Genomic DNA, 72,089 nt, shown 5'->3' with positions numbered 1-72,089 from the left:
CATCGTCATTGATTTTTGTCGTCAGTATCAAATAACCCTAGGCCAAATCCATCCTTCTTTTTGGAGAATTATCATTCTGCTCCGATTCTTCGTGATTAAAGTCGAGGGGATGCCTTTCACCCTCGACCACCTCATCAGGTTATACATCCCCTGCCTCTATCAAGGTGGGCTAATAAAACTCCAACGCCGGGCCACCAAAGTGCTGTTCTCGAGCATAGACTAGGACAAGGACCGAGACTGGATGTGCCGGTTCATTCGGGTGTGGACTTCCGACCTAATCGCGGCCGAGAAGATGCCATTTCCTGAGAAATGGAATATGAAGCATAAGTACAATTCCATTGTTATTTCTTATTTATTGTTTTGCCCCTTTGCTTCTTCTTATCAATATCCCTTTCTATAATGTAGCGGTTGCTTGGATGTCCGGTGCAATTCCTAACCTCAAAAGATAGGTTATAGACCTGGCCTCGACCTCTACGTACGTTGAGCGCTCGTGGCGCGATTTATCAAAGGGCCAATGGGAGGCCAATACTCATGGTAAGCCCCTTTTCCATGTCTTTGATGGTTCTGTCAAGGCATTTCTCACTTAATTTCTTTTCATATAGGCCTTGGCAAAGATACTGTTATGAGGCCCTTATCTGGTGAGGGGGAGACTTCGATACCAACACCGAAACCGGTGAAGGACAAGAAAAGGAAAAATTCCTCACCCTCCGAGGATCTAGAACCTAAAAAGAAGGTGGCTCGCAAGCCGAGGAAGAATATCATCCTCCTAACCAAAGAGTCTGTTCGGCGTCTAAGGGAGAAAGATGAAGAAGTGGAAGAAGATGACTCTGGGCTGGTGGCCCGAGTGAGAATGAGCACCGAGGCCCCAAAGGCCACTGAATCAGTGAAGGTTGCAGAGACTCCGTCTCGAGATGAGGGGGTCTCGGGAAGAGACTTGGGCTAAGTCCCTGAGTCATCGAGGATCGAAGATGCCTCCCACCACACTAAGCCAACAGTGAGTACGGTTGTCGAGGCCCCTCGAGATGAGGGGAACGCCCCAAGTTATTCACTTGGGGCAATAGAAATTGGAGGCTCCCCGCTGCTCCACTTATTTTTTGAGGAGATAATTCAAGAGGCTCGGGCCTTGAAGACCCTCTCCATCGACGGAGCCCACGGAAGGGAGGATCCCTTCCAGAATTATTTTACTAGGGTCGAAGATGCTAACGGCCTGAGTGACTTGGATGTCTCGAGTAAGGACTCGGGCGAGGCATCGAGCCTTTTCAATGAAGCGCAACAAACTCTAAATAGGGTAAGGCTTAACTCCCCTTGTTGGTATTAACTTTGTGTTTATTTTTCTCTTTCTAACTTCTTTTCTTTTTTTGGCATAGGCCTCAGCGCTTCATCGGGAAGTATTTTCTCGGTCTTGAGCTGGGCTGAGTCAGTACGAGGCTGACATTCAAAGGCTTACTGATGAGAGGAATGCCCTCAACCTTCTCGACAAGCAAAAAGAAGAACAGATCAAGGACCTTCGAGCCGAGTTGGCCACGGCTCACAAAGATCAGACCGACCTGATCGAGCAAGTAATGAAAATCTTAAAAGCTCATGGGCTTGATTCGGGAACGGTGGCTAATATTTCAATCTCACAGCTGTAGAAGATGATCGAGAGGATCGAGCAGTTCCGCGAAGAGGTAGATACGATAAAGGCGGAGTCCTTGGGGTGAAAAGAAGGTATGGACTGCTTTGTTGCAGAAAAAGAGACTGTTCGAGCCCAATTATCATCGGTCAAAAGTCAGCTTCAAGGTATGAAGGAGAAGAGCTTAACTCAAGCAAGGAAAATAGAGGAGCTGGAGGCTCGATTGGCTTCCGAACTTGCCAAGGCCAAATCTGAAGCCGAAAAGGCAAAGGCCGAGGCAGATGCGATCGTGGCCGTCTACCAAGCCAATGCTGAAGCCACTCAAGTCCAAGAGAGAGAGGCATCCGAGACCGCTCACACTCGAGCATATTGGATTGTCGAACTTGCCAAATGCCAATCTCGGAGGGAAACCCTCGAGGAAATCCACGCTTGAGGTTTCCACCTTACCAACGAGATAGTAAAGGCTAGAGAGCATGAAACCGAAGCTGGAGCGCTGGCCACTTCCGATAAAGATGATGATGATGGCAGCAAGAGCGGGTCCGAGAATGGGGGAGGACCTCGATGGAGAAGAAGCTGCCCCCGGAGAAGATCAGGAACCTTAGGATTTTTCACCTTTGATCTTTTGTATAGGATCCTGATCGGACCTTGTAAATATTTTCATATATATAAAGATCTCTTTCCTTTCCGACTTGTCTTTATTTCATTTATGCTTTGTGAAAGTTTTGTTCATAAGTTCGAGACTTAGACAATTTGATCCAAACCGAACTAGTGTAGTTTTTATAATCCAGTGAGTACTTGCTCGAACTCGGACTAGGGTGACCCTTAGGTTTTAATTGAGTGAGGATGATTTATTCGAACTCAAAAATAAACTGGCCCTTTAGGCTCTTGAATTAGGCCGATACGGCCATAGCAAAACAAAAATGGCTTTCTCCCCCTTTTCGGCTTGAAAAGTTTATCGTTATATAAATTCTGTTGTGCCTTAACATGAAATAAAGGATTTTCTCGAGAGTTCGAACGGTTCTGTACCCATTAGGATTTTTAAGGGTTGATATTATCGAGACCCTTTGTTTCGTAATGCCTTAGCATAAAATAAAGAATTTGTTTGAGAGTTCGAACGCCTTTGTATCCATTAGGGTTTTCGAGGGGAAATATTATCGAGACCCTTAGAAATTTAGCCGAGGGTAGCCTTTTTTAACCGGTTTGTGAAAATATTCGAAGGCCTATTTAATAACAAAAATCGGCCGTCTCTGAATCGTGTTGATTTGGCCGTAGCCTTTAACTTGGGATTCACCTTTTGGTCTTATTCCTTGTTATACTTAGAACTTGTTCAAAGTATCAGTCCCCGAGTGGGGTGGCCGTGGCCTATAAAATCGAGGATTGCCTTTTTAAGGTCTTACGATCTCGAGGTTTAGTAATTCGATTGTGTCAATTTTTTGGACGGTGGTCCCCGAGTATCGGGTAAATTGTTTGAACTTTAGCTGTGATCGGCCCTTAAGCCAGTTTCCACCATAGATCATAAGTATGAAATTGTAAAGTATAAATTTTTCTAAAGCATTGAGCATCTGGTAAGGAAAAATACTTCTTCCAATAAATTATACATGTGTACATGTTTTGCCATTAGGGCTCGAGTAATCTACACGGTTCATTTTACCGTTTGGTCCTCTACAAAATTTACCTATCGAGACCTTGTCGACATGAAGTATTTTCTTTGTAACTATCCGAGGGTGATGCCCCCTAGTATTCGAGGTTGATTGTAAAGGAGCCTCGGATACTGTTGAATTGCTCTAAGTTAGCACGAACAATGGTTCCCTCGTTAAAAACCTCGCCGGAAAAACCCATTTGGGATAAAAACCGGCCTAAGGGAAAAAGAGTGCAACACATGCTTTCAGACCTAAGGACTGCGTTTGAAGAATCCTTTGATGTCTTTGATCAAACATCTGCAAATGGTTAGTATAAAATATAAACGAAAATGGAGAAGGTCATACCTTAGCAGTAATATCGTTTGAGGAGTGATATGTTCTAATTGTTTGGTAATTGTTCGCCGTTCATAGTGCCAAGTTTGTATGATCCTTTTCTAACGATGTCGAGGAACTGATATGGTCCCTCCCAGTTCGGACCAAGTTTTCCTTCATTTGGGTCTCGAGTATTGAGGGTGACCTTCCTCAGAATCAAGTCCCCAATTTTGAAGTGTCGAAGATTGGTTCTTCGATTGTAGTACCTTTCGATCCGCTATTTTTGTACGGCCATTCGAACGAGGGCGGCTTCCCGTTTTTCATCTAGCAATTCGAGGCTTGTATTTATAGCCTCGTGATTTGACTCTTCTGTTGCATATCAAAACCTGATGCTGGGTTCCCCGACTTAAATCGGGATCAGAGCTTCGGCGCTGTATACTAAAGAAAACAGTGTTGCCCCCGTACTAGATTTTGACGTCGTTCGATACGCCCAAAGGACTTCGGGAAATATTTCTCTCCATTTTACCTTAGCGTCGTTCAATCTTTTCTTTAGATTTTGAATGATGGTATGTTTGTCGATTCGTCCTGCCAGTTCCCACTATGGCATCGATAGGATCCTCTTTATTTTGTGATCTTCGAGAAATTTTGTTACTTTGCCGCCGACGAATTACTTTTCATTGTGGCATACAATCTCGACAGGCATCCCGAATCGGCATATAATGTGATCCCAGATAAAGTCTATGACTTCTTTCTCTCTAATTTTCTCGAAATAACCCACTTAGAGAAATAGTCAATCATAAACAAAATAAATTTAGCTTTACCTGGGGCCGATGGAAGATGGCCGACGATATCCATTCCCCACTTCATGAATGGCCATAGGGATAAGACTGAGTGGAGTTGTTCTCCAGGCTGATGAATCATCGGTGCATACCTTTGACATTTGTCGCACTTTCGAACAAACTCTTTTGTATCCTTTTCCATATCGGCCATATAGTATCCTGCTCTGATGTCTTTTTGACCAATGATTCGGCACCGGAATGATTTACGTAAGTGCCCTCGTGGATTTCTCATAAGACGTAGTCGATATCTCCTCGTCCCACATATATCACCAATGGTCCATTGAACATCCTTCTATATAGTGTTCCATCTTCGGCCAATGTGAATCGTGCGGCCTTCGTACATATAGTCCTCGATATTTTAGGATCCGATGGAAGCTTCCCGTTCTTTAGGTACTCAATATATTTGTACCTCCAATCCCAGTTCAAACTTGTGGAGTTGATTTCGGCGTGGACTTCTTCGATTACTGACCTTGAAAGTTGTACGACAGTCCTCGAGTTAATCTCGCCGTCTTCAACTGATGACCCCAAATTTTCAAGGGCATCGGCCTCGCCGTTTTGTTCTTGAGGTACATGTTGTAAGGTCCATTCTTTAAACCGATGTAGAGTCACCTATAATATGTCCAACTACCTCTGCATTCGATCTTCTCGGACCTCGAAAGTTCTATTGACTTTGTTTACCACGAGCAGGGAGTCACATTTGGCTTCGATGACTTCTGCTCCCAAACCTTTAGCTAGCTCAAGACTTGCAATCATGGCCTCATACTCGGCCTCATTGTTAGTTAACTTGAAAGTTTTAATAGCTTGTCTAATTGTATTACCCGTGGGCGGCTTCAAAACGATGCCTAGCCCAGACCCCTTCACGTTCGAAGTGCCGTCTATGAAGAGGGTCCACACACCCCGATGGTGTACTTGATTTTAATAACAGTTCCTTTTCGACCTTAGGTATGAGGGCGGGTGTAAAGTCGGCCATGAAGTCCGCTAAGATTTGAGACTTGATGGTCGTTCGGGGTCGATACTCGATATCACACCCACTGATCTCGACAGCCCATTTGGCCAATCGGCCCGAAAGTTCGGGTTTATGCAAAATATTGCGAAGGGGATAAGTAGTCACCACACATATCGAGTGACACTGAAAATATGGTTTTAATTTCCTAGAAGCGCTTATTAAGGCAAGTGCTAATTTTTCTAAGTGTGGGTATCGGGTCTCGACCTCACCTAGAGTTCGACTAACATAATAAACAGAAAATTACGTACCTTGCTCTTCTCGAACTAGGACCCCACTTACCGCGATTTTCGAGACTGCTAAGTACAAGTATAGTTGCTCGTCTGCTTTCGGAGTATGAAGCAGTGGCGGGCTCGAGAGGTAACGCTTTAGTTTTTCCAATGCTTGGTGACATTCCGGGGTCCATGCAAAATTGTTGTTCTTTTTGAGCAGTGAGAAGAACTTGTGACTTCTATCTGAAGACCTCGAGATGAATCGGCTTAGGGCGGCTATTTGCCCTGTTTGTCTTTGTATGGCCTTAACATTATCCACGACTATGGTGTCTTTGATCGCCTTGATCTTATCGGGGTTGATTTTGATACCCCGATTTGATACCATAAAGCCGAGGAACTTGCCCGAGCCTACCCCGAATGCACATTTTTCCGGGTTGAGTTTCATGTTGTATTTCCTTAGTATATCGAAGGTCTCCTGCAAATGTGTCAAATGGTCCTCTGCTCGTAGGGACTTAACTAGTATATCGTCAATATAAACTTCCATTGACTTACCTATTTGTTCTTCGAACATTCGATTTACTAAGCATTGATAGGTGGCACCAACATTTTTTAGTCCAAACGGCATTACATTATAACAATAGGTGTCGTACTTAGTGACGAACGAAGTCTTTTCCTGATCCTCCGGGTTCATTTATATTTGATTGTACCCGGAGTAGGCATCGAGGAAACTAAGGGTCTCATGGCTGGCCGTGGCATCGATCATGCAATCGATATATGGCAGACGAAAAGAGTCTTTAGGACATGCTTTGTTTAAATCTGTATAGTCTACACACATCCTAAGTTTATTTCCCTTTTTAGGGACTACGACTACGTTTGCTAACCATTCGGGATATTTTACCTCCCGAATGGACCCTATTTTGAGAAGTTTGGTTACCTCGTCCTTGATGAATGAATATTTTACCTCGGACTGGGGTCTTCTCTTTTGTTTTACCGGGCAGAACTTCGGGTCCAAGCTCAGTCGATATGTAGCGATTTCCGACGGGAACCATGTCATATCTAAGTGGGACCAAGCAAAACAATCCATATTATCAATAAGAAATTTAATGAGTTTTTCCCTAAGCTCGGGCGTTAACCCTGTACCCAGGTATACCTTTCGATTGGGTAGATGCTCGATCAGTATGACTTGCTCCAGCTCCTCGACCATCCATTTAGTGGTGTCAGAATCCTCGGGGATTATGAAGGATCGAGGGATCAAATAATCATCGTCCTCGTCCTTTCCCTGCTTCTCTGATTGAGTCGGGGCTGGTAGCTGTGGTTGCTATTTAGCTCCCTATTTTCCTTTAGACTCTGATCCTTTTGTTGATGAAAGTGTCGATACCGGTATCACCTCGTCGACCGTGAACATCTCTTTGGCAGCATGTTGTTCCCCATACACTGTTTTTACTCCATATGGTATTGGGAACTTCAGCATTGGGTGAAGTGTTGAGGGGATCACCCTCATATTGTGAATCCAGGGTCTTCCGAGCAATATGTTGTATCTCATATCGCCTTCGATCACATGGAACTTTATTTTTTGAATAATTCCGGCTACATTTACTGGTAGGATAATTTCGCCTTTAGTTGTTTTGCTTGCCATGTTAAAGCCATTGAGAATCCGAGTTGCGGGTACGATCTGATCTTGTAGGCCGAGCTGCTCCACGACCCTCGATCGAATAATATTGGCCGAACTTCCTGGATCAATTAAAACACGTTTAACTTGAATTTTATTCATAAGGATAGAGATTACCAAAGCGTCATTGTGGGGTTATGAAATCCCTTCTGCTTCCTCATCATTGAATGATAAAGTACCTTCTGGCACATAGTCCCGATTTTATTTTTCTCTGGTGATCGATACTTTAGTTCGTTTGAACACGGGCCCTTATGGAATATCAACCCCACCAACGATCATGTGAATCACGTGCTGTGGTTCTTCCTGCTCGTTCTTCCTATTTGCGTCTCTGCCTCTTAAATGGTTTTTAGCTCGGTCTCTCAAGAATTCTCGAAGGTGACCCTCGTTGAATAGACGGGCCACCTCATCCCTTAGTTATCTGCAGTCTTTGGTTTTATGACCATGTGTACCATGGTATTTGCATGTTTGATTGGGGTTCCTTTGGGATGGATCGATTTGTAGGGGTCTGGGTCATCTAGTATCTTTGATTCTTCCAATGGCTGACACAATACCTGATGCATCGACGCTAAAGTTGTATTCTGACAATCATGGTGCTTCTGTGGGATTTGCATGTTTATCGAAGCCGCTTTTGCTCATGAGCCCTCGAGAGCTCTGTCTTCGATCGTTCTTTCGATCATTTTGGATGGGATTGCGCTCTGGGCCGCTATTTCTACAATCTGTGTTGTATGGTAGATACCGATCTCTGCTCGACCGGGGTTCTCTGTCGATATCCCTTTGAGTTCTGCCGACGGGCCTGTTTGGATAAGCGGAATCGAAAGAGGTCCCAATTGATCATCCTCGACCCTGATCTTTGACTGGTACCGATCATGTACATCGGCTCAGGTTACCGCAGGATATTCAATTAAATTCTGCTTTAGCTGTCGTGATGCCACCGAACTTCGTTCGTTCAAACCTTGAGTGAAGGCCTGGACAACCCAATCGTTTGTGAACGGTGGTAGTTCCATGCGGTTCCATCTGAAACCGAGATACGAATTCCCTCAATATTTTGTTGTCTTTTTGTTTCACCTTGAAGAGGTCTGATTTTCTAGTTGTGACCTTTATTGCTCCGGCATATGCCTTTACGAAGGAGTCTGCAAGCATGGTGAAGGAATCGATGGAATTAGGCGACAAATTGTGGTACCATATCATTTCTCCTTTCGACAAGGTTTCTCCAAATTTCTTCAGTAGAACAGATTCAATCTCATCGTCTTCTAAGTCATTTCCCTTTATTGCACATGTATAAGAAGTGACATGTTCATTAGGGTCAGTGGTCCCGTTGTACTTAGGAATTTCTGGCATTCGGACTTTCTTCGGAATGGGTTTCGGTGCCGCACTCGGAGGGAAAGGCTTCTGTACAAATTTCTTTGAATCCATGCCTTTTAAAATCGGCGGCGCCCCTGATATTTGGTCAACCTGGGAGTTATATGTCTCTACTTTCTTGTCATTTGCCTCGATTTTCTTTTCTCCCAATTTAATCCATTTAGTGAGCTCCTCGAATATTTTTATAATTGTGGGGTCAGTCCCCGATTCATTGGCATTCGACCTTTCCGGCACATGCTCGATCCTTTGAACAACTTTTGGTCCGATCTTACTCGATGTTCGGTGTTGATTTTATAGTTGTGCTATAGTGGCCTGTTGAGCCTAAAATATTTTGAATATCAGTTGGAGGCTAACTCCACCATCTTCTCTGCCCTGTGCACCTCGACCACCTGATCGAACTTCCTTGTATATACTACCTTTGGGCTCAATGCCCAAATTTGCATTTATGGAGACATGTGAACTAACATTGACATGATTTGCAATTGGTGCTCCCTCGAGGTCGGCCTGAGGCACCTCGATTCCTGGGGCGGCTATGTTGTCGTTTTCCTCGTGAAATCCAAGGTTGTTGTCACCGTGTGTAGGTGCTGCTTGTGAGTTTGACATTTTTATCCTGAAAACAAAGATTCTTACGATGTGTTATTGAAATTAGTATTAAGCAATCACTATTATGCTTAGCCCCACGGTGGGCGCCAAACGGTTTACCCTTAAAATTGGATAACAATTAAACTTATAATATGGTTCTAAGGATACGTGATTTCACCTAATATCAATTGACAAATGTGAGGATGAGTAATAAAAATTAACAATAAAATAAAGCAAACCAGTGTTAGAATGAAACTCAGCCTTTGAGTTTGGACACCCTTGAACTGGTCGATGCAAGAACTATAAAAGTATAACAAGCTGAATAACAATGGTGAGAACAATAAAGAGAATTATATTGCTTTTTGTGTTTGTCAAAACGTGTCTTACAAATGATTAGAACCCCCTTTATATAGTAGAGGAGTTCCAGTTATGGTACAATTCTAATTACAGAAAGAAACCCTATGATTAGCTAATTAACCATTTATGGTTTGATCCGTTCCGAAATTTACGCCATGATCCTCGACCAGTCACCGAGATTTACGCCATGATCCTCGGTCAGCCACAAATATCTTGCCTTTCTGTTAATATGCTATCTCCGATCTTACTTGATGTTTGTCTCATTTGACTTCGATCGCTATTAGCCTCGATCTCGACGGGTACCTCGGTTCTGAGCTCGATACCTTACCCTCGTAACATGGCCTATTCTGTTACGAGACCATCCTTCGATGTAAACCCTCGATTTTGGTCAAACAGTAAAATCGAGAGGGCCTGGTTTTAACAATTTGTCCAAATAAAATCCCGTAAAATCTAATATTCCGTGCATTGAAAAAGGTTGGATCCCCCCCCCCCCCCCCCCCAACTAGTTACCTCTTGTTTCGTTCCTCTAACCTTTAAAGTTGTAAATTACAAAAAATTTAGCAAAACTTGAAAGTAAAATCCATCAATAAAAAAAGTTAAAGGTTATACTCTAAAATATCTTTCTGACAAGTAAAGAAATCAGAATACTAGAAAACATCAAAGAGAAAATTTGAAATATTAATGAAGAAATGAAAGTGTATTGATGAAACTAGCAGAAACACTCAAATCACTTCTCTTTTTCCTCGAGAAAACAAAGAACAAAATCTTGAATCTTGCACTGAAATATGAAATTAACCATTAAATTAAAAGGATTCTTAAAGATTATTCTTAAAACTAGCTGAAACACTCAAATTATAAAGTATCATTTTCCACATTTTATCAATAGAGAGATGGTAACAAGAAGGGACAGGGGAATTAGATAGAGATGGTGGTGAATCCAAAAGGATGAAAAGGGGGAAAGAGAAGGGGAAGATAGGGTGGAATGCATATAATTTTTTTGAGAATGGGTGGATTATTAATATGGAACAGCTGGATTTTAGTTTGGAAATGAGGCGGGTCTTTTTAATCCAATCAGGGCAGTCACGTGTATTTTTTAAGTTGGAACGAAGGATTTAATGAGGGGGCGCAAATATAGGCCAAAAGTATGACCGTAGAGGTAGTTATATTAAAAAAATCGAAATATATGGTAGATATAACTTATTTTCGAAAGTAAAGGGACAAATATGACCCTTTGTCATTTTATTTATCTGGTTGAAGGTTATGGTCCATTTTGTTTTCTTTCACGTAGTTACTAGGAGAGTAAAGAAAGTTAGTTGTATAATAATAGCTGCGAAATCTGTAAGATTTGAACTCGTAAAATCATATTTAAATTACGCTAAATATATATATATATATATATATATATATATATATATATATATATATATATATATATATATATATGTGGCCCCTTAAACTTGCTCGATTTTTTTATTTATGCACCTAAACTGAGTGTTGTTACTATTGAATATCTAAACCTAAGTTCAAGTGTGTCTATTAGACACATCTCTCACACTCTCAGAAACAACTTAAGCGTGTGTTCTCAAACCCCTTCTATATGACAAATAAATAAATTAATATGTGACATATGAACAAGCAAAAAACCTTTCTTACTATTTTTTATTCAGAATCTCTCCCCGTCTTCTTCTTTCCCACTGGCAGCGATGTCGCGGGAGTGACCATCAAGACCTCCACCAATAAATTGAAGATGACTTACAAAGAGGAGAGGGTGGCTACATAGCAATCATAAACAGAGAAATAATCCTACAAAATCACTTTCAGATTCTAGTTAATATTTATATGGCACATAAAAATCATAAACAACGAATGAATTAACTTCAAGGGACGTTCTTTAATGGAAATAATTTGTATATTTTCTTGTTTACGGGAAAAATAGTTTATTTGCTTTACCAGTTTTTTGATAAAAAAATGGGTTAAATGCTACTGAATTGAGGATGATACAAAATCCTTTATCAGCTAGTATGATCTGTAAGAACCGTATGAAGAATTTAGACAAAAACAATATCAATGATCAACAAGGTAGGGCTAGAGATCTAAATAAAAATACAGTGATGAGCTTTTTCGTACTGGCTAATGCTTTTTTTCTTCAAAAATATTACAGATAGAGAGAGAGAGTTCTATCGTAATGGATCTGCCTTATATTCACTGAGAAGCTATCTATATAAAATAAGAAAGCGCCTTTTTTGTGATAAGACCCTTTGACAGTGCAAAAAGGACTATTAAAAAGGCGTCTATGGTTCAACACAGAGCTCGATAATAGCTGATGTCAGAGAGTTAGTGATAATGCGCTCCAACTAGCGTTAGGATCAATGCCAAAATAAAAAGATCCGTTGGATCTAGTGTTACTGTACCACGGGCCAACAATGACCTTAACCATTTTGAGACAACAAAGTTGCCTAGAGATACCAATTGCCACGATCTTAGAGCCCCCAAATGAGGCCATCTGCCACGATACCATGAGTGTCAGACTTCTATTGGTCCGAACTTCCACATGTCATATCCCTATTGGTACACCTGGCAGGTCTAAATTTTCATCTTATACATATAGTCCCCCACTTTTCGTATACTTGATGAAACATATCATGGAAGTGGAAGAGGTACAAAATTCCACTGGCGGTAAAGAAATCGAAAAGGCTATCGATGGCTTCAGATACGTGCCACGACGTGCATTAAAGAGCCCTAATTATTACTCTTGGATTTCGTTCGGCGGTACCTTTTACCTTAAACTTGCGAGGTCACCTGGCCCCTCCATGATTGAGCGGTTACTGGATGCAACGATTTCACGTCTTCTTACTCAAACCAATTCCAACTGCAAGAATGGTTCATTACCTTCCTTTCATTACCTAACGGTGTCTATTTCCTAAAATTACTCATTTTCGCTACAACTCCACCAAATGATTTGGCTCCTTCTGTGCGTAGAAGAGGGAAGGCCCCCGTGGTGGAAACTGCTGACAAGTTGGGTCTAGAGGATCTCGTCGCCGAGATAGTTCCTCAAACCCTATACCTTGAGGGTGACTATCAAAGCGTCAACAAGGGCAGGCCAGTGGAGGAGTATGTGTCCTTAGTGAGGGAGGAATGCCTTTCTCGAGTAATGGCAGATTGCGACTGGATGCCGATGTTGAATTCGACATCGTGGGCGACGAGGCTCGAATCACCAACCACATGGCAGGCTTCTCTATGATCTTCACTAACCCGTTTACCATAGGCTTTGGGCTCTCTATACCCAAAATTATTGAAATCTTCTGCCACCACTATCAGGTCTGTTTGGCTTAATTGCCCCCCCCCCCCCTAGTTCTGGAGATTGGTTGCATGCATCTAATTCCTGGTCGATCGGGCCAAAATGAATTTCACCCTTGACCATCTGATACATCTCTACTCTCTTCGACTATTCTGGGAGGAATGATACACTTGATTGCATGAGGTACACGCACCTTGATGATGAGTGCTGAAGACGACCTTGACCGGGGATAGTGGGACCAGTTTGATAGAATCTTAACATATCGACTGCATCAGCCAACTTCCCCACCGCTTCCGAAAACATAGAGGCTTTCACGTAAGGCTTTGTAACGCTTTTCAACACTTTTTATTAGTCCAAGTCTTACTCATCTTTTACTATGTTGGTTTTGCGTTTGCATCCCGAGCGGTCTCCTGTACACCTGTACCTAAGATCTTCGACTAGGTGAGGGACATTTTATAAGTCTCTGTACAGGATGACCGAACATGGAGGGCCATTTCATTCAACCGATTAAAGGGTAAAAACCATGGTAACCGGTGGCTAGAGCGCATGAAACAAAAAAATTTCTTGTCACATCTTCCTTATCTCTGAATTTGTATTTTCTGCATGCATGTTAGGGAAGATATCAAATGCTAGGGTGCTCCCTTAATCCGCCTCCATATTTGCTCGTATTCGGGACTTAGCTTCCGAAGTTTCTTTACACTAGAAAAGAAGGGCCCAGGATTATTGCGAGCCCAATATTAAGGGGATCAATGCACGTCTCCTCCACCGTTGTCGGGAGATCAGGAGCTGGAGGGCAGAGATGACCAGGGTGGTCAACATCGATGCCGAAGAGGTAGAGGCCATTTCTATGGGAGGAGGTGGAAGATATGAGGTTTCAACCGCTGAATTGGAGGTGATCGGGGGACTTGTGAAGGAGAGTGTGGTTCCTTCCGGTCCGGCAATCAGGGACGGCTGAGGTACCATTGATCAGGAGCTTCCCACTGAAGAGGGCCTCTCGAATCTTCTCCTTACCCGGTGGGTTCTCACGATCCAAAATCCTCTCTTTCCTACCTCTTTTAAGTAACATAAGCTTTCCTCTTATTTTATCTTTCTTGAATTTGGAAATCTTATCTTGATGCTTTCACTCGTGTAGCTCTATTCACTTGCCATCACCTCTATAAAAATGGCATGAAGTTAGCCGATGGCACTCACCGAGGAAGTTGAGTGTGCTAAGGCTGAGGTCAGCGAGCTTCACGCAAACAACTCTAAGCTTCGAGAAGATCAAGAGGATAGGCAAGCTCTATGATCATTCTTATCTTTGTAGTTTGATTATGTCCAGAAGGAATTGATGGAGCGAAAGGCTACTCTGGCTGTTCTCTCCGAATCCAATCGGGAGCTCTAGGTGAAAAACCTTTCTAGGGCGAATGACCATGCTCAAGATTTATCTTCAAGCATTGCTCTTCAGGAGTGGATGGCTCAATGCAGGCTGAACTAAAGACCTTCAAGGACCATTGTCATCAAGAGGTAGCTTCTAGAATAAAGCTCGAGGACCAATGTAGGAAACTCTGGGTGTACCGCCAAGCTGACAAAGAAACGGCCGAGTTGGACCAGAATTGGGTGATCCTCTCTACCCATTTGGAGACCCTGCATCCAGTTCAGGGAGGCGGCCTTGATCTTTCCTAAATAATCATCAAGGCTGAAGCAGTCACCGCTACTGTAGAGAAAGCCCTAGAACTGGTGCCATCTGGGTCCGATGAAGAGAGTTCCGAGAGCGAAGATTCTGCTGGTCCTTTTAGAAGTGTTTCCCCTGTCTTAGTGTTTGTTTTATGGAGTCCTCAGGATGCTATGCCCTTTTTATATTTTATCTGTTTTGGGCACTTAGGTTAGGTATTTTTAGATCCTTTCTACGTGTGAATGACATTTGGTCCCACCAAACAAATACAACCTTCTCCTGGTTATGTATACAAGTGAGTTGATGAATGCTTACTTTGCTATCTTTTGTGCTTCTCATGATTGCCTTGCTTTGTTCTTGACACTTAGATTTATTTGAATGTTGTTTTATGATTAAACGTTAATGAAGAATTCCTCATAAATTAAGGGTACGATATGTGTCTAAATGGATCCTCGGAGTTCCCCCAATCGATTACTTAACACTTAATCGTGAAGGCTTTCCGACTTTTACCTTTTGTTGGAACTATGTTCGCGGGAATGTACTACATGTTTTGAGTGACAACTATGGTTTGCCTTGAAGGTTTTTAAGTTTATATTTCTCTTTTTGATGAAACCAAGTCTCAAACCAAATCTGAATACGTAGCATATGATGGCGTTTGCTATGATCAAGAATTATCCATTCGATTCATGAACAAGAACACTTAACCGTAAAGGTTAGTTCGCTTTGATCCTCTTTCAGGACTGTATTTACATTTGAGAAATAGGGGAATATACTTAGGGATTAGGTGAAAATTTTCGGTTATCTTCGAAGAAATTTTTTGCTTTTTAATCCTTTTACCTGTTGTCGAGTTTTGAGCCGAATCTGGGTATGTAACTTCCATTTTTGTGTTAAAATCGGGAATTAGTCATCCTACTCGAAAAAGGAGGGCCCTTTTAACACGGTGCATATGAGGAGAACGTCTTGACCTCATTTTTAGGCACAAGATCTTTTTAAAACTTTATGATTTTAATCCGGAGATTGTGTCGCATGTTTCTTGTGAACTTTTACAATCTAAGTCTGGAGACTGTGTCACGTGTTTGTAGCGGGATTTTATGATCTAAGTCTGGAGACTGTATCATATGGTTGTTATGAGCTGAGTTTAGGAATGTGTCATGTGATTGGTTTTTAATGAAAACTATACGTCTGAGTCGGGGACTTGTTATAATAAAAGAAAATGTGAGAAGATTCTTGAATTTGATAATTGCTTTATTTTCTTTGAGGGAAAAACTGCCCTATTTATACATATCTTTGAGGGTCAAATAGCCCTAGTTATACATAAACCTCTACGAGTTTCCCCGACTTAAGTTGTGAGCTTTTTGCAAGTATGGTAAAAGGAAATATTCCTGGCTATTGATCTCACTTGAGCAGTCTCCGTCAACCCTGATTTTGTGAAGTCTCGGTACCTAATCCCCCTAGTGAATAAGTATGAGGGTGGAATACTTTAGCTCTGGAATACTTTCGCGAGTCCTGCACTCTGGAATCCCAGTACACTCTTGTGGTAATACACATTACATTTGTTGTCTTATTAAAAACCTTGCCAGTAAAATTCGTTCAAGATAAAAATCACGGGTAAGAAAAAGAGTACAACGCGTATTTTCAGGTATCTTGCTCGCCGTGACATTAGACGTACATCTGTGCTTGTAGTCCCGGTCATGTGGGTGAATTATTTTTGTGACCAAAAATTGGTGAAATATAGTCTAGATTAAGAGTGTGAATCATACTTATGTTTTAACAGTAGTAGAATATAAATAGGTGATGTTCCAATTTCTTTATAATTCCTCACTAGTCCTATTTGTGAGTCGGCATGCACCTTTGAGGGCGACCCCGATGACTCGATACAATCCTTCCTAATTTCGACCCAATTTTCTAGTGTTGATTTCTCTCATTTTGATAGTCACTTTATGGAGGACATAGTCCCCGACTTTGAAGTGTCATGGGTTGGCTTTGCGGTTGAAGTATTTTTCAACTCTCTACATTTGCACCATCGTTCGGCTGAGAGCAATATTTCCATGCTCCTCGAGTAAGTTCAGCCCAATATACTGTAATGATTCGATCAGTCATTTTGTATAATTGCGCCCAGTTTACCCTTTTCATACTTCACACGGATGTGTTTAAGCTTTTATGACTTGTGGGGTTGGATAGTTTCGTTCTGGCAAGCTTTCGGGTTAATTTGGACTCTTGATTTTGGACTTAGAAGTTTAAATTTGAAAATATTGACCAAACTTTGACTTTTATGAAAATAACCCCAGAACTGTATTTTTATGACTCTGATAGCTTTGTATCATGATTTCGGACTTGGGCGTATGCCCAAAATTAATTTTGGAAGTCCGTAGGTTGATTTGCCGAAATTTGGCAATTTAAAATTGAAACGTTGGACTGTAGGTTGACTTTTAGCTATCAAGCTAGGAATTTGATTTTGGGACATGGAATCTATCCTTTATGGTATTTAGAACTTGTCTGTAAAATTTGGTGTCGTTTGGAGTTGATTTGATAAGATTCGGACGTCTAGTTTTAATTCTAGAAGTTCTTGAAAATTTCTTTAAAAATCATGCATTTTAGTGTTTGATTCGTATTTTTAGATGTTATTTTTATGTTTTGATCGCGCGAGCGAGTTCATATGATGTATTGAGACTTGAGTGAATATTTGGTTTGGAGCCCCGAGGGCTCGGGTGAGTTTCAGATGCTTAGCGAGGTGTTGATAGAGTTTAATTGATGGTTTTTTGCACATGTGCCTCTGATCTCGCATTTGCAAGTTTTTGGATCGCAATTGTGAAGTTAGGCCAAGTCTGATGGGTTCACATTTCCAGTGTTCGCATTTGTGATAGGTACCTGGGGAGAGATGGTTCACATTTGCGATCTCCATGGTCGCATTTGTAGAGGTCCAAGGTTCGCAATTGTGAACTTTTCATCACAATTGTGATGACAACAGAGATGGAAGGTCTTCGCTTTTGCTAGGGATTCTTCGCATTTTCGGGGTTTACAATTGCGAACCCCAGATCGCAATTGCGACATCTGCGACTGGACAAATAGCTGAGGGACGGGATTTTTGAACTCATTCTCTCATTTTTGAACCCTAGACTCGGTAGGAGGTGATTTGGAGAGGAGACTTTCACCTACAAACCTTGGATAAGTGATTCTAATCTATTTCTAATCATATTCCATCAACATATCTTAGATTTTAACATCTAAATTATGTGAATCAAAGTAGAAATTTGTGAAACTTTGTCAAGTTTTTGAAAAATAAGAAATTAAGTGTTGAGAGTCGATTTGGATTTGAATTTTGAAACTAATCACATAAATGAACTCGTGGGGTCATGGGTAGACAGAATCTACCATTGGACCCGACTTTTGACTGAGCGGGCTCCAGGTTTATTTTTATTGACTTTTTAGAAAAAGTGTAAAGATTTTAACTTTATCTATTGCAATTGAATTCCCTAGCATTGTTTGATGATATTGAGTCGATTTTGGGTAGATATGAGCCGTGAGGAGGTAGATTTTAAGGGAAAAACTATTTTCGAGTGTTGAATTGGCTTAGTTGGGGTAAGTGTCTTGCCTAACTTCATGTGGGGGAACTACCCCTTAGGATTGGTATTGTTTGATTCAATTGTGCTAAGTGAAATCCGTGTACGCAAGGTGACGAGTGGGTACACGGGTTGTACATGGTATTTGATTGATTTAGGCTACTTAGACTTTTTCCATGCTTTAATTGAAATGCCATATCATGTTCTAAATTCTCATAGTCAATCTATCCTTAATTGTGTTAGACTATTCTTGCATACCTTAATTGACTTATTTAGTACTTGTTCTACATCCTACTTGCTAAATTTTTCCCATGCTTTAGTTGAACTTGTTGCCTCTTTTATTGTTACATGCTATCTCTTCATTGTTAATTATCATTAGTTAAAGTTATTGTTCATATTATCTCTTTCCTTATTGATTTTTGTTACTTGAAGTAATTGTTCATGTTATCCCTTTACTTGTTGATTTCCATTATTTGAGACTCATTGTTGAATATTATCTCTTTTATTGTCAGTTAGTCTTATCTAATATTGTGGTTATACATTATTTCTTTCAATTTTGAGCTATTTGGTGTTGAAGTTGTGAAAGTCGTTAATACGTTGAGGCGATGTTGGTTATTGTTGAAACATCTATCGTATTGAGCATTTTTCATCCATTGTTTTTATTGATATTCTTGTATATGTTGTGGTGGAGCCGTAGGCTATTGTTGTGAAAACATTGATATTGTTGTTGTTGGCAAGTTGTGATATATGGACACTTGTGGTCCGAATTATTATTGTGATATGATATTGACACACATGCGGCGGTATAAGGCTTGGGGTTTATGTGCATGCGGCGGTATAAGGTGGGACTTATGTGCGTGTTTCTTGTAAGGGAACTACTTGAAGCCACGCAGCGTCATAAGGTGGGCTAAAGTGCATGTAGCTATTTTGGAAAAATAGTTTTCAAAAACCTATTTTAAATGTAAGGCTCACGCAGCGGTATAATTAAAGATTGTGACTGAAATTGAGAAATGTGAATACGAGGCGGTACCTCGGTTGTGATTCTTGATTATACAAGGCGGTACCTCGGTTTTGATTTTATTATACACGAGGCGGTACCTCGTTGTGATTCTTGCTATTCGTTTCATGTTGCAAGGTGTTTTTAGTGGAAAATATATCTTATCGTGTCATTCCTTATTGTTCTAGCAGTTGTTTTCAGTACATGATCATTGTAGCACTTTAGTTGCTTCTTTTATGCTATTTCTATTATTGATTTCCAGTACTAGTTCTTGCTATTATATTGTTCCGTATCAGTTATTTCTTCACTTTCCATTACATATCCATATTATATTTTTATACTATCTATTTTATATCCTAGTAGGGGTCTTGACCTGTCGTCATCACTACTCTACTGAGATTAGGCTCGATACTTATAGGGTACCGTTGTAGTGTACTCATATTACACTTCTGCACATTTTTTGTGCAGATCCAGGTACGTCTGCTCGTACCAGTCGTTAGAGGTTGTTGTAGCTGCTGCTTGGGAGACTTCAACGTATACCTACTCCACGTCTGCATGCCTCAGAGTCACCTTCCCTATTTTACTTCCTGTTGTATTTATTTCAAACAGTGATGTATTAGACATTCTAGAATTAATCTATAGAGCTTATGACTCAGTTCCACCGGTTTTGGGGTGTGTATTATGAGATTCTGCTTTTGGAAGGTTTTTATCTATTATTCAGTTATTTTTAGTAACTTGTTAATTATATCTATTAAGTTATTATTATTTGTTAGGCTTACCTAGTCGTAGATACTAGGTGCCATCACGACATCCTACAGAGGAAAATTGGGGTCGTGACAAGTTGGTATCAATGCTCTAGGTTCACAAGTTTTACGAGTCATAAGCAAGTTTAGTAGAGTCTTGCGGATCGGCATGGAGACGTCTGTACTTATCTTCGAGAGGCTACAAAACTATTAGGAAAACGTCACTTCTTTGATTCCTTATCGTGCAAATTGGATGATTTCGAAACTAAATCTTTGACTTTCTATTCTCTCACAGATGGTGAAGACATGCACCGCTGGATCTGATAATTAGACACCCGCGTCCCCTGCTAGAGCCGCGAGAGGCCGGGTCCAGGGCAGAGGCCGAGGAGGGGCACGTGGTGAAGCCAGAGCATTTACTCGAGCTACGACAAAGGAGCCACCAGTAGCTCCAGTCGGGGGATAGGCACCCGAGGTGCCTATTGCCACCCCAGCACTTTAGGAGACCTTCCTGAGCATGTTCGGTACCTTAGCTCAGGCAGGGTTGATCCCACTTGCACCAGCCACATCTCAGGCTAGGAGAGGAGCACAGACTCCCGTAGCTCATACCCTAGAGCATCGGGTCCAGATTGATCAGGTCCTAGAGGTTATACCAGTACAGTCTATTGCTCCGGTTCAGCCCGTGGTTAGGGCATCAACATCTGAGAAGGAGGAGCTTAGGTTCGAGAGGTTCAAGAAGTACCACCCTCCTACTTTCAGTTGTTTGGCTTCAGAGGATGCACATGGTTTTCTTGAGGAGTGCCATCGTATCATCTTAACTTTGGGTATTGTGGAGACGAGTGAGGTTGTTTTTACTACGTTCCAACTAAAGGGAGCAGCATATCAATTGTGGCGAGCGTACGAGGTGGGTAGCCAGCCGAGGCAGCTTCACTTACATGGGATCAGTTTTCAGAGTTTTTCTTGAGAGAGTTTGTCCCTCAGACCCTTTGGGATGCTTGGCGCGCGGAGTTTGAGCAGCTGCGCCAGGGTGCTATGACAGTGTCGGAGTATGCTGTTCGATTCAGTAATTTGTCCAGGCATGCACCTGCCTTGGTTGCTACAGTCAGATAGAGAGTCCGTCGATTCATTAAGGGGATCAACCATGGTATTAGATTCAGCATGGCCAGGGAGTTGGAGTCAGATACTCCGTATCAACAGGTAGTTGAGATTGCACGGAGGTTGGAGGGTATGTGACGTTGTGTCATGCCCCGTTTTCTCTCGAAAGCGGGTTTCAACATATGACAATTCTTTTATGTGGGTATTAAAAGAGAAGAGTCACCACCTAACGGTTTAAGGTTCGTTAGGGAACCTATTTGAAAATATTTTTGTCTAACTAGTCTACGTCACCAAAGATCCGGTAAAGGCTCAAATTACCTCAAATAGAGGGTGTTAGGCACTCTCGAGGTCCACAACTGTGGGTCCCGACCGAAGTTTATTCTATGTGGGATTATCTTAGTATAATTGTCCTAAGTGATCATATAAGTGAGGAAAGACAAGGAATTTAAAGGTTCTATTATAAACAAGTGTAAAGAAAATCGGACAACAATTAAACTATACATATAATCAGTAAAGTCTTTAGAAGTTATAGGGTACAACGTAATTATTCTAAGTTCAACAACTAAGTGCGATCAATAAACATATAATATAGGGGGGTCCTAAGTGTTTTAGCCTAAAGGATCATCTCGTGCAACATAAATAATACTTCGCAACTCCCTTAGAGTAGGGGTTGCTCATATTATTCAGCGGACACAGACTATCATCTCCTGCTACCCAATTACTATGTTAAAGTTGTTTACTTAAAGCGCTCTAATTCAATTCTAGACCGTCTCCTATGAGTGCGCTAACCATCCCATGCCTATGGTCCAGGAGGCTTTGGACCTACTATTTGGGTGGTTCTAGACTTTACTTAGGGTGCTCAAAATAATAAAACTAGGTACACATTCATAACATGTAGGACTACACGTAAAGAAAATAAATGGCTCAAGTTAGCCTCCACACATAAACAACAAATGCACGCGGGAAGATTAGGCAATAGACAATTTCAGAGTTAAGACACATCAGAGTCACTAAGTCCTATAGGCAGTGTTTCTATATGATTCTGATTTCCAGTATCGTACAGACAGTATTGCAGCTTTAGACTAACGAATTTACAGATTAAAGGTATTAAAAACCATATAGGCATGATCTCTAAATTGTTTGAGCAATGAAGCAATACAACTATTTGAAAGCTCAGAATTAACAGCGTTGATTTTATAAACAGGCTTTCTAGGCGAGTGAAAGTATCCTATAGACAGGATTTCAAACAGTTGGCATTCGAACTTGATTTTATCATACTTATCCCTATAGGCATGTCATCTAGGTGGGGCAATATAATGAGTGCAACAAAAAGTAGTTGATTAATTAATTAAAACCCTATTGTTATGATATCTGGATGAGCATTAGCGGAGGCATGTTGTAACACCCCAAAAAATTTCGAAGCACTTAAGTGTAAAGCCCAGTAAAATTCTTGCAAAAGAAAATAATATTTTGTGGTGCCGAATTGGGCTTACGTGTTTGAGGATTATATATTCGATCTTTTTGGGATGAACAATGCATTGAAAAGTAAAGGAAACATTTTTGGCAAAAGAGGACGTTTCTGCGGCCCATTATGCGGTAGCAGAATCACTCTGCGAACCGCATAATGGCCGCAGAAGTGAGGCAGGAGAGGGGTAGTTTGGATGCCATTTTGCGGTCGACTATGCGACCACAGAACTGTTCTGCGGTTCATTATGCGACCGCAGAATAGGTCTGCGGGCCGCATAGTGATCGCAGACCCAGGCAGATATTTGCCAGTTTTGGACACCAAATATGCGGCGGATATGTGGTCCACATATCGGTTATGTGATCGCAGACCTTGTTCTGAAGCTTCATTTTTGGGTTTATAAAACCCGACCCTACTTGGTTAAATACACGCTTTGGGCCATTTTTGAGCTAAAATCTGATGTTTTGGTGAGAACCATGATCATCTTCCTAATTTTGGTTCAATTTATTATATTTCTACAATAGATTGAAGTTGCTAAGAATTAAAGAACATTCTAGAGTTTAAGGAAACTCAATTAATGTATATTGGCTAAACCCTTCTCTTAGAATTGAATCCCACGACATTCATGTAATTTATGCAAGTCCCGAGTGGTTCATTATAAAATTGGCTATTCCGAGTAAGATTGGGTTGAAAGATATATGTTCCATAAGTATCCCAAATGCTTTATTTATGTTATGTTATCAATAGAGGATGTGTTAAAAATATGGGCTGTGCATTAAAAATGTTCAACTTCAAGTCAAATTCAAACGAAGGCTATTATGCCAAAGTTTGTGAAGAATCTCTATGTGCCTTAGACTCTTAATTGCTCACAGGTGTACTACATACCTTGATTTGAATTGTTGTTGTTGGTAATGATGATGTTGATGTTGGAAAGTGAAAATGTGAGCATGAAATACTAAATACGGCCAACGTGCCTATAATGATTTATAATTATGGCCATTAGTGCCAATGAAATAAAAAGATGTGAAAGAAGAATGAAATGCGATGATTGATATAAAAAGGTTGATGTCTCGAATAAGACAGCCTAGCCGATCGGGTCGTAATCGGACACCATGCCGCACACATGGTGGTGATTGTGCCGAAAATTGTAATTGAAATGGTAATTGTGGTTGATGTCCCTAATGGATAGCGTAGCCGATCGGGTCGTGATCGGACATCTTGTTAAAGACGGTGGTATTGATATTGAGAGCAATTGTGGTTGATGTCTCTAATGAGATAGCCTAGCCGATCGGGTCGTGATCGGACTCTGTGCTGAGAGTACGGTGGTATTGGTATTGTGAATAATGGTATTGTGAACAATGGTATATGTTACTAAAAATCTCCCAATGTGAGATATGAAAATTAATTTTAACACTGTCTTGATCCTAAATTGAGGTTTGATGTTGTTTAAGGCTTCCATTGATATTATGATATTCTTGTTTGTATTATTCATTATTCTATTGAGAGGGTGTTTTGTCATTCATACTAGTACTATTCCATATGTTCTAACGTCCCTTTTGCCGGGGGAGCTGCATCTTCAATGGATGCAGGTGGTTCTACAACAGGAGACACTAATCAGTGATAGTGGTACACTCTCTTCCCAGCAGACTTGGTGAGCCCCACTTCATTTTGGGGTCATGTATCTTTTGTTCCTCGTGTATTGTGTTTGAGGTATAGCCGGGGCCTTATTGCCGGCATTATCATAGTACTCTTTTGTATCTATTAGAGGCTCTGTAGACATAGTATGGGTTGTGTATTGGTGCTGGGAAAGTCAAACTATGTTATGTTGTGGTCGTATTACTTGTCCATTTGAGACTTTAAAAATGATGAAACTATTGGTAACGAATTGGTATTGTAGACATGAACACCTTTTTGTCTAATTATTGAAAATATGTATTATCTCCATTCATGGATGAGTTTGGGTAGAAGGAAATCTAATAGGCTTGCTCGGCCGGGTTCACTCGGTTGAGCGCAGGTCGCGCTCCCCAGTTTTGGGGGGTGACACATGTATTATTGCGTCTTATAGGCATGATGTCTAATAATTAAACAAGTAGTTATTGGCGTTAGATTCCTATAGACATGTTGTCTAATAGCGCACAGTAGTAGACAGGGAAACAGGTACATCATTCTTTTAAGCTAACATGCTTTGGATAGTGTACAGGTATTAGACAAGTTAAGTGAAGTGTGTGATTTCATATAGGCATGACTTCTACTAGTGTATAGAAATGGAGCATGTCAAACAAATATCAAACAAGGCACGTACACCCTATAGGTATGTTTTCTACCCCCCTTTAAGCAAAAACAAAATATACTCATTTCCTCAATTTCACTAGCTCCCCAATTGTTTGTTTACAAATTATTATAGGCCCAGATAATGAGTACAAGTACAAATATTTACACAAAGAACCATATGCGAGCCTGAGAATATGCCCAAACGAAAGTAACCCAGCACTGACTGGGCCTTCAACAACCTCACTCTCCACACAACCAGCAGACCCAAATCCCAAACTTAGTAGAACAATAGAGTATGCCTAAATCTGGTACCGAGGTCCAACAACATGTATGGCCCAAGATGTATGACTTACTTAACCCAACTGATGCCAGACTTAACCATGCAAGTAACAACTACACAGGGAAGTAATTAAACATCTCTGAATGCCACACACTTAGTTCTTAAAGTTGTAGCTAATAGAAGTTCTAACCAAGGCATATAGACAGGATCACATGAAGCTTTAGAAAGTAACAAGGCGTATAAGGTGGACTCATGCTAGGTTTCAAAGTGACATGATTGAACATCATAAGCTAGCAAACTACTTCAAATAGAGTTTCAAAACAAAGCATAGTCCTGAATTAGCCTAAAGGTCTTCAGACAATTAACATGAGAATCTAGCAAAGTCATAGACAGGAACAAGTGGATGGCAGTTTTCACATGAAGGTTTTTAACATAAGAGCCTAATGAGCATGTGGTCACAAACAGCGTAACAACAGGCTAGTGGGCATAGATTACAACATTTGGCAGACATATCACTTAGTTGAACATGAGACTTAATATAATGAGTATCAATCATAGCAAAAACAATACCAGAACTTGATAGGTGAAAATATATCAACTCCAAATTAACAGGACATGCTACACTAGGTCTTAATCACATATAGGAGAAGAGGCTAGATATTGAATCACATTCTAGAGATCTTAGGCAATATTAAAGAGCACCTGATTGAACAAATCAGGGAGCACAAGTGTCACGCCCCAAACTCGAGGAGTGCGACCGGCGCTCAACCGAGAGAACCCGGCCGAGCAAGCCTGTTAGATTTCTTTCTACCCAAACTCATCCATGAATAAAGAGGAGATGTACTCCATTAATCAAACACTGAAAAGATTTTATTAACAACTTCCTTTTCATTCTCATTAGCAGCTTCACTCATAATTTCTAAAATATTACGAGTTTATAGAATTAATGAAAAAAAACATGATTTCCAAATATCAACATTTCTAGTTCAATTCCCAACATCAACCACAACCCACAACCTGTCTACGGAGCCTCTAAGTACAATAGAAGAGTAATATGGAAATGCCGGCAACAAGACCCATGCTATACCTCAAAACATAGTACATGAGTAAACAAAAGATACATGACCCCGAAATGAAGTGGGGCTCACTAAATCAGCTGAAAAGAGTGTACTGCTATCACTGATCAATGCCGCCTGCTGTAGAACCACCTGCATCCATTAAAGATGCAGTGCCCCCGGCAAAGGGATGTTAGTACTGTCGAATAACACTAGTATGTATAGCTAAAAGTCCTCTTTCAAAATAGAATGCCCATATAAGAAAAGGCAACACATAGAAACAACAAGTCACAATCAACAATATCCAAATGTCCAGTTAAAACATAATAATTTTCAAAATACGAACTTCATATACAATTTTTGGTTGGCAGATCATTATCACCGATATACCACCATCTTTGTTAACACGGAGTCTGATCACGCCCGATCGGCTAGGCCATCTCCCCACGAACAATGTGGTTTGACATGGGATGTGAAAGAAAGTTGTTACCAAGAGTAGTACCATCATATGCGCAATATGGCATCTGATCTCCACTCGATCAGCTAGGCCGCCTTCCCACATATGCCGTGTGAGTTAACTTTTCCAATCCACAAAGGTTCCAGTTTCATCCCAATTAAGCGAATAATATCACAATTTCCCAAAGGTTCCAATTTCATCCCAAATAAGGGGAATAATCCAAATCCACCCCTACACCGGCACGTGTAGTTTCAGGTGTGGGCTTTATGACCCTCCCTTCCTCGGTTTTGCTAATGATGCTCTCAAAAACATTTTTGATTTAATTTGCACATATAGGTAACATAAATACAATTGTACATACCTCAACATCTGTCACATTGTCTAAATTCTCATTAGTATTTCCAGTCACTCATAGCGACAATATTTTCTTGGCTCATTTGGCCATTCACAACATTCTTTATTCCTGGCACGATGACCGTATTTCATATTCCACACTTTTACCTCTTTCAATTTCAAAGATCACCATCAAATATCAACATATAGAAAATTTCAGAAATCATATACTTCCAATCCATTTGAAATGGGAACTTCAAACACGAATGGTTTCTTCCCAAAGAATGAGGCATACCAACCAACAATACAAACACACATGAAAAATCATAAACAATCAATACACCATTTACTCTTGCAATACTCTTCCCCAGAAATGACAATGTACAATTTCAACACATGAGTATATAGAACTCGAATCACACTGGATATAGATATAAAGCAAAGCATTAGTTAAAGCAGCCACTAATGGGCATGAATTGAGTACAAAAACTCTTAGGCAAATTCTAATTTTCCAAATCACTTTTAACACAGTTGAGTCGAGGCTCATTTCATATTCTTTATCGCATTATCTCAAATCATTTGCACTACTAGCCACAGTCATAACTTAAATTCTTGGCACGTTGGCCACACTCTATATTCCCAATTCAATTATTTCATTTCCAACCACCTTTATAGGTTATCAACAATAAGACATTTCCAATCAAGACTTTAGGTACACATATGAGCAATTTTGAGTCTTAAGCGTATCGAGTTTTTCTCACCCAATTGGTGTACTAGTTCTCATTTAAAACACGACTCAAAGCCATAACATTTTAATACTCTTAACAATCTTTCCACAAACCTTATTGGTACATATATGTATACATAATACTATCACACCCAAGAATCATACTTCTCATGACCTACTTTTAATCAAAATCCCGAAATTTAGGGCTAGGGAGTAGAATCTTACCTATTAGATGAAGATCTTGTGAAATCTTCAAGCCTTGAGCAAGAATTGATGAACAAAATAGCTAGGTCTTCTCTTTCTCTCTCTATGATAGCTCTCTCCTCTCTCTAAAAAAAATCACATTTTACCTTCTAAAATGACCCCCTAAGGCCTTATATCAAAATTGGATCGGATATGAAAATTTTCAAAAATGACCCCCGAAGTCAATTATGTGGTGCAATTATGCTATAGCATAATTGTTTTGTGGGCAGCAGACTTGCAGCATAATCAATTATGCGACAACATAATTGCAGCATAATCTATAGTATAGTATATATATATATATAGTATAGTATAGTATATATATAAGTTATATTCGATAAGCTATATATACATCTTATATACTATATATAAGATGTATATATAGTATAGTATAGTATATATACTAAATGAGATGTATATATAGTATAGTATAGTATATATACTAAATGTATAATATATAAGCTATATATATGCTAAGTGTATAGTATATATATATATAAAAGTTATATTCGATATAAGATGTATATATAGTATAGTGTATATATATATATTAAATAAAATTTAGGTCACAATTCTATAATAAAATTTATAAAGCATTGCTTTAGATATTTTTTTTAACATCCTTTTGTCTCTAATATCTATTTAATTTTTATTTTTTTTAAAAATCTGTTGGGCCTACTTAGCCCATTTAGCCCGCGGGGCGGGACCGTTTAGCCTGGGACCAAACGGTCCCAGTCCCGGTCCCGGGTCGGTCCCTACAAAAAGACTGTTTAGCCTGGGACCAAACGGTCCCAGTCCCGGTCCCGGGCCGGTCCCTACAAAAAGACCGTTTAGCCCGGGACCGTTTGGCCCGTTTAATTTGGGACCGGGACCGTTTGGACCAGCCCACTTAGCCCGTTTAGGCCCGGGACCGGCCCACTTGCCACCCTTATATGCAACCCATGCTTCGAGCACATTTTCAAATAGAATATAACATAAAAAGAACATTGGAATACATATTGAACATATATCTTTCGACACAAGGCTTATTCGGAATAATCAATTCATAATGAACAACTCGGGACTTACAAGGATATTGTGGGATTCAATTCTAAGAGATTAGTTTAGCCAACATACCTCGCCTCGAGCCTTTTAAATTACTACAATGTTCCAGAATTCTTAGCCACTTCGATCAATTTAGAAATATAGCAAAATTGAACACAAATTAGGAGAGAGTTTATGGTTCCAGCTCATTTGAGCATTTTATCAAACACTAGGAGGGTATTATGATTTTAAGGTCCTCCTATGGTGGATTCCTCCATCCCACTACTCAAAGTCTACCTAATTTAGCTCAACATTCTTTCCCCAACCCTTGATAGTACATGCATACATAATGGACAACTCCCACACCCAAGAATTGCTTTTCTCATTACCTATTTTCAGTAAAATCATGAAATTGAGGGCTAGGGAGTAGAATTTTACCTCTAGGACGAAGACCTTGTGAAATCTTTAAGGCTTGAGCAAAGATTGATGAACAAATGACTTAGAAATTCCTTTTCTCACTCTAGACCACCTTACTCTCTCTAAAATATAAGTTTGAATCTTCTAAAATGATCCCTAAGATTGTTTTATAAGAATGGGGTCAGGTTTATAAAACCAGAAAAATAAAGCCCCAATGCAGATCTACGGTCGCATATGCGATCGCATAATGTCCCTCCGGAGCTGGGCACTCTTGCCTCACTCTGCGACCGGTCTGCGGTCGCATAATGCGCCGCAGAAATTCCCTCCAAAAATCTTTGTGTGATCTGCGATGGGTTGTGCGGCCCGCAAAATGATTATGCGGCTGCATAATGGACCGCATAATGGTCCAAACTTTGCCCAAATTTCTGCTTTAGTATGCGACAGATCTGCAGTCCGCAGATCAATTTTGCGACCACAAAATGGATCGCAGAATCGCCCTGTACTTCCAAAAAATTTCTTCAACTCCCCAACGCACTGTTCAACCCAAAAAGTCTGAACCGCCTACAATTATCAACACATAAGTCTAACTTGGCACCACAAAATCCAGGTTTTAGATAAAATTTTACAGGGCCTTACAATAGTATAAGGAAAAATTGTGATTGAAATTGAGAAATATGAATATGAGACGGTACCTCGGTTATGATTCTTGATTATACGAGGTGGTACCTTAGTTTTGATTTTATTATACACGAGGCGGTACCTCGTTGTGATTCTTACTATTTATTTCATGTTGCAAGGTGTTTTTGGTGGAAAATATATCTTGTTGTGTCATTCCTTATTGTTCTAGCCGTTGTTGTCCTTGCATGATCATTGTAGAACTTTACTTGCTTCTTTTATGCTATTTCTGTTGTTTATTTCTGGTACTAGTTCTTGCTATTATCTTGTTCTGTATCAGTTGTTTCTTCACTTTCTATTACATATTCGTATTACAATTTCATACTGTTTATTTTATATCCTAGTAGGTATCTTGACCTAGCCTCGTCATTACTCTACTGAGGTTAGGCTCGATACTTACTAGGTACCATTGTAGTGCACTCATACTATGCTTCTGCACACTTTTTGTGCAGATCCAGGTATGTCTGCTCGTGCCGGTCATTAGAGGTTATTGTAGCTGTTGCTTGGGAGACTTCAGGGTATACTTGCTCCACGTCCGCATGCCTTGGAGTCACCTTCCATATTTTACTTCCTGTTGTATTTCTTTTAGAGAGTGATGTATTAGATAGTCTAGAATTATTCTATAGAGCTTATGACTCAGTTCCACTAGTTTTGGGGTGTGTATTACGAGTTTCTATTTTCAGAAGGTTTTTATCTATTATTCAGTTATTTTCAGTAACTTGTTAATTATATCTGTTCAGTTATTATTACTTGTTAGGCTTACCTAGTCGTAGAGACTAGGTGCCATCACGACATCCTACAGAGGAAACTTGGGGTCGTGACATATACATGGACTCAGAATTAGACTCCTCTGTAGCCTAGGTGAACCTTAGGCTTAGTTCTCCTATATCAACCAGTATCAGCGCTTCTGTACTATAGACGAGGGAGAAGGGTGTCTCATCGGTGCTAGCTTTAGATGTCATCCGGTAAGCTCACAACACTATGGGTAGCTTCTTCGACCATCTTCCCTTAGTAGGCTCTTACTTTTTCTTGATGGTTTATATCAGAGTTTTGTTTATTGACTTTGCTTGCCCATTTGTTCTAGGATGATAGGGAAGTGATGTGATTCTTTTGATCTTAACTTTTCAAAGAATTGGATTACCTTGGAGCCAATGAATTGGGGTCCGTTGTCGCTACCTTCATTGGGACCCCGAATCTACACATGATATGGTCCCAAATGAATTTGATCACCTCTCATTCTCGGATATGATTTTAAGCTCCCGCTTCCACCTATTTTGAAAAATTAGTTAGTTAATATTAACAGAAATTTTACCTGACCAGGTGGTGTAGGAAATGGGCCTACTATGTCCGTCCCCATTTCACGAATGGCTAAGGCGAGACAACCGAGTGAAGGGGTTCTGCCGGCTGATGAATCATCCGAGCATGCCGCTGGCACTTATTGCATTTTTGCCCAAAAGACTTAGCATGTTGTTCTATTCTAGACCAGTAATATTCGACCCTCATTAACTTTTGAAACAACGACTTGTAGCCGGAGTGGTTTCCATAGCTATGTTTACGTACTTCCCTTATCACATAATCAGTTTCTCCCAGACCCAGGCATTTGGCTAATGGTCCATGAAAAGACCTTCAGAATAAATAACCCCCGACCAAGCAGTACCGGGTTGCTTTGGTTCTAAGGTTCTGAGAAGCTTTGTTGTTCTCGAGTTATATACCATCCTACAAATAACCCATGATACCATTATGCTAGTCCCAAGTTAAACTTGTTGAACATGACTCGTTTTAATTTGATTCAAGGGCAGAATGAAGAATATGCACGACCAAGTCCGGCCCCGATTTTGCGATGCCTGGTTGTGGCTGGTTGATGTTGGGAATCGAACTAGAAATGTTGGTACTTGGAAATTATATTTTTTCATTAATTCTATAAACTCGTAATGTTTTGGAAATTATCAATGAAGCTACTAATGGGAATGAAACGGAAGTCGTTAATAAAATCTTTTTAGTGATTGATTAATGGAGTACATCTCCTCTTTATTCATGGATGAGTTTTGGATAGAAGTAAGTCTAATAGGCTTGCTCGGCCGGGTTCTCTCGGTTGAGCGTCGGTCGCGCTACCTGAGCTTGGGGCATGACAAACTTGGTATCAGAGCCTAAGGTTTTAAAGTGTCCTAGGATGTCTCGGAGCCGTGTCTAGTAGAGTCCTTCTTATCGGTGTGTTGTCGACCACATCTATAATGAGGAGGCTACTTGGACATTTAGGTATTTCACACTTCTTTGATACTCCAGATCGTGCGATAGAGCTCAAGATAGGAAGCTAATTTCCTCGTTATGTCTAATGATATTTTTTAGATGAGTAATCCACGAGTTCAAAACAACGAGGAGGGAATGACCGCTCCATTGAATCTGGGGAAGATTACACAAGAGTTTGTTGGGAGAATGCGTCGAGCCGTGGAGGGGTTGGAAGAACTTGTTGCTAAAGGAAGTGTCCTTATTCCTACCACTGTCACCGCACCATCGGATCGTGTGGTGAGCGAATCTAAGAAACGAAATAGGGTTGTTGGTGCTAATGAACCAGATTGTATGATTTGCAAGAAGCGACACTTGGGAACATGTTGGATGACCCTTGAAATATGTTATGGCTGTGGAAAGAGGGGGCACAAGAAGAACAAATGCCCTAGGTTGGGTACATCCATCCAGTTATGTCCGTCATGCATGGAGGAACATTTGGCGTCGTGTTGTGAGTATGCTCAGCAGCGCGCTAGAGGTTGTATCTTTGGGCAATTCTAAAGGCCCACATAGCAATCCGATGCTGGAATTGTTAATCCCGCATTGGAAGCTTGGAGGAAGGATAAGGGGTATGCTTATGATGTATGCAAAAAGGGTAAATATCAGGTTAGTGAGACGAGTCAGTTCAGCGGACCTCATCCCCGTTGTGTGAAGTGTGGGAGATGCCATTCATGAGTGTGTCACTATGGTACAAAAGTATGCTACAAGTGTGGTATGATGGGCCACTTTCAAAGAGATTGTTATTTGTCTCGCCAGAGCATGGGCAAGGGTATGGCACAGCCAGCCAATTCTGTAGCTACTACATCCACAACTCCTCCCCCAGCTAGAGGCACTATAACGCCTATAGGGCGTGGAACAACTAGGGGTGGTATTCAGAGCTCGGGAGGTCCCAAGAGGTTTTATGCTATGAGGAGACGTCAAAAGTTTGAGGCTTCTCCAGATGTGGTTACAGGTATATTGACTATCCGATCTCATGATGTGTATGTTCTTATTGATCCCGGTTCCACTTTGTCATATGTCACCTCTTATGTTACTATGAAAGTTGGGATAGAACCGAAACAACCTTATGAGTCATTCTCTATATCTACTCTTAGAACGAGGCACAATATTCGTGAAGCCTCTTTATCATAATTCCTTATATTTACAACCTCTTGAGAATTGAGTTCTATAATGGGTTCCTTGAATTGCGTTATAGCCCTAGGTTAATACTTCCCACTGCTTCCCTAAATTCTTAATAAGGGACAATACCTGATGAATTTCGTACAGAACCTTTTGATTCAAATGGATAACATCTGCTTATTTATGCCTATACATGCATCACCATAATATTTACCTATGCGGTATCATATCCAATAGAAAGCAGCCTAGTGTTGAGATCCTTCTTGAGTCACTGTTTTCCTCTCCGGTATATGTGACTTCTATGGTTGGAACAATTATTCTACTCCTTTATGAATAGTATCATGAATCCTTTTCATTGTCTAGTAACATGAGAGTATATCTTAGCACCTATCATATGCGTACATGCCAATTAAAAGGGGCTACTTATCCGCATAAAGTTTCTGAGCAACTTGAGATTTATCACAAATTCGTCACAGTAGGTCTTGTTGTTTACCCATCTCAGTATGACTTTCATGTCCACCTAAATCATGCCTCAGTGAGTAACTCACCTTGTTCCCAGTATTGTGGTTGCCCGTGAATTGGTCTGAAATGGTAACTTGAGAGTAGTTATGGCAAAAACATGTCTAGCTCACGGCAAAGTTTTTATTCTCTCTAACTAATACATGATTTCATCCAACATTAAGATGTCCTAGTTACATGATTCCACTTGTGTGAGATTGAAAGTTGAGCAGCCTTATGATGAGCATATTGAATTGAAAGACAAACTCGTCGTATCTCTAGTCCTCTCACATAGGATCAAATATTGTCAAAGGTTAAGTTGTGGGAATGATAATAATCTCATAAGTGTTCAACTTCTTTTCATCCTCATAAGCTTGTGGCATAGATTCCTTGTGCTAGTTACTGTTAAGAGTGTAATGCAACTTTGTGTATCTTGAAACCCATATCATATTCGAGGTGCTAGAACATTCTCATTTCGAGTTAAACTGATTTTCCCTACATTCCAAGAGCCGACTGGTGTCACATAAGTGTTATCTCTCTTTGAGGCCAACTATTGCCAAATAAGGCACGTATGGAATGAAACAATTATTTTTGTCCTTTTCCTGGCTCATAGTATTCCAAGAATAACTGACGCTAATGTCTTTATCCTCCAGACCATGCCTCCCATATGTCACATGTCTAAAAATAACTCATTTATTTAAATCTCCTAATCATGAACCTGATCCTTACATTACCTATGCCTACTAGGCAACTCTATGACTCATTTGTTGAACCGATGGTGTCACCACAACGGATCACCATGTCAGCGCTATTAGTAGTGACATTCATGTCTCTTAGGACATAACCTCCTGAAATGCCGTGCTCGGCACGTTAATGGATTCTTGAATATTTCCAGCGAATCTCGAACCTCGTTGTTCCTGTTTGTAGCAAATCTATCGAGTATTGTAGGTTCAGGCATGTCAAACAAGAAGCATCATCCCGTGATCAAATATATGGGATAGGAAATTTTATGGTCATAGTCAAGCTAGCACATCTTAGAGAAATTGTTGAAGGTTGCCAAAGGTTTAGTTTAGGTGTTTGGCATGGAGATTTAGAGTTGAAGAAAGTGAATGGATTATTCTAAATATTTTCTGCATGAGGATGCTATGTGAATTGTCAATAAAGGTAAAGTATGTGAAGTCACATTAGGCCTTATGAAATTTTGAAAAGAAATAGGCTAAAATATGAGTATGATGTTTCCCTATTATTGTTCTCCGTGCACCCGATGTTTCATTTGTCTATGTCTAATAAGGTGAATATAAGGGATAATGGAATTGTGAGGAGCAACTATTTGCTATCCTTGTTAGAAAAGTCCGGGAGTTGAGATTGTCTCCGTTAATGTGTTATGGCAAAGTCTGTAAGTCGAGGAGACCACATGGAGGGGCAAAAGTGTTAAGGAAATAAAATATTTCCACTTGAGTGTATAGTTAAATGATTGTGATTTGAAAGGTTCTTCTGTGTGTTATGATTTAAATATGTGCAGCTCATGTCCAAATACCACTCTTGATAGTATAATGCCTGTAATGATGAGATTAGTGACGTTGTTATACATGGTGATGTTTTGTCAAATTGTGGATGTGTTGTTAGGAATTGTTTTGGTGTTACTCTGACAGGTGAATAGGCCTAAATACAAAGGAAACTTTGGCGAAATTTTCAGAAAGTTAGGAAGTTAGGCAAATCTGGGGCTGATGTTATGTGGTACAACTAAAACTGTGTTAAGCAAACCTTGATCCTCATTCGAGGACAAATGATCTTAAGTGGGGGAGGATGTAAGGACCCGTAAAAATTTAAACCAAAAACTCGGGGTTTTGTGGTACCAAGATAGATCCCTACGTTCGGACTTTTTGGATTGAACAGTACCCTACGGACTGAGAGAAAATGTTTCGCAGAAAAATGCATTTCTGCGGCTCATTATGCGGCCGCATATTCACTTTGGGGACCGCATAATGGCCGCAGAGTGAAGCAGTAAGTTTGGCCAACTTGAGGTCAGTTTTGCGGTCGATTATGCGACCGCATAATCGATATGCGGACCGCATATCGATCGCATAATCCCTCTTGAGTTTTTGCGGAGGGAGTTCTGCGGTGCATTATGCGACCGCAGAACGAGTATGTGGACTGCATACTGGTCGCATACCTGGGCCGAAAGTTCAGGCCCCTGAGGGCCATTTCTGCGGTCACTTTGCGGACCGTATAACCATTATACGGTGGCAGATGTGACCACAGACCTGTGTCGGGGCACCCATTTTCTTAATTTAAAACCCGACCCCTATTCCATTAAAATACCCCTTAGGTCTATTTTGAGCTCATTTTCAGATGTTTCTAGCGTGAGAGAGAGAGGGTTCAAGAGGGAGGGTCTAAGTTTTCATCAAATTGATCTTCAATCATCACTCAAAGCCTTGGAAATGTTCAAGTAGAGCACCAAAATTCTTCACCCTAAAAGGTAAGGCTTCATCACCCCAGCTCTTAATTTCAAACATAGCTATAATGGGGTATTAGTGTGATACTTTATGGGTATGAGGGTGGTTCATCTTGCATGCATGTCATAAAGAGTGTGGAAAAAATAAAAAGTGAACTAGAACCATGAACGTTTTCCTAATTTTGGGTTCTATTTGTATATTGCTAAAATAGATTGAGGTTGCTAAGGGTTCCGAAAAATTGTAGAGTCTAAAGAAGCGCAATTGAGGTATGTTGGCTAAGCTTTCTCTCTTGGAATTGAATTCTATAATATTTCTGTAAGTTTCAAAGTGTGGGTTATGTATTAAAAGGTTATGGCTTTGAGTCGTGTTTCAATGAAAGATAGAATTGTCTAAAAGCTTTTGTACTAAATTCATGCCCATTAGTGGTTGCTTTAACTAATGCTTTGATTTATAAATATATCCAGTGTGATTCGAGTTCTATATACTCATGTGTTGAATTTGTACATTGTTATTTCTGGGGGAGAGTATTGCAAGAGTAAATGGTGTATTGACTGTTTATGATTTTTCATGTGTGTTTCTATTGTTGGTTGGTATGCTTTATTTTTTTGGGAAGAAACCATTTGTGTTTGAAGTTTCCATTTCAAATGGATTTGAAGTATATGATTTTTAAAATATCCTATATGTTGATACTTGATGGTGATCTTTAAAATTGAAAGAGGTGAAAGTGTGGAATATGAAATACGGTCATCGTGCCAGGAATAAAGAATCTTGTGAATGGCCTAATGAGCCAAGGAAATATTGTCGTTGTGAATGACTGGAAATACTAATAAGAATTCATACAATGTGAAAGATGTTGAGGTGAGTACAATTGTATTTATGATATTTCTGTTTGCAAATCAAATCAAAACTATTTTTAGGAGCATCATTAGCAATACCGAGGAAGGGTGGGTCATAAGGCCCACACCTGAAACTACACGTGCCAGTGTAGGGGTGGATTGTGATATTATTCCCCTTAATTGGGATGAAACTGGAACCTCTGTGGATTGGAAAAGTCAAGCCGCACGACATATGTGGGAAGGCGGCCTAGCTGATCGAGTGGAGATCAGACGCCATATTGCGCATATGGTGGTACTACTCTTGGTAACAACTTTCTTTCGCATCACATGTCAAACCACATTATTCCTGGGGATATGGCCTAGCCGATCGGGCGTGATCGGACTCCGTGCTAAGAAAGACGGTGGTATATCGGTGCTAATGATCTCCCAACCAAAATTATATATGAAGTTCGTATTTTGAAAATTTTTATATTTTAACGGGACGTTTGGATATTGTTGATTGTGACTTACTGTTTCTATGTGTTGCCTTTTCTTATATGGGCATTCTATTTTGAAAGAGGATTTTTAGCTATACATACTAGTGCTATTCGACAGTACTAACGTCCCTTTTGCCGGGGGCGCTACATCTTTAATGGATGCATGTGGTTTTTCAGCAGGCGGCATTGATCAGTGATAGCAGTACACTCTTTTTCAGCTGATTTGGTGAGCCCCACTTCATTTCGGGGTCATGTATCTTTTGTTTCTCATATACAGTGTTTTGAGGTATAGTCGGGGCCTTGTTGCTGACATTTTCATATTACTCTTCTATTGTATTTAGAGGCTCCGTAGATAGGTTGTGGGTTATGGTTGATGTTGGGAATCGATCTAGAAATATTGGTACTTGGAAATTATGTTTTTTCATTAATTCTATAAACTCTTAATGTTTTGGAAATTATGAATGAAGCTACTAATGGGAATGAAAAGGAAGTCGTTAATAAAATCTTTTTAGTGATTGATTAATGGAGTACATCTCCTCTTTATTCATGGATGAGTTTTGGGTAGAAGTAAGTCTAATAGGCTTGCTCGGTCGGGTTCTCTCGGTTGAGCGCCGGTCGCGCTCCCTGAGCTTGGGGCGTGATAGCTCCTTGGGTCATTTTCCTAGTAGGGTGGTATCTTTTTTGAAGGCTCAACAGATGGTTGAGAAGGGGTGCTTGGCGTCTTAACCTTTGTTAGAGATGTGAGTGTTGATACTCCCATGGTTGATTCAGTCCCCGTGGTGAGGGAGTTTCTAGAAGTTTTTGCTGCAGACCTACCGAGCATGCCACCCGATAGAGATATTGATTTTGGTATTGAATTGGTATCGGGCACCCAACCCATAACTATTCAGCCATATCGCATGGCTCTAGCAGAATTTGAAGGAATAATTGCAGGAATTACTAGATAAAGGTTTCATCAGGTCGAGTGTGTCACCTTGGGTGATCCGATTCGATTTGTGAAGAAGAAAGACGGTTCCATGAGAATGTGCATTGACTACAGGCAATTGAACAAGGTTACTATCAAGAACAAGTATCTAATGCCACATATTGATGATTTATTTGATCAGCTTCAAGGTGCTAGGGTGTTCTCGAAGATTGACTTAAGATCGAAGTATCATCAGTTAAAGATCAGGGCTTCTGACATTCCTAAGATGACCTTCAAGACCCGGCATTATGAGTTCTTGGTGATTTCATTTAGGCTGACTAATGCCCTAGCTGCTTTCATGTATTTGATGAAAAATGTATTTCAGCCTTATCTGGATTCCTCAGTCATTGTGTTTATTGATGCTATATTAGTGTATTCCTCTAGTTGGGAGGAGCACGAGCAACATTTGAGGACTGTGCTTTAGACTCTAAGAGGGAAGAAGTTTGATGCTATGTTCTCCAAGTATGAGTTTTGGTTGGACTCGCTAGCATTCTTGGGTCACGTGGTGTCTAATGAGGGAACTAAGGTGGATCTGAAGAAGATTAAGGCAATTCATAGTTGGCCAAGACCATTTATCGCTACAGAGGAGTTTCCTAGGTTTGGCTAGTTACTATCGTTGCTTTATGGAGGGTTTCTCGTCTATTACAGCTCTATTGACCAAGTTGACTCAGAAGGGTGCTCTATTCAGATGGTCTGATGAGTGTGAGGAGAGCTTTCAGAAGTTCAAGACAGCTGTGACTACAGCTCCAGTATTGGTTTTGTCTTCAGGATCGGGGTCATATATGGTTTATTTTGATGCTTCGCGGGTTTTAATTGGGTGTGCATTGATGCAGGGCGGTACGGTGATTCCCTATGCATTGTGCCAGTTGAATCCCTGTGAGAAGAATTACCTAGTGCATGATTTGGAGTTAGAAACTATTGTATACGCGCTCAAGATTTGGAGGCACTACTTATATGGTGTATCTTGTGAGGTGTATATGGATTACCAGAGTCTTCAATGTCTATTCAAGGAATATGATTTGAACTTAAGGCAGTGGAGGTGGTCGGAGCTATTGAAGAACTATGATATCTCCATTCTTTATCATCTGGGGAAGGCCAATATGGTGGTCGACGCCTTGAGTAGGAAGGCGGAGAGTATGAGGCATCTTTATTTGGGGAGAGGCCTTTGGCTATGGATGTTCAGGCTTTGGCCAACGGGTTCGTGAGATTGGATATTTCAAAGCCTAGTAGAGTCCTTGTTTGTGTTGTATCACAGTAGTCCTTGTTTGAGCGCATCAAGGCTCGTCAGTATGATGATCCCCATATGCTTGTCCTTAAGGACATCGTTTTCTGAGGTGGTGCTAGGGAGGTGACTATTGGTGATGATGGTGTGTTGTGACTTCAGGACCGGATTTGTTTTACTAATATGGATGGGTTGAGAGAGTTGATCCTTGAGGAGGCTCATAGTTTGTGGTATTTCATTCATCCAGGTGCTGCGAAGATGTACCGGGATTTGAGGTAGCATTATTGGTGGCGAAGGATGAAGAAATACATTGTTGGATATGTTGCTCGGTGTTTGAAGCAGGTCAAGTATGAGCATCAGAGACCATGTGGTTTGCTTCAGAAGATTGACATACCAGAGTGGAAATGGGAGCGATATCACTATGGAATTCATGGTAGGTTTGCCATGGACATCGAGGAGATTTGACGTAGTTTGGGTCATTGTGGACAGACTGACAAGGTCTGCACATTTCATCCCGTCATGACTTCCCACACTTCAGAGCAGTTGGCTAAGATCTACAGTCGGGAGACTTTTCACCTGCATGGTGTACCTGTTTCTATCATCTCAGATGAAGGCACTCAGTTCACTTTGAATTTTTGGAGAGTGGTTTGGTGTGAGTTGGGCATGCAGGTTGAGTTGAACACCACGTTTCACCCTTAGACGGACAGGCAGTCCGAGCAGACCATTCAGATTTTGGAGGATATGTCGATGGCATATACTATTTATTTTGGAGGTTAGTGGGACCAATTTCTACCTTTAGCGAAGTTTTCCTACAACAACAGCTACCAGTCGAGCATCCAGATTGCTCCATATGAGGCATTATATGAGAGGCGGTGTCATTCTCCGATTGGTTGGTTTGAGCCTGGCGAGGCTAGGCTATTGGGCACAGAGTTGGTTCGTGATGCTTTGGACAAGGTTAAATTAATTCAAGAGCGGCTTCGTACATCGCAGTCCATGCAAAAGAGTTATGTTGATATCAAGGCTCGTGATGTGGAATTCATGGTGGGTAAGAAGGTCCTACTTAGAGTTTCACCCATGAAGGGTGTGATGCGATTTGGGAAGAATGATAAGTTGAGCCCTTGGTATATTGCTCCATTCGAGGTGTCAGAGAGAGTTGGTGAGGTGGCCTACAGACTTGCTTTGCCACCCAGCTTATCCGGAGTTCATCTGATGTTTCATGTTTCCATACCTTGGAAGTACTATGGGGATCCATCACATGTGTTGGATTTTAGCTCGGTACAATTGGACAAGGATTTGACTTATTTTGAGGATCCAATGACCATTATGGATAGGCAGGTTCTAAAGCTGAGGTCGAAGAATATTGCATCGGTAAAGGTTAAGTGGAGAGGTAAACCGATCGAGGAGGCGACTTGGTAGACCGAGCATGATATGCAGAGCAGATATCCTTACCTTTTTGATATCTCAAGTATGATTCTAAACTCGTTCGAGGACGAACATTTGTTTAAGGGGAGAATGTAATGACACGGCCAGTCACTTTGTATATTTCAGCCCCTTTCCCTATTTGATGCTCCCTGTAAGCGTATTTGTTGTTATGTGACTCGCGGGGATGGTTGGTTTGGGTTCGGAAAGTTTTAGGAGTGAATTGGGACACTTAGTTCCAAGGTTGGAAGCTTAGTTATAAGGGTTGACCTAGGTTTGGCTTTTGTGTAAACGACATCAAAATGATATTTTGGTGGTTCCAATAGGTTCCTATGGTGATTTTGGACTTAGATGTATGTCCAAATTTAGATTTGGAGGTTCCTAGGTTGATTTAGCTCTTTTTGGCAAAAGTTAGAAATTTGAAGGTTTGGAAGGTTCATAGGTTTGACCGGGAGTTGAATTTAAGGTTATCGGGTTTGGATTGATGTTCCGGGAGTTGGAATAGGTTCGTTATATTATTTGGGACTTGTCTGTAAAATTTGGAGTCATTCCGATTTGGTTAGATGTGGTTCGACATGAATTTTGGAAGTTAGAAGTTGATTAGTTTATTAGGCTTGAATTGAGATGCGATTTATAGTTTTGTTGCTATTTTGTGTGATTTGAGACCCCGAGTAGGTCCGTGCTATGTTTTGGGACTGGATAGTATGGTTGGACAGGCCTCGGGTGGGTTTCGGATGGGCTTCAAATCATTTGAGGTTGAATTGGCTGATCAAGTATGGTGTTTTCTCACCTGCGAGATTTGGTCCTCAGGTGTGAGTCCGCAGAAGTGGACTTGGGGTAGCAGATGCGAGCTTGGATAGGATGAGGGATTTCTGTAGAAGCGGCAACCCTTGTGTAGGTGCACACGTGCAAGAGCACTCCGTGGAGCGCAGAAGCGGCTCCGCAGAAGCGAGTGTGCTTCGTTGGAGTGGAGAGTCGTGGGAGTTAGTGAACTCGCAGATGTGATCCACTTTCCATAGGAGCGGTTTTGTGAGCTTTTTGTTCGCAAAAGCGGAATCGCTAGGCAGAGTGTATTTTTTGAGGATTTAGCTTATTTTATCATATTTTGAGAATGGGAGTTCGGATTGGGGAAATTTTCACCACTTAGATTGAGATAAGTGTTCTTGACTCGGATTTGACTTTGTTTTATGATTCCATCTGTGGTTTTGGCTTTTGGTTGATGAAATCTATGCGTGAAAATAGGGGTTGTGTGAGTAAATTTTGGAGAGTAATTATTTAGGATTTGAACTCCGATTTGAAGTCGAGTTTGGATTAAACTTGTATACTTGGACTTGTATACGAATGGGTGGTCGGAATTTGTGACTTTTGTCGTGTTTCGGGAGGCGAGCCCGGGTTGACTTTTTGATATTTGATAAAGATTGGAGATATTTTACTTGGAATTGATTTCTATACCCGTATTTTATGTTATTAGTTGTTTTTCTAGATTTGACCCGTTCGGAGGCCGATTCAAGAGGCAAGGGCTTTTTAGAGTATTGATTTGCCTTGTTTGAGGTAAGTGTCTTGCATAATCTTGTGTGAGAGAATAAGCCTTAGGCTTGTACCGTGTTTGTCTAATCTGTGATGTTGTGATGCGATGTATATGCGAGGTGACGAGCACATATGCAGGTGCTATGTATGAAAAATGACCGAATTAAACTTTAAATCTCTAGTATGTTGTGATTTGATTGTGTACTTTCTTGATACATGTATAATTCATTGTATGACTATGCGAGCTTACCCTTTCCATGCTAGAGATCATGTTTAGGATTTTTATTTCCTAAATTGGCCAAGTTGGGCATTTTATGGGATCATTGCTAAATTGATTTAGCTGTAGTCATGGCTTATATGTTGAACCCTCATCCGCATTTATGTATTTCCATGTCCTTGTGCCCTTTTGTTGACAAATTGTGAGTGTATGTCTTTGATGTTGATTTGACTAGTTGCGTCATTGTAATTATGGCACTTGTGGACATGTTGATCGAATTGTTTGGGTGTTGGCACGAGTTTGTTGTTGTGCGATTGTGATTGATATTGTTATTATTGTCGGGTGTGGAGCGATAGGGGAAGATATTGCTATTGTGTCGGCTGCGGAGTGATAAGGGTATCTATTTCTATTGTGTCGGGTACAGAGCGATAATGATGGATATTGCTATTGTGTCGGGTGCAGAGTGATAAGGGCGAATATTGCCATTGTAACAAAAATGTGGGTACAAGGTGTGATATGGTTGTATTTCTATTTGATGACTTGTTATCAAAACTGACCCCTTTACTTGCATTGAGTTTTTATCACATGTTCTTGTTACACCACGTACTTTCATTGTTGTAATGCGTCTTAAGTGAATCAGTATAATCCGGAGAGTTTAAGGACCCTTACAAAGACAATGATGAGTTAACACAAGTGTTACAGAAGTATCGTGAGCATTGGAGGCTAATCGAATCAAAGATGTTATAACCCGTTCTTTCAGGATAAAACTATGAGTGCTTAATATGCAAAGAAGGTCGTGTTTTAAGGTAATTTAATCATATAATATTCGTATGTTTGAAGTCAAACAAGTTGTAGAAAAAAAGTCGACAAAAGTTGTTGCAAAATATGTTTATAATTTTACTGAAATTTGGGTCTAATGTCACTGAGCTTTTCTCTCAATATACTTGGAGTTACAGGGTGATCCCCACTAAATTGAAGATCTACGAGTCTAATTTCTAACACATTAAACTGTTCGTGGATACGACACCGAAATAGAGAGATATTAACATTTTTGTAAGACTCCACAAGCAGCTCCCTATGGGACCCACATAGGCAGTGGTCGACCTACTTCATTTTATAAATGATTTGGACGACCATTGTTGCTCATTTTTCTACCCAACATCGTCCTTATACTCCTCCTAACCATCCTAAACATATTCCAAAGGTTCAAGGGTGATTCCAAAGTGATTACACCATATTTCAACATCAAAAGTTAGGTATGGTGAGGAACAATACTTCTATGATGTTGTGATGATGTTGAGGGTTGTTGTGAGCTAACAACAACCTGAATTAAAGCTTGTGGGTTCTCTATAAGGTAAGTAATTTCGCCCTCATACTCCCAAAAACCCTCCCAAGCAGTTCATAAGTGATTAAGAGTAAACCTTGATGATTTAACCTAAGATTAACCTTGAAAATTAGCACTTTTATGGTGTTGTATTGCCATTGAAGGCTGTTATAAGCTAAGTATAGCTTGGATTTCGACTTGAAGCTACTGTAGAAGGTAAGTATATGAGCGAGTCTACTATGACCGAGCGCCTATGAGCGAGCCCAGAATGGCCTAGTAATAATTTAGATATTGAGCCTAGTATGGCCGAGCGCCTATGAGCGATCCTACTATGGCCGAGCAGTTACATATACCGAGCCTAGTATGGCCGAGCGTCTATGAGCGAGCCTACTACGGCTGGGCAGTTATACATACCGAGCCTTATAGGGTCGAATAGTTATTTTACTTACTATATTGAGAGAGTTGAGTCAGTATAAGCAGGTAAGAAATATCTTCGGATCATCTTTGAGTCCCAATTACTTTTAGTTATTATATTATCAGTTGAGTTTCAGCTTTAAGTTATTTTATTGCCTTACATACTCGGTACATTATTTTGTACTGACGTCTCTTTTGCCGGGGATGCTGCATTTCATGCCTGCTGGTTCTAATAGACAGTCGGATAGACCTTCCCAGTAGACATATCCAAACATCAGCTTGATTAGTAAGCTCCACTCCCTCGGAGTTACCAGGTCTAAACTTTGGAGTCCATTTTCTATATAGAGACTCGATGGGTAGGTCGGGACCCTGTCCTGACCATGATATAATTCTATTATCCTTAGAGGCTTGTAGACGAGTCCCCTATATGTTGTATGTCAGTATTGTGGCCTTGCCAGCCTTGTGTACATGTTCAGTTTGGTATTGCTGGTTATAGACGTTCATGGCAGCCTCGTCGGCCTACCCGATTATGTATATGAGCTTTTGGGTATGTTTACCCCTCATATGAGATAGACGTTATTGTTAGATGATTCAGAATATGGTTTTGTCGGCCTTGATTGGTATTGTCAGCTTGCAGGTAGGCCTCGACCTAAGTTGAGGGTTACCCCTCCAGGGTTCACAGTTACAGAGTGTTACGTTCGGGCCGAGTATGGCACCGGGTGCCGGCCACGCCTCCCCAGGTTTGGGGCATGACAGTTCAAAACGAATTTGTGATATTGTTTTCCATTATACATTCTGTTGTCAGTTATTGATATATTGCACAGATTATTTGACTAGTGAGTATCATATGACTTGAACCTCGTCACTACTTTACCGAGAATAGTTTTGATACTTACTGAGTGCCGATTGTGATGTACTCATACTACACTTTTGCACCCAAATAACATATAAGACGAGTATATCAAGGCAAACAATGATCCAAGTAAGTAGATAGATGGTAACTAGCTAATGACCCCGGCAAACTCGAACAAAAATAAAGGAAACATTTGTAGGGACGTAGAGAGGCAAGCAAGGAATCTTTATGGCATATAACGAATAAAGAATGACGTAAAAGGTTGTGAGAAGCCTTAAACGGATAAAAGAGAGCCACACGGCCCAATCATCGCATACACTGAGATATTAGGAGAATAGTCTCATAAGACTAACTCCAGCACTTCTCTGCTTTGATTTCATTTCAATTGGGGAAATTTGAAGAATGCTAACAGTAGAACATGCCGCTGCCACCATCCGTTTCTCCGCTGTGAACTTCGACGCCACTTCCCGCCGTTTATCTCATTCCGTCAGCTTCTTCATACCTCGGTACTGCTTCTTCTTCCTTGCAGCTGCAGCACAGTGTTATCAATTAACTAAAGGCCTCAATTGATTTGAGAGTTTTGTTTGCAGGGATAAATTTGGAAGATTGGCGGACAATTATGCTGGTGGTGGAAGAAGAGCGTGCAAGGACAAAAATGGAGGAATTAAAGCAACTGCAAAGGATCATTTTAGCTCCGGTTCGGAGCCAGTAAAACAGAGTAGATCATATCATCCATCTGAGGACATTGGGGAGTTGGAACTAATGGAGAATGAGGATGCTCGACTCAAGCCAGCTGAATGTTCTAGGACAATTATTGAGGTTAACTGTTTTCTGCAAAACATACTTATTCGTGCAACACATTGTGTTTGATGATTTTATGAACACATTATTTCCTCTAATTTAACAAATTTAAGAAGATTATTCTACGACTTATTACTGAAGAGGAAAAGATATTTTGGGTCCATTAAGCAACTTGATTGTAATATAGAGAATTATACACTTAGAAGATATACAAAACTTTTGATACTTTTTATTTGTATGGATTTAAGTTATATATACACTAACATTTTAATGAACTTTTTACATCATTAGTTGCATACTATTTATTCTAGGTTATAAATCAAATCTTATTAAATAGACTACCTGTAATTACTTTTTAATGACCTGATTATGTAAAATATTTTTTACAACATAAGTGCATAGAACTTAAAACTCTATTTGTATTTGCATAACATTGGCATGAGATGAGTCTAAATGGAGTAATCTGGCAAGTGAGGATTCATATAGTCGATCTCAACTTGTTTGGAACTGAGGTAGAGTTGTTGTTATTGTATGAGCATATGCAAATAATACCCTTCGACATATAGAATTTACTGCTGACTCTGCAAAATGCTTTCCTGCCTTGTGCTTTTAGTCAATGTAGCTTTCAAGGATCTATTTGTCGTATGAAATGGACCCTTGCCAAATTCCTAAATGACAGGCATTGTCCACAGGCTCTCAGTCGCTTTCTGATAATTCTTGAGCAAAATATAATCTAGGCTGGTGGTCATTATGGCTGATTGTCTATGGTTAGTGATGTTGCCTTTCTCACTTGATGTCTAGGGAAATAGCGAAGCGACACTCATGTTTTCAAGTGCAGTCAGTGATGTAATGCATGCGAACATTTTCTGGCCAGATTTGCCTTATACAACTGATGAACTCGGAAGTAAGATTCCCAGTTCTTTTTATTAGCATGTTTTGCTCAAGCTAATAATTTTCTTCTTTGTGGTTAGTGGCTTATCTACAATCCTCGAAGGTTTATGTGCTTTCCCTTTTTATCAGATGTCTACTTTCAAGTAAAGAATGACGAAGATGTTCTGAAAAATCCAACAGAAGAAGAAAGCGTTGTGGTAAGAAACAATTGAACTAAGAAGTTCAGTTAGTTTTCATTGTTAGGCGCTTATGTGTTTCTCCAAACAATGTATTATTTTGCTTTTCTTTGTTTTTTCGGCAAGTAACTTTGATATAGTAGCCACTACTGGATTCAAATGATTGTGCTTCATTTTGGGATAACCGTTTGCGGATCACTTAGCTACTTTCCTTTTTGTTGATGCTGATTAAGCATTTATTGTTCCCTAATCATGTCATGGTCATTTTCCCTCATTTTGATAAATAAAGAAAACAGGAATCATGATAACAACTCATGGTCTTCAATAGCCCAGATGTAATGTTTCACAAGTTTATCCATCATAAGAGACAAATTTTCAATATGGTATTATCTTGATTATGACTTTTATGATCATCTTCCTGTGGAAAGATTCTTGTGTTGCATTGGGTTATAACTCTATTGTGAAATCCAATTATCTTTTAAAAGCTCTTTCTTTCTGAGAGATATGGTAGAAGAGCTTAAAAAAATGTGAGGAACCTGCGCTATCATCTATCCACATAAGTCTGCTTTCCGTTAATTCTATGAAGATATACTAATGAAAAGTTAAACCTTATAAAAAAAACTAATGAAAAATAAAATAAAAAGAGCTCACAGATGGCAACTTCCACAGATATACTATTAGAAAACTACTTGGTTTTCTCTGAAGGCTTACTTAATTTCCAATAAAATGCAGCAAGTAATTATTGGCTTAGATACATCCGAAATGATGAGTGAGATGAAGTTATCAGGTCAATCTGTAACTGATTACCACATAGATGAATTTGATGACGAGGGCGTCGATATAGATGATTTAGATGACATTGATGAAGACGACGATGTTGATGATAATGATGATGACGATGATGATGAATCGGTATTACTCATTTTAAATAGTTTACTTTTCGAATATGACTGCTTTTCTATCTGTCATTGTCAGTTTATAAACTTGTTCACAGGATTGGGTTTCCATTCTTGATGATGAAGAAGATCACAATGGGGATCCTGACTTGGGGTATTGGGCTACGTTAGAGACAATGCGTTCCTCTCATCCAATAGACTTTGCCAAAGCAATTACTGAGGTAAATGTCCTGATAAATTGAATGCAACGAAGTTAAAAGTGTGAAAACTATCAATTTGACTTCCTATTCAGATCATGTTACATTTAGTTCTCTATATGTGTTGCATATAACTTTTTTATCTGCCATGGAGATTAAATCAAACATTTAATTTTGTGGTCTAATTTGCTGCTCAGGTTGTGACAGATGATCCTATCGATTTTATGGATCAGCCTCCAGCAGGTCTTGTTATTCAGGGCCTTCTAAGGACAGCATTCCTTGAAGAGCACGCTGCCATTCCAAAGCAGATATCTGAACATAAATCAAATGATGCTGGTATAGACCAAATAGAAAAAGTTGCAGAATATAAGCAAAACTGTAGTGTTCAAGTCAATGGCCACAAACATGAAAGTGGATCTTCGCAAGATGGCCCAAGTTGTCCAGAGGAATTGGAGAAGGACGAAACCCTTGGAAATGGAACTTCATTTTACAAGCTAGAGATGATTAAAATTCAGTTAATTTCTTCACATGGGCATCAAGTAAGTTTTGTAGGTTTATGAGGTTCCACCTTGAATTTGTTGGTCAGCATTACAATACTTTCCTTGCCTCAATCTGCATCCGTGGAGTGCAATTTATGTAACTATTGTGAATCATTTGTGTCATCCCAGTGCTTATCGTCATTAAGTACGGGAAATTTGGACTTGATAATCTCAGGAGGGTTACAGTCGGTGGCACAGGGGGCAGCTATAAGCGTGTGACACCTTATTTGTTAAGTCAAAAAAGAAAAATATTACGAGAAAAGAGCATACTATTATTTTGAACAAGTAGAAAAAGGGTACTCTTTTCATTTGTCCCTTTTCTATAAGGGGAAAAGTTCTGTCCTAAAATTGCTGTAGTTGTTACATGCATAGATGAAAGCTAGTTTGGAATTGACAGCAGAAGCAGTCTTCCTGTTCTATGTCATGATTAGTGGTGGCAAAATGGTTCAAAGAAAACAGTTAACCACCCATATTATCCACTAAAAAATGGGTTGGATAATGAACTTTTTAAAAACGGGTCAAATATGGATAAGAACCATATTATCCATTTAGAAAATGGATAACCAATGGATAACTAATAGGTCTAACTTTTATATTTGTAAAGCCTCAAATTGGGGGTTCCTCAAGTTAGGGTGACTAAGAATTCTCCCAAAAGTGATCATATGCAAGAAGTTATGGATAATATGGTTATCCATATTATCCGCCGGTTAACTCATTTTTTATCCGTATTAAATATGGGTCGGGTCGGATAATTTATCCGTTTTTTCATTACCCGTTTTTTTACCCGAATCATATCCGACCCGACCCGTCCGTTTGCCACTCCTAGTCATGATAGATTTTGGATGACATGGTTATAACACTCTGAGATTTGGCTACCAAGCTGAACCCCGGGGAAAAGTTCCATGGGATGCTTTTCCGTCAGTGCTAATCAAGTAATCAACTACTTCCTCCGTTTCAATTTATGTGAACTCATTTGACTGGGCACGGAGTTTAAGAAAAGAGAAGACTTTTGAACTTGTGGTGTAAAATGAGGCACATATATTTTGTGTGGCTATAAATCATTGTATAAAGGTAAATTGTTTCCATATAAGGAAAGGAGTCATTCTTTTTGGCACGGACCGAAAAGGAAATAGGTTCATATAAATTGAAACAGAGGGAGTATTATACATGAATGCAGTGACTCATTAGTCATTATCATCCACATTGTTTGTATTTCGCAAATGAGTGCTATATGTCATGCATGTAACTCACACTAGAATGTTCTTGATGTTTTAGAATGTGTAGGTGCATACGATCTATTTTCTTAATCTATCGAAAAGCTTAACAATTTTTGCAATTGCGAGATTCCTGTGATTCTACCCATCAGTACTCAGGTTAATCAATTTTATGTTTTCTAATGGTGGGCACAGATCTTAGTGGAGTTAGATGATTTTAGTCAAGCTAAACCTGATGCAATAGCGCACTCAGCTGCCAACATTATATCGCGGCTTAAAGCTGTAGGAGAAAACACCACACAGGCTCTCAGATCTCTCTGTTGGAGATGCAAGGGAATTCAAGTGGAGGTATGACCATTCTTAGTTCCCTGGATATTTTCTAGATGATTAGATTTTGTTTTTCTTCCTTTCTCTTCAGAAATATGATGCTTTACAACCCATCAAGTGGTTTGCCCTTTTAACAGCCAAATAAAGTGATATAAAAGCAAAACACGCAACTCTTCCTCCCCTTCTTTCCCCAAACCTCCTTTCCTCGGAATGAGATTGACTTGCATATGCAGGTATTTCCAAATATTGGAGCCATTTTTTTTAAATGATAGACAACTGATCCATTTTGTTACTTTCCTACATCATTTAAATGGAAACTAGTCTGCTGCTTTTGTGTGCCCCCAGCACGTACTTGATGCTATTATTGTGAACAAAATACTCTCTCTTACACGTGCGAGCAGACACACAATCTAGCCATCATTTAACTACTTGTTTTCTGATGTTTTATTGTTTATTCATTTGTTGTTATTTTTCTAATACGAGAACATAGTCCATACCCTTCTTGCGGTCTGTTTGATGCATTAACATGGAGCTGTAAGACTTGAACCACATCACTGTTTAGTGTGATGTCCCTGTCCCACTGGCTACTTCATCTTATATCTTTTTGCCATGTATGACAGGAAGTGGCTCTGATTGGTGTAGACAGCCTTGGTTTTGACCTGAGAGTTTGTTCTGGAGCACAAGTTCAGACACTGCGGTTTTCCTTTAAAAAGCAGGTATGATATTTATAATACTTGTGTTTTGTTTTTGAGATTCGAACTTCATTTCCAGTTTTGCTGCATATCTGCTGAGCTCAAATGAACTGTTGTCAATGTGGATTACCATGTCTTTGATACATACCTGACATGCAGGCTTAGTTTACGTGTAAAACCATAATGAATATTTATTATCGAGATCGAATGGAGAGAAGTGCTTCTGCTTATTTATCATATTTGCTATTTTAGACCACAAGCTTTTGGTTTTTGAGAATCACTTTGTGCTACTTCCAAGTTCCAAAACAGTAACTATTTCATTTTCCTGTAAAAGTAATAGAACATTCTATTTGCAGGCCTCCTCGGAGTATAGCGCTGAAAGACAATTAAATGATCTGCTGTATCCAAGGTTCCACCCTAAGTTGAAGAAGAAAGAAACTCACCAAGCTGAATCATGAAAAATTTAGACTCAAAAAGTCTACTGTATCTATAGATTTTGTTGTACTTTTGGCTCAAAATTGTATACAGAATGTAGAGACTCTTTCTTTACTATCATATTATTTATTCCGTGGAGGTCATAACTATCTCCCTTTATTATTGTTGTGACCTCCATATGTACTGCTAAATTCCAATTCTAATGGTTGTTCGCAATGGCAACATTATCATATCACAAACTTCAACAAGAAGTATATAATAACCACGGTGTCCAGGTAAAAACCTGTCCAAAGATTACATCTTTTGATATGTCTTGATAAACAACATTAAACTGCATGGCTATGTTATTGAAACCTAGAATAAGCACTTCAGAGAAAATAAATCCTTATCTTCTCTTATTATGATGTATATAGTCGCAGAGAATATATGAGAACAGAATTAAGTAACTCTCACTAACAACTTTTCATGTAAGTCTCATATGCCAATTGAGCAGTGAGAAGATCAACAACAGCAGAACCAACAGATTTAAACACAGTAATCTCCTCAGCAGTTGTTCTCCCGTTCTTTTCTCCCTTGATCAATTCCAACAAGTTCCCAGCAATCTCATCCCTTGTAATAACCCCTCTCTCAAATGCACCTACTAATTCCCCTGCCTCTACCAACGCAGCCTCGTTATCAACAAACACTTTCCCCCTCTTCAACGCTTCATCATCGCACTCTCTCATCGAATGCTTAAATGATCCAACCAAATCCAAATGCGCCCCTTCTTTAAGCTTCTCCCCCTTCACCAATGGCGTCTCCGAATTCGTTGCACAACTCACTATATCTCCCAACTCCACAACTTCCTCAAGACACCCATTACTCTCAAAACTCACCCCTTCAAATCCACCTTCACTTAGCAATTTTTCAATCACCCTTTTTGCCTTATCAGCAGTTCTGTTCCATACTATCACTTTCTTCAAATTTGGCCTAACTGTTAGATGTGCCTTGATCAAGTGTGGTGCTAAAGTACCAGCACCAATCATCAAAAGGGTTTCAGAATCTTGTCTTGATAAGAAGTTAGAAGCTAAAGCTGAGATGCAAGCAGTTCGGTAGACAGTGAGTTCAGTGGCATCCATAGTGGCTAAGGTTTGTCCAGTGATGGAATTAAAAAGAACATAACTTGCGTGAACCCCAGGTAAATTTTGGGTGGAATTGTTGGGGTGATAAGTGACTAGCTTGACACCAATATAGGGAAGTGAAGGGGAAAGAGACCAAGAAGGCATAAGGAGGAGAGAAGTGGAAGGGCTTGTTTGGTGGGCATGGCGAAGATGGGATTGAGTGGTGGAAGTGAAGGTGGGGAGGGAAAATTGAAGGTGGTCGATGAGGGATTTGTGAGAAAGGAGGGTTGGGAGAGCGGCGGAGGAGATGAAGACTGGTGGTGGTGTCATGGTGGTGGGTACAGTGGATTGGGATTTTCTTGTTTCTTTTTGGTGGCAATGGAATTGGGAATTTCAGGAGAAATGGACGACTCGGTAGTTGGGTTCCTTGGGATAGTACTTTATAATTGACTTGGGAATTTCATGGCAAGTACGGGAGTATTTAACAAAATGACCCAAATCAAATGGTTCCTTAAGGTTGGACTACTTACTCCTTCTTACTCACATTTTTAAGTCGCATTTGGCTCGACAAAACAGGAAATACTAAATTTAATTGAGGGATTTTTTTATTTTATTTTATTTAGATAGAACTAAAAATATTTTAATTTCATGGCAAGAAGCAACTGATGATCTTCTTGCAACAACAGAAGGTAATGTAATTACGTTCAATAAAGCTGGTCCGAGCAAAACCACGAAGCTCATCTATGCTCCTACAGGTCCGAGCACAAGCTATATTCATTAAGCGGAAGAGATCAGTCAAACAGTTGAGCCTCTAGTTTGATGCAACATTGCCTCAATTTCATCGCCATCCTCCATCTCCAGCTCATCTGGCTCGAAAACGACGATCATTAGACAAGAATGCGATCGAATTGCATTCACCGACTACCGGTCACAATATGCATTCATAAGCTTCTTTAGCTGGGTGCTTCTTTTAATCCTAAAGAAGACCTCATTCCATTATTGGCCTCTGACTTTTTTGAGATTGATATATAAAACTTGTGTTGTGTTTTTAAGGTGAATGAGAAAAGAGACTTTTTGAATTGTCTATCCGTCTTACCATTTCATTGCTTCTAAATTTAAAGGCTTGACCTTATTTTTCACACACTAAAAATTCCGAAATCTTTTCTCTCTTGTCTATATTATTTTTTCAAAACAAACGTAAGTGTCAAGTGTGATGTGTTATAACTTATGAGATGGTGATTGAAAGCCATAAATACTTAAACTAGATTATTGGGTGTTGTAGAGATTTTGTAATGAGTTAATTAGTGAAATTTGGTGGATGTGAGTTCATTGATGATTATAATGGTGCTAAAAAAGGTAATTAGTAATGAAAGGATATTGTATTATATCTTGTTGGTGGGAAGGAGGAAATGTTGGATGAAGAAACACTATTAATAGAGGTAGTTGAATGCTATGCACTCTAGGTGTTTGATAAAATGCCAAAACGACAAAAAACCTGGAAAGTTTTACTAATATTGGTCCAATTGAATTATGTTGATGTAGATTGAAGTTGTAAGAGTAGTGGGCGGTTTTAGTAGCACTAAAGAGCTCCATCACGATATGTTGGCTAAACTACTCTCTTAGAATTGAATTTTATGATGTTCCTGTAAGTTTCAAGTATGGTTGTCTCAAGTTCCTTATTCTATGTTCTGAGATGTTCCCAATAAATTTGATTGTCCCGAATAAGCAAAGTGTCGAGAATTATGTATTCAAAACGTGTTCCGAATGTTCCTATCACATTATGTTATCCTTTAGGAATGTGTTCAAGAATGATATGTGTATTAAAATACTATGTCTTTGAGTCGTGTTTCAAATGAAGTTTATGATACCAAATTGTGTGAGAAAATCTCAATATGCTTAAGACTCTTAATTGCTTATATGTGTACCTAAAGTCTTGATTGAAAATGTCTTATTGTTGATAATCTATAAAGATGGTTGGAAGTGAAATAAGTGAATTGGGGATATAAAGTGTGGCCAACGTGCCAAGAGTGAAAGTTATACTTGTGGCCAATGGTGCCAATGAAATGAGATGATGTGAGAAAGATTATGAAATGAGCTTTGATTCAACTGTTCCGAAATTGACTTCAAAAATAGAATTGCCTAAAAGCTTATGAACTCAAGTGACGCCCATATATGATTGTTTTAACAAATGTTATGCTTTGTAAGTAGTTTCGATGTGTTTTGCGTTCTTACATATTCGTGAGTTGAAATTGTGTATTGCCATTTTTTTTAGGGAAAAGTAATTCAAGAATAAATAGTGTGTTACTTGTTTATGATTTTAACTTGTGTTTCGATTGCCAATCATTTTACTCAATTTCTTGGAAAGAAATTGTACGGCCCCGTAAATATTTTGCAAGGTAATTTATGTTTTCGTGGTGCCGAACTAGGATCAACTGAAAGAGGGGATTCATAAACATAAGACCATGGCCTTTTCTCTTGGCAGGGATGATGGTACACTAAGGTACCAAGGGAGACTATGTGTTCCAAACGTGGATGGTCTTCGGGGAAGAATCATGACCGAGGCTCATATTTTTAGGTATTCCGTGCACCCGAGCTGTATGAAAATATATCATGATCTTAAGGAAGTCTATTGGTGGAATGATATGAAGAGAAATGTAGCTGACTTTGTGGCGAGATATCCAAATTGTCAGCAAGTGAAGGCCGAACACCAAAGGCCCGGTGGGTTGGCACAAAATATAGAAATTCTAATGTGGAAGTGGGAAATGATTAATATGGACTTTGTGGTAGGACTACCTCGCACTCCTCGTAAGTTTGACTCGATTTGGGTGATTGTGGATCGACTCACGAAATTAACCCATTTTTTGCCGTTTAAGGCTATCGATACAACGGAACAGTATGCTCAGTTGTATATCAAAGAAATAGTCAGGTTGCATGGCACTCCAGTTTCTATCATTTCTGATCGGGGGGCACAGTTCACGGCTAATTTTTGGATGAAATTTCAGCAAGGTTTTGGTACTCAGGTGAATCTCAGTACAACCTTTCACCCGCAGACGGACGAGCAGGCAGAGCGGACTATTCAGACGCTCGAGGATATGTTGCGCGCTTGTGTTCTAGACTTCAAAGGCAGCTGGGAATTTGCCTACAACAACAGTTATCATGCTAGCATTCAGATGGCACCGTTCGAGGCTTTTTATGGAAGGAGATGTAGATCTCCCATTGGGTGGTTTGAGATTGGGGAAGCAGAGTTGATAGGGCCAGATCTCATGCATCAGGCTATGGAAAAAGTTAAGATCATTAAGGAACGGTTGAAGACTGCTCAGAGTCGTCAGAAGTCCAATTCGGATGTTCGTCGTAAGGATTTAAAGTTCAAAGAAGATGATTGGGTATTCTTGAAGGTTTCCCCCATGAAAGGTGTAGTGCGATTTGGTAAGAAAGAGAAATTGAGTCCGAGGTATGTCAGACCATACAGAATCATCCAGAGGATCGGTGAGGTGGTGTACAAGCTTGAGCTACCACCTGAGATGTCATTAGTGCACCCGATGTTTCATGTGTCTATGTTGAAGAAAGTAGTTGGAGACCCGACACTCATTGTTCCAGTTGAGACTATTGAGGTTAATGAGAAATTGACTTATGAAGAGATTCCAGTTTCTATTATTGATCGGCAAGTTCGAAAGTTGAGAAACAAAGAAATTGCCTCCGTGAAAGTGTTATGGCGAAACTAACAGGTTGAAGAGGCTACTTGGGAGGCCGAGGAAGAAATGAAAAAGACGTATACTTATTTGTTTGAATAGCCATGTATTTATAAAGTTGTGATCTATGAAAATTCTAAGAGTTACTTTCTATGAATTATGTATCATTTATACAGTTGATGTTAAGGGTGTTCCTTTTCTGGTAATATATTGCTTATGAGGCCATGGTTGGTGTTGTTCTTGTGTTATATTGTATCGTCGGTTATGTATATGTTGTTAGGATTGATTTCTGGAATTCTCTGGCAGGTGGATAGGCCCGGTTACAGGGAAGACTCTGGCATAAGTTTTGGAAATTTAGGGAGTTAACCAAATTTTGAAACTGCTGGTGTGTGTGAATTAATAGTTGGGCCACATTGAATGCTAATAGTGAACTTTGACCCTCATTCGAGGACGAATGATCCTAAGTGGGGGAGAATGTAAGGCCCCGTAAAAATTTTGCAAGGTAATTTATGTTTTCGTGGTGCCGAACTAGGATCACGTGTTTGGGGATTGTAAAAATTCTTCGCGGCGAGCTTGCTCGCCGCTGCTCGGACTTTTTGGGTTGAATAATGCACTGGGGAGTAAAGGAAAATTTTCGGCAAAAGAGGGCATTTCTGCGACCCACTATGCGGTCGCAGAATCACTCTGCGGACCGCATAATGGCCGCAGAGTGAAGCAGATGCGAGGCAGCTTGGAGGAAGATCTACGGTGCATTATGCGACCACAGACCAGTTCTGCGGTGCATTATCCGACGCAGGACAGGTCTGCGGTCCGCATAACCACCGCAGACCCAGGCAGGCGACCCCTAGTTTTGGGCACCAAATTGTGCGGCCAATATGCAGATCACATATCCATTCTGCGGTCGCATATGCGACCGCATATCCTGTATTGGAGCTTCATTTTTGAGTTTTTAAAACCCGACCCTACTTCGATTAAATAGACGCAATGGACTATTTTTGAGCTAAAACCTGATGTTTTGAGAGTGAGAGAGTTCCCTAGAGTGGGAGAGTGATCTTCAACAAATTGTCCTTCAATTCTTGCTCAAATCTTTGAAGATTAACAAGGAAAACTCACTAGATCTTCATCCTAGAGGTAAGATTCTACACCCTAGCCCTTAATTTCGAAATTTATCTAAAAAAGGGTAATTTGCAAGACAATTCTTGGGTATGGGAATTGTTTATTTTGCATGAATGTGTTATCAAAGGGTGTAGGAAGATTGTGAGCTAAATATGGTAAAGAATGGGTTGTGGGATGATGGAATCCTCCATAAAAGGACATTGAAACCCTAATGCACACCTAGTGTTTGATAAAATCCTCAAATGAGCTAGAACCATGACCATTTTCCTAATTTTGGTTCAACTTGTTATATTTCTAAAATATATTGAAGTTGCTAAGAATTTCGAAATATTTTAGAGTTTAAGGAAGCTCCATTGAGGTATGTTGGCTAACTCTTCTTTAAGAATTAGAACCCCCAATATCCTTGTAAGCTCCAAGATATTTATTACAAATCGAGTATTCCGAATAAGTTTTGTGACAAAGATATATGTTCAATTCGTGTTTGAAATGCTCTCAACATATTGTATTATAAATTGAGGATGTATTCCAAACTATGGATTATGTATCTACATGTTATGATTCCAAGTCATGATTTATGTGGAAATTATTATGCCAAATTGTGTAGGGATTGTGATTGGGATTATACCTCCACCTGCATACATTAGGGTGAGGCGGCCATGCCGCTTTGTGTATGATTCTTGGTATTGTTGTTGCACCACCATCCACACACACACACACACATGCATATATATATATATATATATATATATATATATATATATATATATTGGGGTGAGGCAGCATGGCCGCTTTGTATAGGTATTGGTATAATTGATGTGTTTCCACCTGCATATATTGGGGTGAGGCGTCATGGCCGCTTTGTGTAGGTTTTTGGTACTATGGTTATACCTCCACCCGAATATATTGGGGTGAGGCGGCATGGCCGCTTGAGTAGAGTTTTGGTATTGTGCTTACACCTCCACTTGCATACATTGGGGTGAGGCGGCGGGGCCGCTTTGTGTGAAAATGGTTACAGAGGATCTGATATTAAATCCTATAAATGTTATTGCCAGCTCTTGATAAGCTTGCTTTGTATTAAATGGCTATCTATGCTATTCTATTGTCGCCCTGAATCATCATATTCATATTGTATTTCCGAATTCTTAAATTGGTGTTTGGTTTTCATACTAGAACTATTCGACATGTACTAACGTCCCTTTTGCCGGGGGCGCTGCATCTTTAATGGATGCAGGTGGTTCCACAGCGGAGGATATTAACCAGTGATAGCGGTGCTCATTCTTCCCAGCTGACTTGGTGAGCCCTATCTCATTTCGGGGTTGTGCATCTTTTGTTTCGTATGTGTTAGCATGTTTTGAGGTATAGACGGAGCCTTGTTGCCGACACTATCATTGTACTAGTTGGTATCTTTAGAGGCTCTGTAAATTTAGTGTGGATGGTATATGGGTGTTGGGAATGTTAAACAAATTGTGTTATGATTAAATCACTCGTTCCACTTTGAACCGTGAAGGTGTGGGTATGTTTTGAGACTTATTAAATGAGGTAACTAATGATAATGAATTGGTATTGTTGACATGATCACCATATTGTCTAATTAATGAAAATATGTACTACCCTTATTCATGGATGAGTTTGGGTAGAAGAAAATTTAACAGGCTTGCTCGGTCGGGTTCACTCAGTTGAGCGCCGGTCGCGCTCCCCGATTTTGGGGCGTGACAGACATCTATTATGCTTAAATTCTTCATTTTCAATGATCTTAAAGTTGTGATTTTCGGAATATTATATATGTTGATATTTATGATGACGATCCATGAAAGGAAAGAAATGAAAGTGTGGAATATGAAATACGTCCATTGTGCCATGAATGAAGAACTATATGTATGGCCAAGAGAGCCAATGAAATAATGATGTTGAAAGTTGTTGAAAGTGCCAATGAGGCTATATACGGTATGAAAGGTTATGAGGTAAATGCATTTGTACCTATGTTACCTTTGTGTGCAAAAACAAAAATAATATTTTTGGGAGTATCGATAGTCAACGAGGAAGGGTAGGTTGAAATAACCTAACCTCGAAACTATATATGCCAGTGTAGGAGTGGATTGTGATTATTCCCCTTATTTGGGATAAGATTGATATGATGATATTATTCCCCTTATTTGGGATGAGATGATTGATAGAAAAAGATGATGTCGATCTAACAACATTATGGTGAGATGGCCTAGCTGATCGGGTCGTGATCGGACACCATGCCGCACACATGGTGGTGATTGTGCTGGAAATTATAATTGAAATTGTGATTATGGTTGATGTCTCTAATGAGATGGCCTAGCTGATCAGTTCGTGATCGGACTCCGTGCTAAAAGTACGGTGGTATTGGTATTGAGAGTGATTATGGTTGATGTCTCTAATGAGATTGCCTAGCCGATCGGGTCGTGATCGAACTCCGTGCTAAAAGTACGGTGGTACTGGTATTGTGAATATTGGTACTGTGAACAGTGGTATTGGTACTGTGAATATTGGTATTGCGAGCAGTGGTATATCGGTGCTAAATATCTCCTAACCAAAAATAATATTATCTTCGTACTTTGGAAATTAATATGTTTTAACTTGGAAATTGGATATCATTGATTGTGACTTGTTGTTTCCATTGTTTTCCCTTTTATGTTGGCATTCTATTTTGAAAGAGGATAGTTAGCACATACTAGTACTATTCCATATGTACTAATGTCCCTTTTGCCTGGGGTGCTTTATCTTCAATGGATGCAGGTGGTTCATCAGCGAGCAGCTTTGGTCCTCATTAGCAGTCACTCTCTATTCAGCAGGTTTTTGTGATCCCTATTCTATTCCGAGCTTTATGTCATCTTACATTGTATTTGTACTATGAGGTATAGCTGGGGCCTTGTCGACGACATTTTTATTCTTCACTTCTATTGTACTTAGAGGCTCTGTAGACAGGTTGTGGATGGTAGTCGATGTTGGGAATTGAACTAGAAATATTGGTATTTGGTAGACATGTTTTTCATTATATCTATAAACTTGTAATATTTTGGAAATTATGAATGAAGCTGCTAATGGAAATGAAATGGGAGTTGTTAATGAAATCTTATTAGTGTTTGATTAATGGAGTACATCTCCTCTTTATTCATGGTTGAATTTGGGTAGAATGAAATCTAACAGGCTTGCTCAGTCAGGTTTACTCAGTTGAGCGCCGGTCGCGCTCCCCGAGTTTGGGGCATGACAAACTTGGTATTAGAGCCTAAGGTTTTAAAGTGTCCTAGGATGTCTCAGAGCTATGTCTAGTAGAGTTCTTCTTATCGGTGTGTTGTCGACCACATCTATAATGAGGAGGCTACTTGGAAATTTAGGAATTTCACACTTCTTTGATACTCTAGATCGTGCGATAGAGCTCAAGACAGGAAGCTACATTCCTCGTCATGTCTCATTTTCCATATGAGTAACCCACGGGTTCGAGGCAGCGATGAGGTATTGAAAGAACCAGTTACTAGGGAAAGTGTCCTTGTTCCAATTAATATTACCGCGCCACCGGAATATGTGGTGAGAGCACCTAAGAATTGAAAGAGGATTATTGGCATCAATAAGCCGGAATTCTTGATATGAAAGAAGAGCCACTCGGGTTTATGTTGGATAATTCTTGAAATATGTTATGGTTGTAGAAAGAGGGGGCACAAGAAGAACAAATGCCCTTAGGTTGGGTACACCCATCCCTGTCTGCCCGATATGCGGGCGAGAACATTTTGCGTCGTGTTGTGAGTATGCTTAGGAGCGTGTTAGGGGTGGTAGATATGGGCAATTCCAAAAGTCCATACAACGAGCTATTAAAGCAGATTATTTGAATCCTGGAGTATCTGACCATTCCCCAATCTTGCTAAAGTGCAACTTTGTATATCAATAAAAGTAACTGCATCCTAGACCATTCAAGTTATATAATACAGTCTTACATTACACAAATTTTGCAGGGATTGTGAAAGTAAGGGTGGAGACAGAATTAATGTAATACCCCGGAAAATTTCAAAGTACTTAAGGGTAAGGCCTGGTAAATTTTGCAAAGAAAATAATATTTCATGGTGCCGGACTAGGCTTACGTGTTTGAGGATTATAGAAATTCTTCGCAGCGAGCTCGAGAGCCGCGGATCGGACCTTTTGGGTTGAATAATGCACAGGAAAGTAAAGGAAAATATTTGCCGGAAAAGTGTGTTTATGCGGTCCATTATGCGACTGCATAATAACTCTGCGGGCCGCATAATGGCCGCAGAAGTGAGCAGGAGAGGGCTATTCTGGAAGACCGCATACCTGTTATGCGGTGCATTATGCGACCGCATAACAGTTATGCGGATTGCATAGTGACCGCATACACAGGCAGTTCTTTTGGCTTTTTTTTAACCAATTATGCGACCGATATGCGGGCCTTCATTTTTGGGTTTTTAAAACCCGACCCTATTTCGTAAATACACTCTTTGGGTCATTTTTGAGGTATTATCTGACATTTTAGAGTGAGAGAAGGTGCCCTAGAGTGAGAAGGTGTTCTCCAATATTTTTTCTTCAATTCTTGCCCAAGTTTTGGAAGATTGAGAAGGGAAACTAACTAGGTCTTCATCCTAGAGGTAAGATTCTACACCCTAACCCTCAATTTCGATTTTTGTGTAGAAATAGATAATAAGCAAGATAATTTCTGGGCAAGAGGGTTGGTTATTTTACATGCATGTGTTATCAAGGGGTGTAGAAATATTGTTGAGCTAAAAATGGTAAAGGTTTGGTTGTGGGATGATGGAACCCTCCATAAAAGGATCTTGAAACCTTAATGCACATCTAGTATTTGATAAAATGCTCAAATGAGCTAGAACCATGATCAACTTCCTAATTTTGGTTTAATTTGTTATATTTCTAAAATATGTTGAAGTTGCTAAGAATTCCGGAATATTTAGAGTGTAAGGAACTCAAGTGAGGTATGTTGACTAAACTCTTCTTTAAGAGTTGGAATTCTCATTATCCTTGTGAGTTTCGAGATGTTGATTATAAATCGAGTATTCCTATAAGTTTTGTGATGAAGATATATGTTCAATTCGTATTTCAAATGCTCTTATCATATTACATTATAAATTGAGGATGTGTCCCAAACTATGGATTACGTATCCACATATTATAATTTCTAGTCGTGATTTATGTGAAAGGTATTATGCCAAGTTGTGTAGAGATTGTGATTGTGATACACCTCCATCCGCATACATTGGGGTGAGGAAGCATGACCGCTTTGTGTGGGGATTATGGTATAGAGATTGTGATTGTGATACACCTCCACCCGTATATATATTAGGGTGAGGCGGCATGACCGCTTTGTGTAGGGATTATGATATTGTGGGACTGCACCTCCACCCGCTTACATTGGGGTGAGGCGGTACGACCGCTTTGTGTAAAGTTTGAGGTTTTTTTGTGGCACCACCACCCGCATACATTGGGGTGAGGTGGCATAGCCGCTTTGTGTAAGTTCTTAGTATTATGGTTATATATCCACCCGCATACATTGGGGGTGAGGCGGCAGGGCTGCTTGATTAGAGTTGTGGTATTGTATGTACACCTCCACCTGCATACATCGGGTGAGGCGGCGAGGCCGCTTTGTGTGAAGATGGTTACATAGGATCTCATCTTAAATCCTATAAATGTTGTTGATAGCTTTTAATAAGTTTGCCATGGTTGAGACAGTTATCTATATTATTCTATTGCCGCATTGGTTCATCATAATTATCTTGTATTTCTAAATTCTTAAATTGGTGTTTAGTTTTCATACTAGTACTATTCGACGGTACTAATGTCCCTTTTGCCGGGGGCGCTGCATCTTTAAATGGATGCAGGTGGTTCCACAGCAGGAGACATTGATCCGTGATAGCAGTACACCTTCTTCCTAGCTGACTTGGTGAGCCCCACTTCATCCCGGGGTCATGTATCTTTTGATCTTTATGTATTATGGTTGAGGTATAGCCGGGGCCTTGTTGTCGGCATTATCATTGTACTCTTCTTTATCTATAGAGGCTCCGTAGACATAGTGTGGGTTGTGTATTGGTGCTGGGGAAAGACAAACTATGTTATGTTGTGGATGTATTACTTGTCCATTTGAGACTTTAAAAATGATGAAACAATTGGAAATGAATTGGTAATTGCAGACATGACCACTTTATTGTTTAATTAAGGAAAACATATATTCTCTTTATTCATGAATGAGCTTGGGTAGAAGGAATCTAACAGGCTTGCTTGGTCGGGTTCACTCGGTTGAGCGCCGGTCACGCTCCTCGATTTTAGGGCGTGACAAACTTGGTATCAGAGCCTAAGGTTTTAAAGTATCCTAGGATGTCTCGGAGCCGTGTCTAGTAGAGTCCTTATTATCGGTGTATTGTTGACCACATCTATAATTAGGATGCTACATGGGCATTTAGGAATAATACCCTTCTTTCATATTCTTGATCGTGCGATAAAGCTGGTTGTAAGATTGTTCCTCATTTAACTCCTGCGTTGCTCTAATTTTCAGTATATGGCACCTAAGAAGAAGGCAAGAACTGGACAAAGAGCCAATGTCACCCCAGGAGTGACAGTTGACCCTATAATTGATGATGCGGGTGAGCACCCGAGGAGCGAGGATATTTCTCCAGTTACTACACTTCCTGACTCTACTACAACTGATCAGACCGCACCTATCCCTACACCTACTGAGAGTGCAACGGTCCCTCCAACTGATATTCCAGTTCCACCACCAGCTCCAACTTTCGATTCTGGTGTGTCTGATATTGATATTAGGGGAGCCATACAAATGTTGACACAGTTAGTGGCTTCTCAGGCCCAGATATCTAGTGTTGGGCCTACTTCTTCCAGTCATCCAGAGGAATCTGTTAGTTTCAGGGTGAACAAGTTTCTTCAGTTAGATCCTCCAGTGTTTACGAGTGCTGATCCCGAGGAGGACCCCCAGGACTTCATTGATGAGATGCACAAAACTCTCCGGGTAAATGCATGCTACAGAGACAGAGGGAATAGAGTTTGCCTCCTACCGCCTGAAAGGGGTGGCCTATTCTTGGTTTGAGTTGTGGGAGGAATCCCGTGAGGAGGGAAGCCCTCTGGCAAGGTGGGGTGAGTTCACAGATGTCTTTATGGATCATTTCTTGCCTGCCGAAACCAAGGCAGCTCGTGTCGTTGAGTTTGAAATCCTGAAGCAGGGTAGTATGAATGTGTGGGAGTACCATATGGAGTTTGTGCGCCTGTCTAAGTATGCTATTCACATGTTGCCCACTATGGAGGCTAGAGTGCACCGGTTTGTACAGGGCCTTAGCCCCTTGGTTATCAATGAAGCCTCTACAGCTGCCTTAAATTCCGATATGAACTATGGCAAGATGGTGGCATTTGCTCAAGCCATAGAGACCCGCAAATTGAAGAATAGAATGGAGCGTCAGAGTAACAGCAAGGCCCGGTCCACGGGCAACTTTGGTGGTTCTTCCAGTGGTGGTGGTGGCAGGTCGGCATTCAGGGGAGCATCATCTGGACCCAGGGGAAGGACTAAGGGACTTCTTATCTCAGTTCAACAGAGTAAGGATGACCTTACCAAATGTCTCTAAAGGAATGGCCATAGTAGCCTTATGAACGGGCTAAACAGAGAAGGTTCGAGGGCGACCAGAAAGTTCTTGAGCCCATTGATGAAATACCCACCGGCAACCTGGGACGAGATCCATAATGCTTATTGTGCCGAGGTGAGAGGAAATAATGAGGACCTCAATGGGCCCACTCGATGACTCATCTCAGTGCAATCCTAACCCAAGAGGGAACGTAGGGATAGTACAAGGAGGGTCCCTCCAATGTTGTGACCAAGTAGAGATCGACATCAACCTTACATCAAGCAACTTGTCTCCAACTTCCACTGCGAAGACAACCAATCTAGGCCAAGATTAGACATCCCCAGAAGTGACCGAGGTATGGTTCCTTCACTATCTGCTCATAATTTTTGCGTGTCACATACTTATGTGGTCTATAGGCTCGAGAAACGTGGACCGAAGGTGAAGTAGCCATCAAAGATGAGGTCAGACCCTAACACAAGGAAGTCGAATGCCTTTTGCATATTCCACCAGGACCGAGGACACAAAACTGAGGATTGCCACGCTCTAAGGTTAGAAGTGGGGACTCTGTTGCAACAAGGAAATCTTAAGGAGCTGCTCAGTGATAAAGGCAAGAACACCTTAGCAAAGGGGCGAGAATGACCAGGCCTGCCAAAACCGTCGTCTCCCGCTTGTACCATCAACATGAATATCGAAGGCAACGATGACACCTCCATCAATGACATCAGGTTCACCGTCACTCACAAACTCAAGAGATTGATCACCCATGAATGGTAGGACGACCTCGAAGAAAGTAACATCTTCGATGAGTCAGATGCTGACTGTTTGACTTTCCCTCACAATGATGCACTTGTTACGTATTCTCGATACTGATGTGAGGAGGATTATGGTTGACGATGGAAGTGGGGCATACATTATCCATCCTCGAGTCCTCTTACAGATGTGATTAGAGGAAAAGATAGTGTTACGCTGCATCACACTAATCGATTTTTCACAATGCAGTTGAACATACTTCGGGCAAGATCACACTCCCCGTCCTCACCGACAGGGTGATGCTTGAGACCACATTCCACATCATGGACCAGGACTCGACATACAATGCCATCGTGGGTCCACCATGGATACACCCTATGAGGGTCATCCCTTCTAGCCAGTACCAAGTGATCAAGATCATAACCCCCTGGGGAATATTCAGCATACAAGGGGAACAACGCACATCCACGGAATGCTATCAGATCGCCCTAGATAGTACGACAACTCAACAAAAGAAAGAAAAGGAAAAAGAAGCATAGCAACCAGCAGGGTCGCGACCTCTTCAATTCGAAGCTAAAGACACCATTGTGGATCCAGAAATGGTCGAAGCCGTAGGTTCTACCGTACAGGACCTCGAACCCGTCAAGCTGGACCCAAGCAATCATGACAAAAAGGCCTACATAGGAAGCAAGCTCAAGGACCTAGGTAAGTTCAGTCAATTCTTAATAACTAACACAAATTCGTTCGCTTTTAGCCATGAAGATATGCCAAGCATCCCCAAAGAGATAGCCACGCACAAGCTAAACGTCGACCCCTACTACCCTCCAATAAGGCAGCTCCGATGAAAGTTCAACCCTGCCATCAACGAGGCCATCCAAGAGGAAGTGGTGAAACTCCTAGCAAACGACTCTATCAGGGAATCGAAGTACCCCAAGTGGATTGCTACGTATTAATGGTAAAAAAAAGAACGGTAAGTGGAGTATGTGCGTAGACTTCACCGATCTGAACAAATCTTGTCTGAAGGATTCAATCCCATTGTCGCATATTGACCAGCTCATCGATGCCACAGCGGGACACGAGTTGCTGAGTTTCATGGGCGCATACTCAGGCTATAACCAGATACTCATGGAGGAAGACGACCAAGAGAAAACTACATTCATCACTCACAGGGGAACCTATTGCTATAGGGTCATGCCATTATGATTAAAGAATGCAGGGGCCACGTACCAAAGGCTGATCACGAAGAGGTTCAAAAATAAGATCGGCAAGACCATGGGAGTGTATCATCGATGACATGCTAGTCAAGTCCTTGAGGGTTGAGGATCGCATCGACCATCTGAAGGAAGCATTTTAAATATTTAGGAAATACGGGATGAAACTAAACCCCGAGAAATGCATGTTTGGCGTGAATTCGAGTAAATTTCTAGGTTTCCTAGTGTTACAACGCAGAATCGAGCTCAACCCAGATAAAATTAAGGCCATCGATGGGATATCAGAACACCTAACTACCAAGAAACAAGTTTAACGACTTACAGGTCAAATCGCCGCCCTACCTAGATTTATCTCGAGGTCATCCGACAGATGCCACAAATTCTTCAATGTACTCAAAAAGGACAATGGCCTCGAATGGATGCCAAGTGCAAACAAGCACTGAAGGAACTCAATGAATACCTATCATCACCACCCCTACTCTCAAATCCTGAGCTCAGAGAGCATCTCCTCTTCTACCTTGCTATTTCAGAGGAAGCTGTAAGTGCGGTCCTAGTTTGAGAAGACAAAGGTACGCCACCTCCAATTTATTATATCATTAAGACACTTATCGACTCCGAGATGAGGTATCCTCACCTCCAGAAATTGGCCCTGGCCTTTGTCATACCTTCAAGAAATCTCAAACCATACTTCTAATTCCATCCAATCTCGGTCATCACCAAGTTTCCTTTAAGGAACATACTGCACAAACCCAAATTGCTAGGGCAGTTAGCCAAATAGGAAATCGAGTTAAGTAAACACAACATCATTTACCAGCCTTGCACAGCCATAAAATCACAAGTGCTCGCAGACTTCATCGTGGACTTTAGTGCCAAGGTAATGCCCCAGGCCAAAATAGAAGCCACGCAAGCTTCTAGCCTGATGAAAGACCTCTGGGTCTTGCACACCGACGGCGCATCCAATGCATGCGAGTTCAAACTAGGACTCGTGCTCGAAGACCCCACCAACGAGATTATCCGCCAATCTATAAGGTTACCCGATTTGACTAACAATGAGGCCTAGTAAGATATAGTAATTGCGGGACTCGAATATGGGGCGAGGTGCCTAAGACTACGTTGTGATTCCCAAATCATTGTAAACCAAGTTACTGGGACTTTCCAGAGAGCAGAGGTTATAGAAGACCAGACCAAAATATGCAAACCGTTACCCAAATTGGTTGAGTGTTAGCTCGACCAGATTCCACTAACCCAAAATGTCAAGGCGGACGGCCTCGCAAAACTAGCCACCGTAACAAAAAGCATAACTCCTGGGAACAAAAATGTGGTGCATCTTCTCAGCTCAGCCTTAGACTACATCGAGGTAAAATCTATAAACATAACCTGGGACTGGTGCAATTGCATTATAAATTACTTGCAGGACGGTGTTCTCCCAAATGATAAAAAGAAAGCCAGGAAGTTGAGGATGCAAGTGACAAGGTACAACATCCTCAACAATGAATTGTATAAGAGTACGTAGGAGGGACCCTTGGCAAAATGCTTGGGCCCAAACCAGACTCAACGCATCCTCGAGGAAATCCATGAAGGCCACTGTGGTAGTCACTCCAGTGACCGAGCACTTGTCAGATGCCTCATACAGGCAAGATACTATTGGCCCACTATGAAGAAAGAAGCTCTGGAATTCATAAATGAGTGCGAGCAGTGCCAGAAATACGTCCCAATAATCTACCAAGCAAGCGAACAACTCCATTCCACCACCTCTCCATGACCGTTCATCTAATGAGGATGGACATTGTGAGACCACTCCACCTGGGACGAGGTAATGTTAATTTCCTTTTAGTTTTGACTGACTACTTCTCTAAGTGAGTAGAAGCAGGCGCATTCTCACAAATTCACGAGCAAGAAGTAATCAGCTTCATATGGAAGAACATCATCTACCGATTTGGCTTGCGCAATGAAATAAGATGCAACAGCGGGCCCCAGTTCACAGTTAGAAAAATTACCGAGTTTTTCAAAAAATGGCATATCAAAAGGATAATCTCAACCCCGTATGATCCAGCCGACAATAGGCAAGTAGAATCCTCCAACTAGTCAATTTTGAACATCTTGAATAAGATACTCGAAGATGCGTCATAAAAACACACTTAAAAACTCACCTTAGATGTGTATTGGAAGCCTTGGCCGGATGGGTGATGGAGAGAAAGCCCTAGTATTGAAGAAATGACTTAGCCCCTCTCTCTACCCATCCTTGGGGTTATTTAATAGGATCCTACGTGCGCGGCCGCGCACCTGGGCAAGTGGCCGCGCATCCGGCCGTGCACCTGAGACAGAAAGTCTCAAATATGCGCGGTCGTGCATCTGTGCGTGCATATGACATAGGTCCAGTTCAATGGCCATAACTTTCTGTATACTTATCCAAATGACGAACGGTTTGATGCGTTGGAAACTAGACTCAAAGGGATTTAATTCGATAGGTTGTACACCATATAACGTTTTATATCTTGAGAGTTATGATCGTTGAAAGTTAGGTCTTGTGCAAACTCACTTGAAACTTTTCTGGAAATTCATTCACAACTGGCACTGACTCGAGTGTAGGCTCCTCAGTGTCGGTGTCCGTAACCCGGACCAAATGATAGATACACCCCTTATTAATCATCTTCGTGGCCTTAAGGTCAAGAAATAAACCTACCATTCGGTACCACATTATCCCCCTTCCACTCAACAACTGGCTCATTAGGAAATTCAAACCTCACAGTTCTAGTTCGGCAGTCGAGCTTAGCAAAACATGAATAAAGCCAATCCATTCCCATAATTACATCAAAATCAACTATCCCCAATTCAATGAGATCAGCCACGGTGTTCCTACTACGCACCGTGACAACACAACCCCTATAAACTCGTGCGGCCACAATAGACTCGCCAATCGGAGTAGATACAGAGAACGGCTCAGGAAGCTGTTCTGGTTCTATCCCAAATTCCATAGCAACAAAAGGGGTAACATAGAACAAGGTGGAACCGTGATCAATAAGAGCATATACATCATGAGTTTGGACAGTCAATATACCTGTGACAACATCTGGAGAAGCCTCTGCACTCTAGCGACCACTCATAGCATAGAAACAGTTGGGTCCTCCTGAACTCTATGCACCATCCCTCACTACACCATGCCCTGCTGGTGCCAGAGGGCCTCGAGCTGGAGGGGGTGCTGAAGATGTAGCAGCTGCAGAACTGGATGGTTGTGCTGTGCCGTTGCCCGCACCCTGGCGAGATGAACGGCACTCCCTCTGAATATGACCCCTCAATCTGCACCCGTAACATATAGGCAAGTCCATGTAGCGAATCCTCGAGTGCATCTTCCCACACCTAGGGCATGGGGGCCTCCGCTGCTGCGGGAATCTCCCTCTTGATCGGCCCTAATGATGGGGTCCCCTTGTTATGTCACGTAGGATTACATCAATTTTATGCTTTGCAGTATTATATTACGATGATGTTACACTCCGCAGTATTTTATTACGACGATGTTACACCCTGTAGTATTGTACATTAAATTTGTCGTAAGACAATTGACATCAGTTCGGGAATGAGATTATTTTGAGATTATAAGCATTATGCTATTTCAAACAAGTGATGAGTAAATTCATGAAGGTGAGAGGGTAAGCAAATCGGAGAAAATAAATTTTCGTCAAAGTTTGACATTTTGGGCTAAAATACGACCCGAGCTAAAATACCCGATATTTATGGACTAGTGCCATACAAGGTACTACATGACCATAATAGTAAGGTGTACAAAGTGTGTTAAAAGTTAGTAGTATTTTAAGTAATTTGAGATAATTCTTAATTATGTAGGCAATGGTATTATGAATTTTTGTAAGAGATTAACTAAGAGATTAAGTTTTTGGGTAAGGTTTAATAAACCTTCACGTGGCAGCAAGATCTAGCTCCAATTTGTGACTCTTAAGTCAAATTTCAAGGTGACAAAACTTGAACAAGTCTTTGGCCAACTAAGCCACAAGTGGGCCCACACCCATTAATACAAAAGCCTTTTCAAAACTCACCAAATGAAGAAATGTCACACTTTCTAACGGATGAAAAATCTTCAAGCAAAGATCATATTCTTCAATAGAACGTGAGTCGCATATATATTTTTAAGAAAGAGTCACATATCCACTCTTAAAGAAAGGTCTTATATCAGAATATTAGGCAACAAATATTCACGCAAGAATTCAAGAATTCAAGCAACAAAATTCCTTAAGCATCTTAGTAACGCGACTCTAAAGAAGCCTAGTATAATCTTTCTCAAGAATATCATACGGAGTTTTCCCTACTTCAATCCCCCATTACATGATTTGTTGCAATTGACGTGTGTTAGAGGGATTATCAAGAGAATCGGCTCAGGTATGTGTAACACCCCCAGAAAATTTTGAAGTATTTCAGTGTAAAGCCCTGTAAATGTCGCAAGTGAATTCAAGGTTTCATGGTGCCGGAGTAGGCTTACGTGTTTGAGGATGGTATAAAATCTTTGCGGCGAGCTTGCGAGCCGTGGTTCGGACTTTTTTGGTTGAACAATGCACCGAAAGTAAAGAAAATTTTTTGGCGAAAAAGCGTGTTTATGCGGTTCATTATGCAACCGCATAATCACTTTGCGGGCCGCATAATGACTGCCGAAGTGAGCAGGAGAAGGGCCAGTATGGGGGCAATTATGCGGTCGGCTATGCGACCGCATAACTATTATGCGATGCATTATGCGATCGCATAACAGTTATGCGGACCGCATAGTAACCGCATACACGGACAAATTTTTGGTCGTTTTGGTCTGTAATTATGCGACCGATATGCGGTCCACATATCCATTATGCGGTCGCAGAACCTGTTCCGGAGCTTCATTTTTAGATTTTTAAAACCCGACCCTACTTCGTTAAATACACGCTTTGGGTCATTTTTGAGCAAAAATCTGATGTTTTAGAGAGAAGGGAG

The 72,089-nt window shown here is 40.5% G+C and overlaps 3 protein-coding genes and 1 long non-coding RNA gene across 5 annotated transcripts; 3 read left to right on the top strand and 1 right to left on the bottom strand.

Moving 5' to 3' along the window:
• The first annotated feature begins 12,233 nt into the window (after positions 1-12,233).
• Positions 12,234-14,829, top strand: LOC117276697 (uncharacterized). Its single transcript, XR_004506962.2, has 3 exons — positions 12,234-13,198; positions 13,498-13,897; positions 14,016-14,829. It is a non-coding gene; the product is annotated as an uncharacterized lncRNA (long non-coding RNA).
• Positions 14,830-38,616: 23,787 nt separating this feature from the next.
• Positions 38,617-41,142, top strand: LOC138894037 (uncharacterized). The gene is made up of 4 exons (XM_070178711.1): positions 38,617-38,919; positions 39,089-39,253; positions 40,069-40,159; positions 40,526-41,142. The coding sequence occupies exons 1-4, from the start codon at positions 38,617-38,619 to the stop codon at positions 41,140-41,142; spliced, it is 1,176 nt and encodes a 391-aa protein (XP_070034812.1).
• Positions 41,143-45,665: 4,523 nt separating this feature from the next.
• LOC104086931 (uncharacterized protein At3g49140-like) lies at positions 45,666-51,864 on the top strand. Of its 2 annotated transcripts, XM_009591290.4 has the most exons (10): positions 45,666-45,986; positions 46,071-46,299; positions 47,083-47,185; positions 47,302-47,369; positions 48,081-48,260; positions 48,343-48,465; positions 48,639-48,980; positions 50,390-50,542; positions 51,142-51,237; positions 51,570-51,864. In XM_009591290.4, the coding sequence occupies exons 1-10, from the start codon at positions 45,883-45,885 to the stop codon at positions 51,669-51,671; spliced, it is 1,500 nt and encodes a 499-aa protein (XP_009589585.1). In that variant the 5' UTR covers positions 45,666-45,882; the 3' UTR covers positions 51,672-51,864. The 2 variants fall into 2 exon arrangements, with proteins under 2 accessions (XP_009589585.1, XP_009589586.1); XM_009591291.4 differs by lacking the exon at positions 48,081-48,260.
• Positions 51,865-51,878: 14 nt separating this feature from the next.
• LOC104086932 (protein SAR DEFICIENT 4) lies at positions 51,879-53,261 on the bottom strand. The gene has a single exon (XM_009591292.4). It carries the CDS (start codon positions 53,076-53,078, stop codon positions 52,101-52,103), a length of 978 nt encoding a protein of 325 aa, XP_009589587.1. The 5' UTR covers positions 53,079-53,261; the 3' UTR covers positions 51,879-52,100.
• Positions 53,262-72,089: the final 18,828 nt, after the last annotated feature.

The sequence above is a fragment of the Nicotiana tomentosiformis genome, chromosome 6 (assembly GCF_000390325.3).
Source record: "Nicotiana tomentosiformis chromosome 6, ASM39032v3, whole genome shotgun sequence".
NCBI classification, from domain to species: domain Eukaryota; kingdom Viridiplantae; phylum Streptophyta; class Magnoliopsida; order Solanales; family Solanaceae; genus Nicotiana; species Nicotiana tomentosiformis.
This window is presented reverse-complemented; position numbering and strand designations above follow the sequence as displayed.

What these genes read in the sequence shown, in the direction of transcription:
- LOC104086931 (XM_009591290.4), top strand. Translation starts at nt 45,883, where the DNA reads ATGCTAACAGTAGAACATGCCGCTGCCACCATCCGTTTCTCCGCTGTG. An exon ending in TACAACTGATGAACTCGGAA is followed by an intron (nt 47,186 to 47,301) that starts GTAAGATTCCCA and finishes CCTTTTTATCAG; the next exon opens with ATGTCTACTTTCAAGTAAAG. An exon ending in TTGCCAAAGCAATTACTGAG is followed by an intron (nt 48,466 to 48,638) that starts GTAAATGTCCTG and finishes TTTGCTGCTCAG; the next exon opens with GTTGTGACAGATGATCCTAT.
- LOC138894037 (XM_070178711.1), top strand. Translation starts at nt 38,617, where the DNA reads ATGCCACATATTGATGATTTATTTGATCAGCTTCAAGGTGCTAGGGTG. An exon ending in ACGAGCAACATTTGAGGACT is followed by an intron (nt 38,920 to 39,088) that starts GTGCTTTAGACT and finishes TTATCGCTACAG; the next exon opens with AGGAGTTTCCTAGGTTTGGC. An exon ending in CAGCTGTGACTACAGCTCCA is followed by an intron (nt 39,254 to 40,068) that starts GTATTGGTTTTG and finishes TGTTTGAAGCAG; the next exon opens with GTCAAGTATGAGCATCAGAG.
- LOC104086932 (XM_009591292.4), bottom strand. Translation starts at nt 53,078, where the DNA reads ATGACACCACCACCAGTCTTCATCTCCTCCGCCGCTCTCCCAACCCTC.